The sequence below is a fragment of the Vitis riparia genome, chromosome 6, assembly GCF_004353265.1.
Source record: "Vitis riparia cultivar Riparia Gloire de Montpellier isolate 1030 chromosome 6, EGFV_Vit.rip_1.0, whole genome shotgun sequence".
NCBI classification, from domain to species: Eukaryota; Viridiplantae; Streptophyta; class Magnoliopsida; order Vitales; family Vitaceae; genus Vitis; species Vitis riparia.
The window spans coordinates 3,803,933-3,859,717 of NC_048436.1; the positions used below are offsets into that span (position 1 = coordinate 3,803,933).

At 33.0% G+C, this 55,785-nt stretch overlaps 7 protein-coding genes across 10 annotated transcripts; 4 read left to right on the plus strand and 3 right to left on the minus strand.

The window, feature by feature from the left end:
- The first annotated feature begins 7,192 nt into the window (after positions 1–7,192).
- On the plus strand, positions 7,193–15,825 carry LOC117916668 (vacuolar protein sorting-associated protein 24 homolog 1). Of its 2 annotated transcripts, XM_034832808.1 has the most exons (7): positions 7,193–7,312; positions 7,395–7,517; positions 7,829–7,905; positions 9,126–9,228; positions 13,030–13,151; positions 15,212–15,403; positions 15,481–15,825. In XM_034832808.1, the coding sequence occupies exons 2-7, from the start codon at positions 7,406–7,408 to the stop codon at positions 15,559–15,561; spliced, it is 687 nt and encodes a 228-aa protein (XP_034688699.1). In that variant the 5' UTR covers positions 7,193–7,312; positions 7,395–7,405; the 3' UTR covers positions 15,562–15,825. The 2 variants fall into 2 exon arrangements, with proteins under 2 accessions (XP_034688699.1, XP_034688698.1); XM_034832807.1 differs by having other exon boundaries at positions 7,193–7,517.
- A 2,667-nt stretch (positions 15,826–18,492) lies between these two features.
- On the plus strand, positions 18,493–21,522 carry LOC117915917 (serine carboxypeptidase-like). The gene is made up of 8 exons (XM_034831663.1): positions 18,493–19,115; positions 19,466–19,634; positions 19,856–19,975; positions 20,102–20,245; positions 20,331–20,481; positions 20,602–20,690; positions 20,794–21,052; positions 21,131–21,522. Exons 1-8 carry the CDS (start codon positions 18,793–18,795, stop codon positions 21,379–21,381), a joined length of 1,506 nt encoding a protein of 501 aa, XP_034687554.1. The 5' UTR covers positions 18,493–18,792; the 3' UTR covers positions 21,382–21,522.
- Positions 21,523–24,178: 2,656 nt separating this feature from the next.
- On the plus strand, positions 24,179–27,002 carry LOC117916850 (serine carboxypeptidase-like). The gene is made up of 8 exons (XM_034833045.1): positions 24,179–24,508; positions 24,738–24,906; positions 25,263–25,382; positions 25,519–25,662; positions 25,749–25,899; positions 26,039–26,127; positions 26,231–26,489; positions 26,568–27,002. Exons 1-8 carry the CDS (start codon positions 24,180–24,182, stop codon positions 26,810–26,812), a joined length of 1,506 nt encoding a protein of 501 aa, XP_034688936.1. The 5' UTR covers position 24,179; the 3' UTR covers positions 26,813–27,002.
- A 1,633-nt stretch (positions 27,003–28,635) lies between these two features.
- Positions 28,636–30,797, minus strand: LOC117916852. The gene is made up of 3 exons (XM_034833047.1): positions 30,518–30,797; positions 30,263–30,383; positions 28,636–29,553 (listed from the first exon to the last, which is right to left on the minus strand). Exons 1-3 carry the CDS (start codon positions 30,710–30,712, stop codon positions 29,378–29,380), a joined length of 492 nt encoding a protein of 163 aa, XP_034688938.1. The 5' UTR covers positions 30,713–30,797; the 3' UTR covers positions 28,636–29,377.
- Positions 30,798–31,228: 431 nt separating this feature from the next.
- On the minus strand, positions 31,229–33,559 carry LOC117916851 (S-adenosylmethionine synthase 1). Its single transcript, XM_034833046.1, has 2 exons — positions 33,454–33,559; positions 31,229–32,679 (listed from the first exon to the last, which is right to left on the minus strand). The coding sequence occupies exons 1-2, from the start codon at positions 33,458–33,460 to the stop codon at positions 31,502–31,504; spliced, it is 1,185 nt and encodes a 394-aa protein (XP_034688937.1). The 5' UTR covers positions 33,461–33,559; the 3' UTR covers positions 31,229–31,501.
- Positions 33,560–43,058: 9,499 nt separating this feature from the next.
- LOC117915614 (protein N-lysine methyltransferase METTL21A-like) lies at positions 43,059–50,427 on the plus strand. 3 transcript variants are annotated; one of them, XM_034831217.1, is made up of 10 exons: positions 43,059–43,163; positions 45,013–45,072; positions 46,089–46,155; positions 46,888–46,953; positions 47,872–47,965; positions 48,154–48,270; positions 48,577–48,677; positions 49,479–49,553; positions 49,642–49,710; positions 49,924–50,427. In XM_034831217.1, the coding sequence occupies exons 2-10, from the start codon at positions 45,059–45,061 to the stop codon at positions 50,239–50,241; spliced, it is 921 nt and encodes a 306-aa protein (XP_034687108.1). In that variant the 5' UTR covers positions 43,059–43,163; positions 45,013–45,058; the 3' UTR covers positions 50,242–50,427. The 3 variants fall into 3 exon arrangements, with proteins under 3 accessions (XP_034687108.1, XP_034687106.1, XP_034687107.1); XM_034831215.1 differs by having other exon boundaries at positions 43,061–43,163; positions 49,642–49,734; XM_034831216.1 differs by having other exon boundaries at positions 43,070–43,163; positions 45,010–45,072; positions 49,642–49,734.
- A 1,048-nt stretch (positions 50,428–51,475) lies between these two features.
- Positions 51,476–55,287, minus strand: LOC117916609 (alpha-L-fucosidase 1). The gene is given in 4 exon segments (XM_034832728.1): positions 51,476–52,666; positions 53,475–53,592; positions 53,595–53,710; positions 54,610–55,287. Coding segments are annotated over 4 exon segments (1,635 nt in total). The 5' UTR covers positions 55,188–55,287; the 3' UTR covers positions 51,476–51,843.
- Between the last annotated feature and the right edge of the window lie 498 nt (positions 55,288–55,785).

Sequence of the window (55,785 nt, forward strand, 5' to 3'; positions counted from 1 at the left end):
AAGACACTTATTGGTTCAATGTTTTATCAATCTCTTTGGTACATCACAAATTTCCTCATATTTTTCATACCTAAAAATCTTACATCCATCTCTTAAATATATTCAAATTTTCAAATATATATATATATATATATATTGAGTTTTGTTTTATTTGTTAGTGCATTGTTGAATACGATAATTTTCAATACACAAAACAAAGAAAAAATGAAGAAAGATTTGAAGTCCTTTTCACAATATTTTTAAAAGGCATTTTTACCCTAAAAATTATTTTTGAAAAAAAATAAAGTTTTGATGAAATGTATAAAATATTTTTAAAAATTGAAAAATCGTTGATATTACTTCTTGAAAGTAGTACATTTTATGAAAGTGTTCACTAAGGATGAGAATATATTAAGATTAGGAATAACTCGATTTGCTATTGAATTCATTTCATTTGAGAGTCTTATACATTATGAGACTGATTTGAAAATAATGCGCAACAAATGAGTGGTGTGAATTCAATAAATATAGGGGCAAAAAAAGTCTAGGAGATAATATATCCAACTTTATTTTAACTGATTGATTGTGAAAACAAGTAACTGAAGTCCCAACAATCATGGAACATAATAGTTGATCAAGAAAAAAAGCTTACATTATCAATCATCTATAAAACAATCGATAGAGTTAAAATTAGTATATCATTTTTAGGGCTTATTGTCCTTTTTTTAATGCTAGATGGAAGAATTTTTGTGTAATATGCTACTGTGGCTAATAAAATATTTTAGCGCAAAAAACTGTACCCTTTAATTTATGTCAATACCCAAATTGAATTAGGAGGAAGAAACACTCATTGGTTCAATGTTTTATCAATCTCTTTGGTACATCACAAATTTCCTCATATTTTTCATACCTAAAAATTCTTACATCCATCTATCAAATATATCCAATTCTTCAAAGACAATCTCATTTTTGAGTTTTGTTTTATTTGTTATTGCATCATTGAATACGATACTTTTCAATAAAAAAATATTTAAAGTCCTTTTGACGATATTTTTAAAAGGCACTTTTACCATAAAAATTATTTTTGAAAAAAAAATAAAGTTTTGATAAAATTTATACAATATTTTTAAAAATTAAAAAATCATGTATATTACTTCTTAAAAAAATAAGTAAGCGATGATTTGTTCTAAAAATGTTTTTAGTGAACAATATTTTTAGTTCACTAAAAACATTTTAGGAGAATTAGTGGTAAACATATTTAAACTGTGAAACCAAGGTTTGGTTAATCTTGATTTTGATGATAACAAAACAAGGTTTAGAACTAATAATTATATTTCAAGTGTGATTAGGCAAGATGATTTCCAAAGTGGCAATCACAAAGACAAATTAAGCCAAGGAGAAATCATGAAGAAGAAAACTTCCTTAAAGAGAAGTGTTTTTCAAGACCCAAGCTTCATAAGATCTTTTTGTAAGGTTGTTGGTGCACTAGGATTTTCATGCATTACATTATTTACTTATGCACCAAAATCATCCAAGAGTTATTTTGTTTTAAATATTTTAAGAATGAGATGATTTCATGTTTTCAACTAAAACCTTGTGTTAAATGTTTTTCAAACTTATTTTAAAAAGTTTTAAGTTGAAAAGGTTGGTTGTTAAGCCAAAAAACGGCTCAACCGGTTGAACCGGATGAGAAACCGATCGACCGCAAGCTCAATCGGTCGAGGTCCGGGTCGACCCCCAGCTCAACCGGTTGAGGGTGCAAAAAACTTTCTTTTTATTCCAGAACTGTTGTTCAACCGGTTAAGGTTGAACCTCAACCGGTTGAGGTCCGGTTGAGGCCCAACGGTTATGTGCATGTGGTATTTATTTATTTTTCCTGCTTTATTTGTTCATTGATCCACTTATTTATTTTCAAAAAATTGCAAGTGACTAGGGATCTTATATTATTATTATTAGTACCAGTATTATTAGTTGTTTTTTTTATTATTATTATTATTATTATTATTATTATTATCCTTATTATTATTATAATCATTATTATTTTTTTATCATTACCTTTGTTATTCTTAGTACCATTATTATTTAGTTATATTATGCTTTTACTGTGTCATTTTATTTTATTTTTTTTTATTGTATTATGTTTTTTTATTGCTTTATTTACTTTGTTTTTATTATATATATATAAAAATAAATAATAGAAAAGGAGAGTCGGTGGACTACATAAGAAGAAGAAGAAAAAATAAAGATGTTTTATGGAAAAAATTAAAAGTCAAAATTGATACTTAGGAAGCCGAAGCATGGGGATTAAAAGTTGTTATTTTTAAAACAAAGAAAGGAAGAGTAGAAAAAGGATTTCTTGGAGGGGGGGAGGGGGTGTTTCCCGAAGAGGCTGTGGGAAACTGTAAGGGAAGTCTTAAGGGTGAAGTCTGGAAAGAGAGAGGAAGGGGTTTTGAACAAAAGCATTCAGATTTAAAGAAGGAAAAAGCAGAAAAAAAAAGAAAAAAAAAAAAGAAAGAGGAGATTGGAGGATGAGAAAATAGAGAGACAAGAGTGAGAGAAAAGCAAAGAGAGACAACACAGGAATGAAGAAATGATTGACATGGGGAAGAGATTTTCTGATCTTTTTGAGTAGAAAGAGAGGTTCCGGTAAAGTGGGTTTTAAGAAGTAAAACAAGGAAGAAGCAAAACAGAGGAGGAGTAGAATAAAAGGAACACCTTGAGTGAATAAATTCTGTGGAGAAACAAGTTGTAGACGTGCTGCTCCATTTTGCCACATTGGTGTGGTTTTGATGCTTGATTTTTGGAGGAATTTCAGCCACTTTAGTGCATGTTTTCATGACTGTGTTGAGGTTAGCAAAGCTTTGATGTTATTTGTTTTTTTTTTCCTTTTTAAATCGATGAAATGGATTGAAAATATATGTCGGTTGTGAGATGATGTAATGCTTGCTTTGAATTTTACAAATCAATAGATGAATTGGAGGTAGTGTACAACCAGTTAATGGAGTTGTTAGTGCTTTGATGTTTTAGGTTTTTAAATTTTGAATAAATCAAAGGAATATAAACGTGTGGCTGCATGCATGAGTTAGTGCTTTGATGTTTTAGGTTTTTAAATTTTGAATAAATCAAAGGAATATAAATATGTGGCTGTGTGCATGAGTTAGTGCTTTGATGTTTTAGGTTTTTAAATCTTAAATAAATCAAAGGAATATGATTGTTTGGCCGTGTGCATGAGTTGTAGTGCATTGATGTTTTCTATTTTTTCTTAAATTGATAAATCAAGGAGAATACAATATATGGCCGGCCATGAGATGTTTCAAGTATGTTAGTGGTTTGTTTCATTTAATTAAAAAATCAAAGTGGAAGTGGTCGGTCATGGTGTTTTGGTTTGTATTATTTTAAATTTAAAATGAAAGAAATGAAAACTAATATCCATGTAGCTTTATAATATTCGTGAAATGTTGTTTGTTTATTTTTATTTTATTTTATTTTATTTCAATATTATTATTATTATTGTTAGTATTTTTTTTTCATTTTCATAAAATCATTTGTTGTTAATTTTTAAATATCTACGTTAGTTTATATTGCTCCTTAAATTTTTATTCTTATTTTTGATCGATTCGGGTTAATTTGCATTGTCATTAAAATTATTAGTTATTATTTTTGGTTGATCCATGTTAATTCTTTGTAGTCCTTTGGATTTTGTAGTTTTTAATTTGATGGCCTATGATAATTTGCATATACTTGGGAGTTTTTAATTGTTGATTTTAATAACTCATGTTAGTATATATTGCTTCTTGAATTTTTGGTTTGGGTTGATCCATGTTGATATATATTGCTCTTTGAATTATTAATCGATATTTCAGTTGATCCATTGTTGTTCAATAATTTTCTTTAAATCTTAAGGTTTTAGTTTTTATTTGCTTCTTATTAGTTTGGGATTTGAATATCCTTAGATATTAGTTTTTATTATTTTCCAATTATTCATTCTAATTGAACCAAAATTATTTCATGTTTCTATTATCTCTAGCATTAGTTTGGTTGTTCCTCATTAATTTAGGTTTTTAATATCCCTAGTTGTCAATTTATTTTAATGTCTCATGTTAGTATATATTCTTAATAATTTTAGGGTTAGTTTCCCTTAATTAATTTTCTTATGTTCTAATATTCCAGTTGTCGGTTTTCAATACTTCATGTGTAAATAGTATTAAAGTATATAAGGTTAAGATCAATCTATTATTATTATTATCATTATTATGTTATAAGATGTTCCATCCCAGGCCTACACTTTGCGTGACCACCATTGGCATGCGAATCCCACCGACTGTGTACTATTTTTTTTTTATTCTCGCGCGTCAAAATATAATTTTCAAAACTCCGATCTTCACGTTTCGATTTTCAAAAATAATTTTCCAAAATTCCAATTTTCCAAAAATTTCTATTTTCAAAATAATCGTCCAAATTTTCATTTTTTAAGTTTTATTTTTCGAAATTCTATTCTTGAAATCCCAAATTTCCAAATTTCCAATTTTTAAATTTAATTTTCCGAAATTTCATTTTTCAAAAATAATCCTTCCAAATTTTCAATTTTTTAATTTAATTTTTCAAAATTCCATTCTCGAAATTCCCATTTTCCAAAATTCAAAATTTATTTATTTATTCATTTTTTATTTAATTTTATTTTTAATTATTTTTTTATTTTTTTATTTTGAAATACCATTCTCAAAGAGATTTCCAAAATTTTCAAACTTATTTTATTATTATTATTATTATTATTTAAATAAAATAAAATTCCACACTTCCGAAATTTCAAATTTAATTTTCAAAATTCCTCTTTTCAAATTTTTTTTATATAAAAATGAATAAGTTTTCATAATTCCAAAATGATGGAATTTATGAGAATTAATTCATAGCAAAAATTAATTGGGCTTTGGTGGGGGCCCGACATTCATAACATTTTTTTCGAAAATAATTCAAGTAAGTTGTGCTCTCCATTTTGTTTGATTTTGATTTAGTTTTGTATGAGATTTTTTTTACACTTGTCATTGTACACTAACCTTATTTTCATGACAATGCTTTATTACCTATTACTAAGGTACACTCTCACTCTTATTTCGTTTATCATTTCGTCATCATGACTTATTTTTGAACTATGATCATTTTGGTATCCATTGATTTTCTAGTTAATTGTCATGTCTGGTTCACCTTATTTAGTAGAGACCCATTTTTTTTAGGGGCTTAGAGGGGTGCTACGGTCTTTATCGTACATTTCCAATAAGTAACTTGATCTCCGAACCAGACTTAGGTTTTTCACAGACAGCTTTTCCAAAAAAAATCAAGAGTCCATTTAGGGGTTTTATTCTTACTTGTTTTCCCCTTTAAAAATAAATAAAAGTAAGTGGCGACTCCAAGTCTTTTCTAAAAATCATATTTTTCATCCAAATAACGAAAAGTGAGTCTCACCGATAGAGTGGGAACACATCATTAAAAGTGCGGGGTCCACAGTGTGGGGTATCACTTGAGGGGTTGTTCAATAGTGGGATATCTCTTGAGAAGTGTTAAGGGTGCTTGGAGCCAAAAGTCCAAGATGGTGAATTGGAATCATAATCCAATTGTATTGTTTGAAGGCTTAGTTTGGAAGCCTTGAATTAGTGGAACCTCAAACTTGAGATTGAAGTTAGAGGAGAGTGAATGTAAGCTGGGTTGTGCCAAACCACTATAAAATCTTGTGTTTGCATTCTCTCTTCCTTACTCTTTTAATTTATATGCAATTGTCTTTATATTGCTTATTATATACTTGCATATAATTGTCTTTTACATTCATATAGTTTAAATTTGTAAGAAGAGACCATCACCCTATTCACTTCCCTTCTAGGGTGATTACCATATGTTGGATTAGCCTAATTTTTCTAACATAAACCATTGGCATGAAGGTTAATAGGATCAATAAAGTCGGTAGCTAAATCCAAAATCCAATGTGTGCTCAAACTCAAAAGAAGGATGACATGGATAGACCCGTTTCCTAAAAGGCAACAATTGGGCATTAGGTGGGAGCGAATTTGTTTGTGACCTTTTTTCCGGTCTTAACTTTGAAATACAAATATCTTAGACTAGTACTCAAATAAAAATATCACAATCACCAAGAAAATGTATTGTTGAAGACTCTTCAAGAGATGCACCTGGTCTTCCCAATTTTCCAACCCCTCAAATAGTTCTCTTCATTTTTGTCATAGAATATATTTTTTTGACCATAAAAATCAAAATAATTTTTTTTTCTAACTATTATCAAAAGCGTTGGATTAAATGTGAACCATTAGAAAATATTTGAAAATTATGATTGACTTTTAATTTTTTAAAATTTTAAAAATTTAAAATATATTTTATTTAACAATAGCAAATTAATGCTAGATAAAAATAATTGATGAAAAAAAAAGAAAATAATTAGTCCCCTTCTCCAAATAAAATGTGTTCTATTTTTTTTTTTTTTGGATTGAAATAATTATAATAAGTTAATGATACTTTTTTCAAATATTTATATCTCTTTTGTCTTTCCTAGTGTAAAATTTTATAAATAAGTTTGTAAATAAAGTTTATTTCATGTGCTAAATTTGGAACAAATTATAAATATCCTTTAGAAAATGATTTTTAAAAAGAAAATTTGGGAAAATTTGTAATAGAATAAAAATATTTTTAAAAAATATGATCAATTTTTATTTTTTCAATCTAAAAAGATTAATTAATTTTTTAAAACATAATGCCTAAAATACCCATATTTTCATATTTTTATATATTTAAGAAAATAATTGAAGTGGCTTGTGTTATCCCAATGAAAATCATACATGTACTTTTTTTTTTTTTTGAACTACAACAATCTTTAAAAACTTACTATTTTGAATATTACTATTTTTATTATACCGATTTATTACTATTTTGAATGTAAAAAATGCTAAAAATTAAGGTAATAATGTATATTAAATATTATAATTTTTTTTATAGTTTAAAATATATATTTGTTTGATTAAATGTTAATATGCCTGAATTTTTTTAGAAAAAAAATTATTTTCCGATATTTCTTGTTTGAATGAGAGGGCATTGGACCTGTTTTCCGGTGGAACTAGAAACTATTTTTTAGAATATTTTTATTTTGAAAATTATTTGTTTAAATAATTTCAAGAATTCCAGGAAGTGAAATTAAAAAAAAAAAAATGAAAAGGAAAGAAACGACTCAGATCAGACATCGGCAAGCCGATTCTACAAATGGGTAACGAAGAAGCCGCGTAACAACTGCAAGGCAGCAACCGAAAGCAAACCCAAAACAAAACCCGTAGAGACTCAGGTCAAGCTGTTTTGCCTTTCCCCATTTTTGGTTTGCAGGGAATATATAATCGGTGGTGTTGATCATCGGATCTTGAAAACAGGGGTTTTAGGAATGGAGAAAGTGATGAATATTTTGAAACCCAAACCAAACCCACAGCAACAACTCAGAGATTGGCAACGGAAACTCCGTCAAGAGTGTCGCAACATCGAACGCCAAATTCGAGGCTAGTTTTTTTACCTATTTCCTTTTTTTTTTAGTATAATTATTATTATTATTTTTTGTAGTTGGAATTTAGATTAATGTGTTTGTTTGTAATTGGAATTTAGATTAATGGGTTTGTTTGTGATTGAAATTTAGGTTGATGGGTTTGTCTGTGATAGATTAAATAGATTCGTTTGTTAGTAATTGAAATTTAGATTGATGGGTTTGTTTGTGATTGATTGTAAACAAAATTGATGGGTTTGTTTATAATTGAAATTTAGATTACCTAGTTTTTTTTTTTTTTTTTTAATGTTTAATTGTTTTTTTCCACAGATATACAGAGAGAAGAGAAAGGTGTGCAGAAAGCAATTAGGGAAGCAGCCAAGAGAAATGACATGGTGTCTGCTAAGGTATTGCAGATTTTTTATTGTGGGTCTCTGTTGATCTTTTTCTCATGTTTTCACCATAAAATACATTTTTTTATAATTTATTTCCAATGGCAACACTTTTTTTATAATTTATTTCCAATGGCAACAATGGAGAAAAAAAATTGTCACAATTTTTTTTTTTGTTGTGCTAATGTTCAACTAAATTGAGGGAGGATCATAAAATGAAGATTCTTGAATCTGGGCATCCTATGGGGTTCTTGAAGAAAAAAGAAATATAAATTGGATTAATTTGAGTTTTTTGAATTGAAAATCTTGTTTTTAGCGTGTAATTGTTATTGAAGACTTGGGTACTCTGGAATTTAAATTTAGTCCCACATCCTTTAGTGTATTAGATGCTAAAACTGCGGATTTGGACTTGGGGCTTTGGAATTGAATGCCAAGGCGCTAATCCCCTGCAACCAAATATAGCCTGATCATAGCTTCATGCACAGAATTTGTAGGTGCTTCTAATACAAGCTCTATTTACCTATATATAAAAAAAAAAAAGCTTCATGCACAGAATTTCTTAGTAACATCCACTTCTTACTTTTATAGTCTCTCAGCTTCATGAAGGTTTTCTTTTTTATCCTATCTTGAAGAACTAGTTACCTTTGAACTTTGTAGTCTCATAACTTCATGAGGGTTTTGTATTTTATCCTATTTTTAAGAACTGCTACAATGAGTTTTACTTTTGGTTTAGAAATAACATTGCTTGTATGTTAGTAAAAACATAGCTGAAGCTCTCTAATGTTGATTGGTGACACAATCCACTTTGTTATCATTTATGTTCATACTATTATACATGAGTACCTATCTTCTTATTAGTTCAATAGTTCTGTGGAACAGCCTATGCTGGAATACTTAATTATTTGCCAATTTGTTTTTTTTGGTATTCATTGTGTTGTTTCAGCAATAAGAAGAATTGCCACAAAATCACATAAGTGGTTGAAATATAGCATGGAGAAAAGGTTAACTTTTGGTGCTGTAGATGTCATAATCTAGATGTGGCTGTTTCAGTAGCCGCTGGCATTACTAATTGATCAGAAATATGGTGGAAATTTTTAGGATGTGCCCTAGTTGGTTGCCATGATGAATATTTATATCAAATCAATTCTCTTGTGGACCAGTTAGTTATAGTTTTAACTTGAAATTATCCTTTTTTCCCTTTCCCTCTTTAATTTTCTTCCTCATAAAATTTTCAGACACTTGCTATGGAAATTGTGAGATCTAGAAGAACAGTAAACCGTCTTCATGAAAACAAGGCTCAATTGAATTCTATATCAATGCACCTTGGGGAAAGTGTTGGTAAGATAACATATCTAAACATGTGTATCCTGTTGCACATGTTACTATCTAAAACTGCAACTTCCTCTAAAATACATCCCTGCAGAGCACTGCCTGTTGTGAGAAACAATGTCAAATACAACTTAAAGCTTTTTTAGCATCTTACTTTCTTTTCTCTTACTCTTTCCAAGAACCAGAGTAAAAGGTTTTATCATTACTTAAATGCAAGTTGTTTGGATAAATCTGCTACATAACCAAGAGGTTCTAGTTTTGTTTCTCTTACTGTCTTGGATACCCTCATATCTGTATTGGATACCTGCGTATTATTCATGTGCATGGTGATCTTATCTCTCAATTCAGCTTTGTATGAATTATTATCTCAGACAGTTCCTATGTTTATTGAATTCTGATTCTAGTTACATATGTTATTCCTCATATGACCTGTTGACTGATAGTGAGATAAATGATTAAGTGCTATTGGCAGTTGACTTCATGTGTGCTTGGAAGAAAATTCTGATTATGCATTTTCATTGTGGACCTTACATGGAATGTGCAGTGCTTGATGACCTGTGTTTTTAAAGGGTCACCTAGGCTATCAGCTGAGGTGAAGTAAGTTAAGCTTCACCTCACCTTGCCTTGTAGCCTTTTGAAGACCTAGGCAAGGCATCTTCAAAGAGGGAATGCCTTGACAATTGCCTTGACCAAGGCACTAAGGCAATGGGAGCAAGTGCCTTTCTTAAGAGGCTACTTCCTTTTTATTTATTTATTTATTTATTTATTGAAAAAAAAGTCTCCAATCATAATAATTTGAATTTAATGACAATTATGGTGATGATATTTAAATCTTCCTTATATTCACTCACTTGTTTTGTTTTGTTTGGAATTTAGACTATGGCTTAGGTGAACTTTTTATCTCAACTTTGATGCTTCATGTGATGTGAAATCAGATAGTTGGTTTTTTAAACAATTATTGTCATTTTTTAATTCCCCAAGACAATTTTGGGTATGAAAATTTAATAGTGTTGATTGTTGAATAATATTCCCACTATTATATGATGGTGGAAATGATATTTATATTATTTAAATATGATTGTAGGTAGATGGGAATATATGTACATCTTACTTTCTCACTTCCATCCTGCCATGACATTGTTTCTCTCCTTTTACCTATGGCACAATAGTTGCTTGTCATTTGCATTTACCCTTTGTCAACACTGATAATGATACAGGGCTAAGGCAGGGTCTTTTTCTCCTTCCATAAAGTAAGAAAGATTCTGAACAACTTACCTCCAAGAATTTTTAGAGCAAAAAAGAATAAAAGACATGCAAGAAACCATGAATGGAGCACAACACAAAATTTACATGGAAAACACTTCTAATGAAGGAAAAAAAACCATGGAGCACTATCAAAGAAGTCTACTAATCAATTTCTGAACTCTAAGCTTAAGAGAAATATAAGAAAGATAAAGCAAGTATAACTTACCTCCAAAAAGGAGAAACCATCTACTTTTTATGACTCATATAGCCTTCCAACCTCACTTGGACCTAGAAGTATTAGAAACCTTTGGAGAGCTGGAAAGAATGGATGAAAAATGACAAAACTTGCTTCAACCTTCTTCTTGACCCACCAAATCCTAGGTTAAAAGATCACTTTCTTGAATATGTGTAGAGACTCAAAGTTGTTCAAGATCTTGATCTCTCTTTGAACTCAATATATGGCTTAACTCTAACATGAGGTGCAAACCTAAACACCTGTAAGAAGTGTTGTTGAGTCTTTTTGATGAGGCTAGACCCCAACAAAGGACATGAGGTCCCAATCTTAAAATCAGGCAAAACTACATTTTTTGGATTTAACAAGAATGCATTACATTTGAGCCTCAAATCCAAGCATGGGTTGTTAATAGCTTTGAGTCATCATGTTCATGTTTCATAGCCTCAAATTTGGTGGTGGAAAACAAGTTCTAAGGAATTATGGAATCTTAGTCATGATTGAATGATTTGGATTAGTTGATTTTAAGACTTAGGCCCATTTTGCTTTTATTAAATTTATTTTCCTATCAGAAAAAAAGAAAGGAAAAAAAAGAAAAAGAAAAAGACTTGCTCTAGTACTTGAAATTTTTTTTGCCTTCTAAACAAATCTCGAAAGTTGGATTATTGAAGGGGAAAAAAAAACTGCTGACGTTATTATCATTTCTTTTCCTTTATTATTTTTAATGTCTAATGGAGGGCTTGTTAAATGTTTTCTCATTCTCACAATACCAACATGTGCCACCATGCCGCCGCTGCTGCACAGCCACTCCCCACTCCCCCCTCCCCCCAACATAACTTCAATGTTCCTCTCTTGCTGGCATCTACTGAGAAAATTTTATACTTTGGACTTGAATACATTGTTTTTACCACTTTCTTGGGCAGTGAAGAGAATCATAGTGCAGTACTTTCCACTCACCTCATTTCAACCTTTTGGCCTCAAATGGAGAAATCTTGGAATAGATTGAACCAAATAATTTGTCTTGCAATAGGGTAAAACTTTAATAAGTTTTCCTGTTTACTTGTTTCTCTTGTTTTGGAATTTTGACCTTTGGTTTAGTTTCAGGTTTTTGTTCTGTTTCATAAGAACTTTCTGCCATATCGAAAAAATTTATAAGAAATCTTATACTGCAGATTTCATTCCAACAAGAAAGTGTCAAACTTGATATAGAAACATTGATCCAAACCTTGTTCAAATTGAGTCTATTTTTATGCTTGTTGAGAGAAAGCAAAATGTTCTGTCAGCAAAATGATTTATATTAAAAGGAAGGGGCAGAAAACCATGACAACAATTCCCTTGGGAAAGAAATCAAATAAAGAAAAAAGGAGGATAAAACAACAAGAAAGAATTAAGCTCTGTACAGAAAATCCAACCCCGCCTTCAGTATCAAGTCCTGGCACATCGAAGGTAAGGATGCCCTCTAAAACAAAAAACTGCCTCTTTGTTATTGGAGTGCAAAGCCCACCTAAAGTGGATATCCATACAAGAGAAACGCCTTTAGAATCTCTCATGATACAAGCTGACAGCCAAGTTTCATAGGTATGAACTGAAGCCCACTTGATGATAGTTAGAGGAGTTCCCTTCCACATATTAACTCCTCCCCCACTCCTTCCCACCCATACTGGAAGTGGCTCAAAGGGGACACAGTCTTCAAATCCGCAAGAAGATATTTTCTATTTGCGCTAGAAGTAAAAATCTTATTGTACGAATACACCAGACTCCTAATTCATACAATAATAACTCCCCTATCATCCACATGAGGACTATCAATGTGCCTACATATACATATGCGAAATTACTTTAAACTGGGAAATTATCAAAACTAGCATAGGAATCTATTTTGACTCAAAAATCACTTTAATAATCTTGAAGAAGAAATTGGCAACTCCCAAATATAACAACATTTTCCTCTTCTGCTGTGTGTTCTACATCAGAATTGCACTGACCCTTTTAATGGAATTATAAACTGAACCTTATCAATTCATGAAACACAAGAGCCGTACCAATTGTTCATTAGATCTTCTTCTTTTCTTTTCTTCTCCTTTTTTTTTTTTAATTTTGAAAAAACAATTTTATTAACATCTAATGACAAATAAAAGGTGGATTTGACCATCTAAAGTAACTATTGGAGAATGATCTGTAATTTTCTTTATGTAGTCTATGTCCTTTATTTTCTTCCTGTAGGCAAACTCATTTTCTAGCTTGTTACTTTGAATCCTCAAGAAGGCTTCTGCTTAACTGTTTTGAATTTCTATGGATTCTTGAACTCCTCATGGTTTTGGTTGATTTTGCAGCAATTGCTCGTACGGTGGGGCATTTGTCCAAGAGTGCAGAGGTAATGAAACTTGTTAATAACCTCATGAAGGCTCCTGAAGTGGCTGTCACGATGCAAGAATTCAGCAAAGAAATGACTAAGGTATTTCCTTTTTTGGGGATGGTGTCTTGGGGTGTTGTATTGGTTGTTGTTGAAGTTTCTTTAACAGCAACAAATGAAAGAAATGACAGAAGTTTGGGGGATAGAGACGTGAAATTCTTGGGTTGGATTGCATTCTATCAAATACTAATTTCAGGCGCTATTTCCAAATTTGCTTGTTTTTAGTTATTAATTTATTGCCTCTGTTATATTTTTAAGCTTATTATAGAATGTTTTCTCTGGTCTAACGAGTTAGTCATTATAACTCATATCTATACTGGTGGCCTATCTTCCTACAGATATACACCACCAAGTTCAGATGTAAACATGCATATCTGCTCTCACAGATACATGTATACATAAATTTGTGTCCAACACATTGAAAATGTCCTTGTATTATGTTACATCCATTCATGCTTCAGTTAGTAAGTAAATAAATAAATAAAAGGTAACTGTTGTGCCTCAAGTTGTTAAAAAATTTCCCTATCTTTCATCCAAACCTTTTTATCACCATGCAAACCATTCTCCTTGTACAGTTTTCTAGAATCTGAGTTACTGTTTTCTTCTGTCTCAAAATTGAAAGAGGAAATGTATTAAAATGCCCTGGGGATTGTGATAAATTACCCAAAGAGTTCACAACCAAAAGATAGATTTCTTGTCTTTATGCAACTCACTTAGTTATGGCACAATATCTTGTTTATGACAAAGTGTTCTGCTCCTCTATACTGGTATACATGTGTTCATAGAGCATATATTTCTACCCTCTACAATATCATAATCAATGTGGTTGCAGTCATTCTATCCCCTAGCATACCACATTGCAACTTGTTTTTTCATTAAGATTACTTGCCTCTAGGCCGTCTACCACATTTTATTGGATTAAGTTTTTATAACCTGAAGCTTTTGCTTCAGAAACTCTGAGCATTGAGCTCCAAGTTCTGTATTCCCTTGCCATTGTCATGTGGGTTTGACTTGAACAACATACAAGTACGGATGGTGACCTTGTTGCCCTATCAAGAGTGTTGAGTAAATGCATTCATAGTTTTCTTAACTGTACACAGACTGTCAGAATGTGGAACATTGAAGAAAAATCTCACCAACCTATTTCCTGCAATTTGAAGTTGTACTATTCAATCAAATTCCTGTCTGACTTGTTGTCTTCCTGAAGAAACAGGTCTGAGGAAAAACTTTGGACTGTTTCGCTGGTACTACCACTAGATGCTGCAACCACTATTGAAGTCTAATGCCTCAATCCTGGAATTGAAAAACCAAGAAAAGTCTGTTTCAACTTCCTAGTCTGGCAAAAGATACATACTTGAAAACAAAGTGATTATCCTCCACCTCAAATAAAAAAGGCAAAACCCCTGGAGCTCATAACGCTGATTGCTCTAGCTGTGTATCAGTGCTTATCAAATTACCCACTTTCTCACTTCCTATGAGTACCTCCAGTAACAACTCAAAATACCAGAAACTCTATCGAACTCATTATTACACCTAAGAACACTCAACTAATAACATGCAATCCATAGGTTCAGAACCTCCAAAAATATGACTGCATTTCTATCTTTCTTATCATTTTGATGCTTTGGTGATGAGTTCATTTTTTATTGTAAGTTTATTTATCACAATGCTGCAAAATAGAACTGAATTATGTCATCTTTTGTATCATTTTGATGTTTTGGTTATGTGCCCATTTTATATCAAAAGTTTGTGCATCACCGAACTACAAAATTGGACTCAATCATGTCTTCTTTTGTTATCCCTTCTATGTTCTGTTTATGACTTCATCTTCTATCATAAGTTTGTGCATCACAATGCTACAAGTTGAAAGGTGTCATTTTGAAACCCCATAAGAAAATGGTAGGATGCATAAATATGAAATGTTGAGAGGGGGAAAAGGTAGAATCACGTTAAGATTTAGCATAAGAGAATCGTATGTAAAAGAGTCTGAATAGAAGATAGTGTGAAATATGTCATTGCTAATGCTGTTGGAACACAGATGGAGGGCCTTAGATCAAATTCTTTCTCAGAAAATAACTAAGGTTCATATTTGAGGGTTTCAGGCAGGGGTGATCGAGGAGATTGTGAATGATGCTGTTGACACAGCACTGGATTCTGAGGACATAGAAGAGGAGATTGAAGAAGAAGTTGACAAGGTCTTAACTGCAATTGCTGGTGAGACTGCTGCACAGCTGCCTGAAGCAGTCAGGAAGGAAAGGGTAAAGCAACCTGCCCAGACAGCAGAAGCTGATGATGTATGTAACAGAACTGCCCCACATTGAGATTCATTTTGGATAACTTTAAGCTCAAAATATTCATTTAATTTTTGCAGGAGGAAGCAATCGCTGAGGGTGCTGATGATGAGGAAGAACTAGAAGAAATAAGGGCCAGACTTGCCAAAGTTAGGTCCTAGTTTAATTCTGACTCTACCCCCTCCCACTTATGGGGGCTAACAAGACGAGTATGTTAACTTTCATAAAGGCCTTGTTATCGGCTTCAGATTTCAGTAGATGAAACCCACGTCACCCTGGGAGAGAGTGTTGAAGAAATGCCTGTATATTCTACCACAATCAGGTTATGAAATACACAACGCTTGCTGTTATTTATGCAGAGATTTGGATACAAAAACATCATTGCATTAATCATTAATTATCCCTGTAGTATAGATGTCTGCTAATCCTTGAAGCAGTGGAATCCTTCACAAGTTTGGTAGAATCAGCTGGCATGCATGTAATCACGTTTCAGATTATACCATGATTAAATACAGATTCAAGTCTCTTTCTAATTTAAGCTATGGGGTTCCATTGAGGTGTTCAAAGAATCCCCATGAGGTGGTGGCCTCATGAGCTGTGAGAGAGACGCAGGGGTGAATCACGGAAGATACGATAAAACCTTATTCGCTCAAATTCGCATAAATAAATTATAGGAAAGACTTTGAAAACATATTTTTTCTATTTTCTTGTTTTTGATCATTAAACGGATTTTTATTATTTTTAGGAATAAAAAATTATTTTTAAAAATAGTTACCAAAATAGGATGTTTAATTGTTTATCTCTCAACTTCCAATCATTTAATATTTTTATTTTTCATAACATGCTAACTTTTGTGGAGTTTTGGGTCAAAATGACCCATTTATTAAAAAAAATATAACATTTAACCATTTTTTGAAACTTATGTAATATACATATATTTTTTTATCATTTTAGTTAAAGCTTCAGACTTTAGTAATTGTCAATTGAGACTTTTTTTTTTTTTTTTTAACTAAAGTCGCAGTTACTAACTAAAACTTTATTTTTAAATTGAAATCGCAGTTGTCAAGTGAGATTTCATTTTTGAACTAAAATCATAATTGCCAACTGAGACTTTCGTTAATTTTTTTAAAAAATTTAAAAGTTAATTAAAAATTATTTAAACTTAAGAATCTAGTATTACTTTAAAAAACATAAATTGATAAATAAAAATATTATAAATGAATATTTTATTTATTAATAATCTTAAAATAATAAACTTATATAACATATGAATAATATATAAAATTGTATAACTTATTAATTTAAGATATTTAATTTGTTATTTTTTAAGATATTAATTTATTTGTATTATAACAAATTTATCTTTATCGAAATAATAGTATACTTTTAAGCCACGGTTGCTAACTGAGATTTCAATTATAATTTTTTTTTACTTTCAAATTTAATTAAAAACTATTAAATTATAATTTATTATTGAAATTAAAAATATATACTTTAATAATAAATTATTTATATTTAAACTATTATTTTGATAAAGATAAATTTGTCATAATACAAATAAATTAAAATCTTAAAAAAAACAAATTAAATATCTTAAATTAATTAATTATATAATTTTATATATTATTTATATGTTATATAAGTTTATTATTTTAAGATTAGTAATTTATTAATAATAAAATATTCATTTATAATATCTTCTATTTGTCAATTTATGTTTGTTGAAATAATACTAAATTCTTAAGTTTAAATATAAATAATTATTATTAAAGTATATATTTTTAATTCCAATAATAAATTATAATTTAATAGTTTTTAATTAAATTTGAAAGTAAAAAAAAATTATAATTGAAATCTCAGCTACTTAAAGGTATACTATTATTTCGATAAAGATAAATTTGTCATAATATAAATAAATTAATATATTAAAAAACAACAAATTAAATATATTAAATTAATAAATTATACAATTTATTATATTATTCATATGTTATATAAGTTTATTATTTTAAGATTATTAATTTATTAATAAATACAAAATTAATTTATAATATATTTTATTCATCAATTTATGTTTATTGAAGTAATACTAGATTCTTAAGTTTAAATATAAACAATTTATTATTTAAGTATATTTTTAAAATTTTAATTATAAATTATAATTTAATAATTTTTAATTTAAAAAAATTAACTAAAGTCTCAATTGACAACTGCGGTTTTAGTTCAAAAATAAAGTCTTAGTTCAAAAATGAAGTCTTGGTTGATAACTGCTTTAGTTAAAAAATGAAGCTTCAATTGACAATTATGGTTTCAGTTAAAAAATGAAGCATCTACCAATTAAGGTTTTAACTAAAATGGTGAAAAAAAAAATTAATGATATGGCGCACGTAGAAGAGACCAATTTGAAGATAAATTTAAAAAAAGTTGTTAGATCTTATATTTTTTTTCAAATAAATGGCCATTTTTACCCAAAACTCAGCAAACAAAAAGTACGGAACTCAACTGTCTTTCTGTAACAGAGACTGCTCCATAGTCCATAGAGCCGTTACATTTTAGCTGTTGCGCTGATGTCCTGGCACGAAGAGATCACCCTAAATCAGTTCTAACGGTTTACAGAAACAGTCACTTTTGGAGTACGGACCCACTATATATAATATCTAAGCCGTAGAAAATGAGGCAGTTGGAAGACCTTAAGCCTCTTTCAAGTGGCTAGCAAGTTGAGTAAAGTCATACGTCCTTTGTGGGGTCCCTGGGATGTTCGATTGCTTTATTGGGATCACATCACTTGCGTATACGTTTTCAGTGTACTCATGCTTTGCACGCAAGAGGCTTCTTGCAAGTTGCATCAAGGTTTGTTATGAGCTGGTGATTAGTTTGATTTTAATTTTATAAAAGGAAAAAGAAAGGATTTTGATGAAACGACAACTCTGAAGCCGTTTTGAATAACCGAATAAATCTAATATTTATTTGAAATAAAAATGGTTAGTAGAAGAATTTAAGGAAAAAGATTTTCTTTTAAAAAAAATCCATCAAGGGCATGGAAAGCATGTAAAAGATTACTATAAGATACATTGACTTCACACGTGAAAAATCATTTGAAGTTGAACGAAGTTGTACGGTCACTGTTAATTTCTTTTCCGAACCGTTGTCTATCTGATTCAATTAATAAAGACATAATTTCCTGTCATATTCCATTTGAGTTGAAGAATTTCCTTTCGATAGCAGCATCGGCCATCATGCCCTTCTTCTCAATTTCATTCGCTGGGATATAAAAGGAGAATATACCTAATTGGGGTAAAATATCTACAGACGACTGTTATCCTTTTTAAGAATTGTTTAGCTTATAAGGATCACAAACCAGACCTCCAGAATTCTCACGGCTACCCACAACAATGGCGTCAACTTTTTCTCTCCTCTTTCTCTCTCTTTGCCTTCTCCTCTCTTCACAATTCTCATCTGCAAGAGTGCAAAACTCCTATCTTCACGTGTCTCCGACTTTGAATACTCCAAAAACAGAAGCGGAGAGGCTCATAAGAAGCCTCAACTTGTCACCTAAAAAGGCAGTGAACATGGGTTTTGATCATGGAGAAGCGGCTCCCAGGATGGTTGAAAAGAGTCTCAACTTCCCTTTTCTTGAAGGGTCCTCTGGGTCTTCAGTTCAAGACCTTGGCCACCGTGCTGGCTACTTTAAGCTTGCTCATACGGTAGATGCGAGGTAAGTTGAGTGGCCTTGGTATTGTAGGCAACTTCAAATCGTGAAGTTGATTAATGAATCAACTTCTGATTCATGTTCTTTGATTAATGAATCAGTGGTATAGGTACATGAAAACAAAGTTTTATGTAGTATTAATGCGATGTTGTGATTGAATAGGCATTTGACTTGTGTGGCTAATTCTGGGTTTTTAATTTCTCTATTTGAATTTGGAAATGCTGTGTTGTATATATATATATATATATATTCCCCACTCTTGATGGATTTGTTTTGATTGAATAGTTGGGAGTGTAATGTTTCTATATATTTTAGTGTCATGAGTAGATGTTGCAGTTTCTTCTCTTGGTTTGTAGGATGTTCTACTTTTTCTTCGAATCTCGAGGAAGCAAGAAGGACCCAGTTGTGATATGGTTGACTGGAGGGCCAGGATGCAGCAGTCAACTAGCTTTGTTTTATGAAAATGGTCCCTTTCATATAACAGATAACTTGACTCTCTCCTGGAACGACTATGGTTGGGACCAGGTATTCTTGTTTTCCTCTCTAATTTCTTTTATTTTGTATAGATCCCAATACAAGTATATGAATATATATCACTCTCTTTAATATCAAATAGATGTTTCTTAACTGGAGAATCAGAGGTTATTGCATGATGAAGAGTCTCAAAAGAAAATACCAGTTTTCCATCACCCGGTATCAGTAAAATGCACTTTATTGGTAACTAATCTTCTGCTAAACAATTTCAGGCATCAAACATCCTGTTTGTGGACCAGCCTACTGGAACCGGCTTCAGTTATAGTTCTAGTGAGAGTGACATTCGTCACACTGAAGAGGGTGTTAGCAATGACCTATATGACTTTATGCAGGTTTCTCTGCTTCTGACCTAAATGGAGAATTGTTGAAACCACTTATGATTATGTTGTCATAGAATTACTGATTTTGAGAAATTTGTTTCTTGTTAGTACTTTAACATTCCCTGTTTGTTTTGTTAGGCATTTTTCAAAAAGCATCCTGAGTTCGTGCGGAATGACTTTTTCATAACTGGGGAATCGTATGCCGGGCACTACATTCCTGCGTTTGCTGCTCGGGTTCAGAAAGGAAACAAAGCAAAAGAAGGGGTCCATATAAATCTTAAGGTATATTTTGAATTCGATCCATCTCGGTTACGTTTGTTGCTTGCTCCATTTGTAACTTTGTTGTTAACTTCAAATGTCCAAACAGGGATTTGCAATTGGTAATGGTCTTACGGATCCTGCAATCCAATATAAGGCATATACTGATTATGCATTGAACATGAAGATTATTGGAAAATCTGATTATGATAGTATCAACGAGTTGATTCCAGATTGTGAAGAATCGGCGAAATCTTGTGGTAAGTACTCTAATTCCTCACTTCATCCACTTTCTTCCAGTGTCTCTGTAAAGTCAGTGAAGAAGGAAGACAATAAGAACGACAACTCTTCTACTTCTAATATTTCATGTATTATGCCAGGCCCTGCCGGTGGAGTGGCCTGCGATACTGCATACTATAGTTGTAATCAGATCTTCCAAAGCATCATCAATGTCGCTGGTAATATAAATGTAAGAGCCCACAAGAAATTCTTTCCTTGTATCAGTGAAACATGTTGAACAAACAAAAAGACATTCAATTTTGATAAGAATATGTTATGTCTGTGGCATGCAGTACTATGATATCAGAAAGCAGTGTGAGGGGTCCCTGTGCTATGACTTCTCAAACCTGGAGAATTTCATGGGCTTGCAATCTGTGAAGGAGGCTATAGGGGTAGGGGACATGGAATTTGTTTCATGTAGCTCAGAGGTATATAATGCCATGCAGAGGGACTGGATGAGGGATATGGAAGTGGGTATTCCTGCTCTCCTTGAGGATGGAATCAAGATGCTTATATATGCTGGGGAATATGATCTCATATGCAACTGGCTCGGTAAGCTTCCTTGTTTCGATTGAACGGATCTTGTTATCATGGCTAATGGGTGTGTTTAATTTCTATGTAATTATGCAGGGAATTCAAATTGGGTTCATGCAATGAAATGGTCTGGTCAGAAAGATTTTGAGGCATCTCCGACTGTTCCATATCTAGTTGATGGTAAAGAAGCGGGACAGCTAAAGTACCATGGACGTCTCGCTTTTCTCAAGGTCCACAATGCTGGTCACATGGTTCCCATGGATCAGCCCAAAGCTGCACTACAGATGCTGAAGACCTGGACACAAGGAAAACTTGCGCCAAAAATAAAAGATGAGACTACCTGGTGATGAAGAAGCTTGTCTGTGTCAACATAATCTTTCATATATTGTTTCAAAAACAGCAGTTGGGGAGGGATTAGCCATTCTTTGATCTTCACAGGGCTGTAAAGACCAGTCAATAAGATTTCGATTTTTTTCCCAAGTGGGCTATTTCTTTATGTTGATATCAAATTTCGTGCACTCTACAGGACCTCAACGCCAACACACTTGAGACCGATCAAATGAAAAAACTTACCAATTGGTTTATTGATCAAATCAACGGTCAATCGGCGAATTCATAAATACATGTATTTTATATATTATAAAAAGTATTAATATTTGCTTCTTCATATGTGGAAATGAAAATAAAATATGAAATATGAAAATGAAAATAAAATATAGAATATGGATATTAAAAGTGCAAATAAAGTAAAAAAAATATAAAATCTAAATTCTAATACTCTAAATTAAATAATAATCTCACGAAAATGGAGTTCACCTCCTGGTTGGCGGCAGCACGACGGGCCGGTGGCAGCGCGTTGGGCAGTGGGTGCTGGAGAGGGGTGGGTAGTGGGTGATGGAGAGGGGCGGCTAAGGGGTGGGGGGACCGAGGGGAATAGACTGAACCGGAACCATGACTATTCGACAATCGGTCTAGATGGTATCCATGGATTTGCCATAAGGACACTTGAAGAAAGATTGTCATAAACAAAAGAGAGAGCGAGAACGATAAAAAAAAAAAAAAGGAATAGAAAAGAAAATTGGAATGATTCAAATTTTGCTTTGATTTCTATCCAGGGCAATCCGCATGATAACACTTGTACTTTTACAAGGAGGTACACTTGTAGGAAGCACAGTATTCCCCAAAAGTACAAAACCATGACTGCAAACTACATTGGAAAGAAAATTAAGAGACTGATCAGAAAATGGTAGGGAGTAATACAAGTTGTATAAAAAAGAAATGAGGATTGTGAGGAAAAGATAGTATACCATAAGGGTATCATATTGATTTCGAGTTATGTTATTGGATGTGAAAATTATCTTTTTTTCATGGTAATTTAGATAAGGAGAAGATATATATGAATCCAACCTAAAGGTTATAAAATAACCTCTGATCATTTTATGAGAGGGGAGAATTACATACAAAATTAATTTGATAATTGTGTTTGTTTAGAAAATTGTTTGATGAAAACTTTGTTTATTTGTTCATGTCTACTGATGATTTTATTTTTTTATTTTTTATTTTTATTTATTGTGTGTAAAAAAGCACGACAATAATTGAAATGTTGAAAAATCGATTAAGAGTTGATTTGAAATGAAGGATCATGGAGAAGGAATTTTAGGGATGCAAACGTTAGGGAATATAAAAAGAGGCTTCTTGAATTGTTGTAAAAGCGTTGTCCTTCAATGCTTCATTGTAAGTTTTGAGACTTGATATATAAGCATTCATTTAACACCACATATGAAGCTTAGTGCAAAAGATATTTTATCCCTCAAACAAAAACTTGAATACAATGTATAATGTTTCATATATTAGTGTATTCGAGAAGTTTGGTATATATTATGATTTAACTTAGGATTCATATTGTGGTCGTGCATTAAGACAAGTAAATTTAGACTACGTAATTAACTTTATATAAAGATGACAACGAGACAGGGTCAAATAAAAAAATTAAAGGGACAAAGGTGGGATTTGAATTTTTCATTACCATATGCCCCACCCTATTTATTTTGTTTATTTTTTTTTTCAAATATTTGGTTTTAGAATTTTGAATTACATTGAAAATAAATATAATTTATAAATAAATAAATATTATAAATATTTATAATTTATTGTTTTGAAAATTAGATATTTTTCATCTTATGTGTTAAAAAGGAGAAATAAAAAATAAATTAAAATATTTTTTTATCAATTATATATATATATAATTGGGATGGGGCAAGACATAACAAGATAATGCAAAATAAATAAATAAATAAAATTCTTACATTCAAAGTTTTATACAACTTATGTATTTATGGTTATAGCCTTACCCATTTATTGAAGATAAACCAATAATGAGATAAATTTTCAAGGACTTGGGTGTGGAACAATTTAAATTTTTTTTAAAAAAAAAAAAACTAAATAAACATTACAAATCATAGACAATATCAAAATAATTAATTTTGAAATTGAAGAAAAACATAAATAGATTTTATTTAGGGAAAGAAATAAAATTGTAAAGAAGAATTTGAGAGAATAAGAAGAAAATCTATCAAAATCTTAGTGGGCATGTAAAAATTTCTGAAATTATTTTCAATATTAATTGAGTATACTTTCTTGTGATGAGAATTTTAAGAAAAAGATATTTAAAAAACAAAAATCTGCCAAGATATTAGGGGATATGTAAAAATTATTGAAACTATTTTCAATATTAATTAACTCCATGCAATGTATGCTATTATAAATCTATATATGCATTTATATTATAATTTAATTTCTACTCATTTTCTATTTAATTTATAATATTATAACTCCTTTTAATGAAATTATTTCCTTTTTAAATTATTAAAATGTAAATTATTTATCTAAAATACTTTAATTATATAAATTATTTTAATCTATTTTCCAATTATTCTAACTCATTAATTTGCTTTTGTATTGCATTATCAAATGTAGTGCTGTGTTTCCTTGCATAGAATCCCTTTTTTCCCAATTTCAATCTATTGAGATGTAAATATTAATTGTTGGAGTGAAGTAACGGACTGAGGGCCGTTATCTTTAAGCATAGTTTATCTTATAAATGTCACCAACTAGACCTCCAGAACCCGCACACAGACACGCAACAATGGCGTCAATTTTCTCTCTCCTCTTTCTCTTTCTTCTCCTTGTTCTCATCTCTTCACAATTCTCAGCTGCAAGAGTGGACAAGACCCATCTTCGCATGTCTTCAGCTTTGAATTCTCCAAAAATGCAAGCAGAAAGGCTCATAAGAAGCCTCAACTTGTCACCTAAAAAGGCTGTAAACCTGGATGTTAGTCATGGAGAAGCTGTGGCTCCCAGGATGATTGAAAAGGGTCTTGAGTTCCCTTTTCTTGATGGGTCTTCTGGGACTTCCATTCAGGACCTTGGGCACCATGCTGGCTACTTTAGGCTTGCTCATTCTAGAGATGCAAGGTAAGTTGTGTGGCCTTCTTCATATTCTAGGTACCTTCATATTTATATGAATCAATTTCTGATATAGTCTTTCTGCATTCTGGTGATTAATTTATTTGTTTGTAATAAATTTGAGGTCAAAACGTCATTGGTTTAATGTATTTATCAAATGTTTCAAATTTACTTTCATGAAGGGAGGGTGTTTGATTATTGAAAAAATCTCTGCATTGTTTCTTGTTCTGGACTGTAGGATGTTCTACTTTTTCTTCGAATCCCGGCTCAGCAAGAAGGACCCAGTTGTTGTGTGGTTGACCGGTGGCCCAGGATGTGGCAGTGAAGTAGCTTTATTTTATGAAAATGGTCCTTTTCATGTAAGAGATAACTTGACTCTATCATGGAACCAGTATGGTTGGGACCAGGTATTCTAGTTTCTCTTTCTGATTTCTTTTATTTAGAGTCATTTTCTTGATGATTTTTAGCCTAAAAAATATTTTTTTCCATTTAACAGTATTTTTTAGAAAGCAAATCCAGTTTTAAAAGTGTTTTTAGAAAACATTTTAAACTTAAAAAGTATTTTTTGAAAAAAAAAACAAGACATTCCGTAAAATTTACAAAACACTTTCAAAAAGTTGAAAAATTATTTGTAGTGATTCCTGAAGAAGTATTTGACAAGTGATTTTCACTAAAAATGTTTCAGACAGAAACACTGCCAAATTAGCATGATTGGCGATAATGTCATGTGAGAGTTGATACAAGTTATGTTCTCATTTTTCAGGTATCGAACATTCTGTTTGTAGACCAGCCTACGGGAACAGGCTTCAGTTATAGTTCCGATGAGGGTGACATTCGCCACAATGAAGAGGATGTTAGCAACGATCTATATGATTTTATGCAGGTCACTCTGCGTCTCCTTATCTTTCTGTGCCAAATCTGAAACATTTACTTATACCTCTTGGTGCAAACCACTCTTATCAACTGTAAAATCCTTCATGTTACTGATTCTCAGAAAGTGTAAAACCCTGTAATGTCAGGCATTTTTTGCAAAGCATCCTGAGTTCGTGAAGAATGACTTTTACATAACTGGAGAATCATACGCTGGCCACTACATTCCTGCGTTTGCTGCTCGGGTTCAGAAAGGAAACAAAGCAAAAGAAGGGGTTCATATAAACCTTAAGGTATATTTTTGAATTTGATCCATCTCGGTTACCTTGGTTGTTTGCTCCATTTGTAACTTTGTAGTCAACTTCAAATGTCCAAACAGGGATTTGCAATTGGTAATGGTCTTACTGATCCTTCAATCCAATACAAGGCATATACTGATTATGCATTGAACATGAAGATTATTGGAAAATCTGATTATGATAGTATCAACGAGTTGATTCCAGAGTGTGAAGAATCGGCAAAATCTTGTGGTAATTATACTAATTCCTCGCTTCATCTACTTTCTTCCAGTGTCTCTGTGGAAAAGGAAGACAACATAAAATCTATGTAGGAGCCATAATAATGGAAACTTTGCTCTTTCTCCTTCTAATATTTCAAGTATCATGCCAGGCCCTGACGGTGGAGACGCCTGTGAGACTGCATATACTAACTGCAATTTTATCTTCAATAGCATCCTGAATGTCGCTGGTAATATAAATGTAAGAAAGCACAGGAATTCTTTCCTTGTATCAGTGAGAGCATGTTGCAGAAACAAAAACACATTCAAATTTGACAAGAATATGTTATGTCTGTGACATGCAGTACTATGATATCAGAAAGCAATGTGAGGGGTCCCTGTGCTATGACTTCTCAAACCTGGAGAGTTTCATGGGCTTGAAATCTGTTAAGAAGGCTCTAGGAGTAGGGGACGTGGAATTTGTTTCATGTAGCACAGTGGTATATGATGCCATGCAGAGGGACTGGATGAGGGATATGGAAGTAGGTATTCCTGCTCTCCTTGAGGATGGAATCAAGATGCTTATATATGCTGGGGAATATGATCTCATATGCAACTGGCTCGGTAAGCTTCCTTGTTTCGATTGAACGGCTCTTGTTATAATGGCTAATGGGTGTGTTTAATTTCTATGTAATTATGCAGGGAATTCAAATTGGGTTCATGCCATGAAATGGTCTGGTCAGAAAGATTTTGAGGCATCTCCGACTGTTCCATATCTAGTTGATGGTGAAGAAGCGGGACAGCTAAAGAACCATGGACCTCTCGCTTTTCTCAAGGTCCACAATGCTGGTCACATGGTTCCTATGGATCAACCCAAAGCTGCACTACAGATGCTGAAGACCTGGACACAAGGAAAACTTGCGCCAATTGAAACAAAAGATGACTAGACGAGACTGTTCATTGGTGATGAGCCTCGTTTGTGTCAACATAATCTTTCATATTTGGTGTCAAAAACAGCATTCGGGCAGGGGTGCATCTATGATATGTTTGCCCCTCTTTGATTTGAAGATGGCTGTAAAAATTAGTTAATAAACTTTCCAATCTTTCCCAAATGGGCTACTTAATTCTTTACGTTGATATCAAATTTCATGCACTCTATATTTGTGGACATCCGCACCCACATTATGAGTAGTTCTCTATTCACGCAACTTCATAGGTATTCCATTGCCATATACATGCTCTGCAGTGATTATTCTGCACAACTTGGAGACTTAAGGCATGGCTCTTCCTCTCCACACATGGAGGGTCATTCCGCTTCGCTTCGCTTGTAGAGGTCACCCCTGGAGCCTACATAGACTTGATCAATGGCAGTCTCGGTATGGATGACAGTGGAGTTCAGGATAGGTCACCCTATCCAAACTTGCCCCTGCTATTTAAATTTATTTACACCCTTCTTCCAAAAATAAGTAAATAAATAACCAAAGCAAGTGGACATCATATTATTATTTTAAAAAGTTCTAGTTATATTAAAAATAGATATAATTTAAAAATAAATAAATATTATAATTTAATATAAAATCTATTGGTTTTTTTTTTTTTTTTGAGAAGTTGATATTTGTATTTTACTTGTGTTAAAATAGGTGAAAATGAAAAAAAAAATTATTCATTTATTTATTTATACAACTAGGACATGGTGAAACAAAGTAATATCCTTACTTGTCCCATGTTTTTGAAAAAAAATTAAAAAAAATCTCAAATCTAACTCGTTTATTATTATCCTAAAACCATTCTATTAGGGATGAGATGAAGTAGGTATATAAAAAAACTCACCTCATTATCAATACAAGTATCAACATTTATCCGTTACTAGTTCTGAGTATCAATGCGATTCATTTTATAAGGGGTTCATTTTCAAGTTTATATCATTTCATAGCTTATCCACTTTAGTTTTAATTAGGGAAGACAATTCGTATTGATGAATTATGTTTATATTGTGTTAAAACCTAAACATTCTACTAAATAGATCAACTCATACATAACACAAATAATGATCAAATTTAAAATATAAATTTAAATACTATCTAATTATTAAACAAATAACACGACTAACATATTTGATTCATTTAATAATTAGATTGAATTAAATCTTATATAAATTTACATGATTAATGTTTCAAACAGATATATTTACAACTTAATTGACCTATTTATTAAAAAAATAATTTAAAAATAAGTCATAATTTAAAGTTATAACTAGATTAATAAGTATAATTATTAAATGTGTCAATTCAGGTTAAATTCATATTATATAAATTGATCCAAAACCTACTTATTTATTCAACGAGTTATATGGATGGACATGAACTTTACCAAAACACGATTATACTTAACCCAAACTCTTAAAAATGCATTTACGAATTATATCAAACTTTGTCACCCTGATTTCCCAAGATTACAAGATTACAATTGATAAAAATAAAATGGGAAAGGAGAGCAAATCCTTACAAATACTAGATTGGTAAATATTTTAAGAGGAGATCTATTTTCATTATTTTTCTTCTTTAAAAGCATTATTTTCGCCTTAAACTCAGTATAACATATATGCCTCCTGCACAAAGATCTTATACCTTGGTAAATGTGAAAATTAAGATATTTTTGTTGTTTGGGTGCAGGTGAGTGCTAAGAAAATGAGTCTTTTTCCCTTAGGATGAGGTCACAATTTCCCTATAAAGAAAGGCTCAATACCCTTTCTAATGATGTAGCTTTGCACTTCTAACAAACAGTTTAGAAGCCACAACTTTACTTAAAAAAATAGAAAGCCATGTGAAAATAGTACATTTGTGTCCTAATAACACAATGGTGAAAAAGATCAAAGCTAACTAACTAACTAAATAAATAAAAAGTTGAAGCGTGCTTGAATCAAATAACTACATACAAATGTGATTGATCATGCATGCTACAAACCGGCCTTAGAGCTCTTGAGCCCATTGATAGAGGTTCCTGCTAAGCACCATCCCCTCAATCCTTGACACCTCCCTCTCTCGTGGCTCACTTCCTATCCTACTAAAAACCCTCCATCGACAATGTTGTTCATAAACATTATTCCACGTATAAATGACTAGTGATCATAATATCATCTAGCCGGAGCTTGATTGAGCTAATGCATTATATAAGCTCTTCATAATGGGAAGGAATCAACTTGAGCCACCAACAATTTGGCTAGTCAACCACTGAAAATAACCTAATCCAAAAACCAGAAAAAATCTCATTATCATTGAACCATAGGCATGAAGCATACTGGTTGGCCCTTTTTCTTTCCTCTGGCATGCTTAAGAAATTCAAGCCAAGGAGTCGAACACGGCATTCCTCTTAGAGAGCAATGTGAACCAAATACAAAAGTAGCATCTTTCTCATAGAATAATCTGAACCAGAAAAAATATGGCCATCCATAGCTTACTGGTGAAAGAGAGTACTTGGAGCTCCATAGATACATGCAAGATTGAAGAAGCCGGTTAAGCACCACCTCTTTTCACTCCATACAATTCCCTCAAAGTCTCAATTGCTGGCTGAAAACCAGAGCGCAAAGGGACAACAGATACGACTCGCAGATGCTGTGCATTACCATTCTTTGGTTTGGATAGTGTCATTCTGAACATCTCTCCTTCTAGTACTTTACCAGCAGTCACAGCTACGGAGAACATCCCAAAAAAATAAATTAATATTTCAAATTAAATAAAGAGCACTTCTAGGTATTAAAGTTGGAATGGTTTGGATGCAGACTCCATGGAAGAATGGCTTCTGATGGTTGTCTGCTTTTCCAAACAGTGGAAGAATGACTTCTGGTGGTTAACTTATACATTATCACAAATGAAGTGATGGCCAGGATTTGAATTCTTCCTCTACATTTTCTCAGCAATAAAAACAGGAAAAGGAATGGATATCCTTAATTTTCCCTGGAAAAAGAAGGGAGGAAAAAGAACAGGAACCGCCTACTTGGTAAGGAAAAATGATTCTTTGAAAGACACATTGCAGAACATAAATGTCCCAGGACTATGACCTCTAATCTACAGAACCCTTAAGTAACCAATTAAGCATCCATTAGAGATCATATTCCCTAATTGTATGCATTGAGTGGAAAGGTTTTGGAGAAAGAAACGAGATTGCTAGAAACTTGTGTAATTTGTAATGAAGAGGAACCTGGAATAATTTGAAAAGACCCGTACACCAGTTTGGATTCCGCCCAAAAGTAGTGGCAAGGACAAAAATTTCCCTAATACCAAACAATGGCAAGAAAATAAATCCAATTCCTTCGATTTTCTGTTTAGCTGATACTTCAAAATTCCAGAGTGCCCACAATCTCCAATAGAAAATTTTGCAATGGTAGAAAAGAGGGTTACCTGCAAAAGGATGAAGCTTGACAAAATCAAAAAACTCATCAGCAGAGCACCCAAACAACACCCTGGCTGCCCTATCAAAGCATATCACCACAAACACCTTTGTATCTGACGCTATAGACACCTGAAAGAAAAAAGAATTATCATATAAAATTTCATCAGCAGATACGACGCCTGAGAAGAAAATATTTCCAGAAACCATTTACAGAGAAAAAAGTCAGAAAAAAAAAAAAAGGAAACCCAGAAAGAGGGTCGCACAAGAACACGGAATAGGCGTTTAGAAGGGGGTTTGGAAGCGTTGAAATTGCAGAAATTGCAGAGAGAAGACGTGGAATTGGTGGTGGCAGTGTCAGGAAGAGTCCTCTCGCATGCAGAGCAGACCCTATAGCAAAAGTTGGTGTGGTCCATTGCCACCAAACCGCACATCAATGTCCAGGGTTTATCGTCTTCCATAGTTCCTAGGGTTTCTTTTCTTAGGGTTCTACAGGAACTCTGCTGGAAAACGAAAGACCCAAAAAAAGGCTGAATTCCATTTGGATAGAAATCAATTTAGAGTAAGAAAATAAATTTGAGAATTTATCTTTGTTGTGAATTTCTGGGATTTCATTTTGTCGATTTTATTTTATGAACCCAATTTTAAATAAAACATAATTTATAAATATCAAATATATCGATTAATTAATTATATTTTAATTTTAAATATAATTGACTATAATTTTATTCTTTTTAATTTTTAATTTTTTTTATAACTAAGAACTTCTCGTTACCAAATTCTTAGGACTCTTTATGAAGACCCAAATCTTGAGATGCTAATCTTCTTGCAATAAGAAGTAGCAATAAATTCAAAGTACCATTTAAAATTTTTAATAATACCATATGATACAATATTTGACATAAAAATGAACAAAATTATAATTATTTTGAGTTAAATGCAATAAATTTGGACAAAAGTGAATAGACAAGTAACAATACTGTCAATACCACAGCCAAGACCAATGATTAATCTCACATTCTTAAAATCCAAATCATTAATAGAGACCACTAGCTAGATGCAAAGAACAATGTGAACTCTAATGATCACATCTACCATCCCCAACTTCAACTATATGATTCCTAAATCCCTGTCTCCTCCAGAGTCAAACTCAGCGATGTTCCTATGTACTTTTCAAATAAAAAAGGGAGTCTTTAAATGAAGATGACAAATGTACTAGAAACACATCCACTGGGAAAGAGGGCAGACTTTTAGGCCTTCTCAGGCTTGAGCTGCTTGACAGTCTCCCAAGAGAAATCTGGGTCGTCACGGCCAAAATGCCCATACGCAGCAGTCTTCTGGAACCTGAAGTTGCCTCCTCTCTTCAGGTCAAGGTTGATTGAAATCATCCCTGGCCTGAAGTCGAAGTTCTTCTTGATGAGAGCCAGTATATCCTTGTCAGGGATCTTCCCTGTTTTGTAAGTGTCCACAAACACAGACAAAGGTTCTGGAACACCAATGGCATAAGAAACCTGTACAATGCAGCGGCGGGCAAGCCCTGAAGCCACCACACTCTTTGCGGCCTGCCTGACAATATATGCACCACTGCGATCCACCTTCGTGGGATCCTTGCCGGAGAATGCACCACCACCATGAGCACCCCAGCCGCCGTAAGTGTCGATGATTATCTTCCTTCCTGTAAGCCCTGCGTCCCCATGAGGCCCACCAATGACAAAACGCCCTGACGGGTTGAGGTGGAAGATGGTCTTGTCATCCAGGTACTGAGGTGGAATGACTGGCTTGATCACATGCTCCTTTAGGTCCTTGGCTATCTGCTCATTTGTAACAGTTTCATCATGTTGAGTTGAGACGAGGACAGTGTGGACTCTGATTGGGACCATGGCTCCACCCTCGTTCCGGTATTCAACAGTCACTTGGGTCTTGCCATCAGGCCTCAGCCAGGGGCATGTCCCATTCTTTCTCACTTCAGTGAGTTTGGCTCCAAGCTTGGTAGCAAGGACATGGGTGAGTGGCATCAGCTCAGGGGTTTCATCTGTGGCATATCCGAACATGTGGCCTTGGTCACCAGCTCCGATCTCCTCAGGCTTTTTGGTGAGGTGCCCATGAACACCCTGGGCAATGTCAGGGCTCTGCTGTTCAATATTGACAAGGACTTTGCAATTATCAGCATCGAGGCCCACATCAGCTGATACAAATCCAATGCCTCTGCAGGTATCACGGACAATCTTCTCGTAGTCCACTTTGGCCTTGGTGGTGATCTCACCAAAGACCATAACCATATTTGTCTTGGTACATGTCTCACAAGCGACTTTACTTTCAGGGTCTTGTTCCAGGCAAGCATCTAAGATGGCATCAGAGACTTGATCGCAGAGCTTGTCAGGGTGACCTTCATTGACAGACTCGGAGGTGAAGAGAAAAGTATCCATCACTGAACATGGCAGTGCATCCACAGAAGACAAGTGTTAGTTTTTCCGCTCATAAACAAAAGCTGAATCCCAAGAAAGACCTTATCCTAAATTTGCCATTGATATACAAATGCAGATAACTATATTTAATATCAGTTGGAATATCACAGTTTTGGTAAATAGAACACATTGCTGCTCTTAAATTGATCTAAACAAACCACCATAGCCCAAAATCAAACACCCTTTCAGTCTAACTTACATTCACACTGGGGGCAGTTTCAAATGAATTAAAAGTAAAGATGATTGTGAGTAGCTTAGGTGTAATAGATAAAACAAACCATGACCATGTTTTGGACTCAAAAAGCTAAAGAAAATGCTGAAAATAGTTTTCCCAAAGGAACCATACGGGGCAAATTCAAGCATTTCCGATTCTTTTCTTTTCCTTCCCATCATTATGAGCCAATGATTTTGACCTTCCCAACCACAAAACTACCCTGTTTGAACCCAAATCCACAGCTCAACCAAATGCAGAAGCCCGCAATAGGGCCATGGTCTAAGTCTAGGATTGGGATTCGCCCAGAACCATACACATGCATGCTATTGTGTGTTTGAATTATGGAATCAAAAACCTTTACTAGGTTCTTAGGAGTCAAAGATGAGAAGAAAACCCAATAACCGAAATAAACCGGTGGGTCCAGAAACAAACCAAAATCACTACACAAACCAACATACGGTGATCAGATACATTATTAAACACAAAAATAAGTGGAAAGAAGAAGAAGAAGAAGAGGGCGTACCTGGCATGCAACGAATAACTGATCAAAAAAGAGAGAGGAAAGAAGGGAGGGTACGGTATATATGAAGGGATCCGAAGAAGAAGGTGAGGTTGGGGTTGGTTGAAGAGAGACTCGCACTCGTCTGACTCGCTCCACGCACTTTGTGGCCGCCTTCTTCGGTGGAGCCATGGCGCTCCGCCACTTGTGCCGCCTCTTTCTATTCCTAACTGCTACTAATAAACTATAGGCTCTACGTTTCTAGAACGGTCTACGTTATCAAATATATATATATATATATATATATATTTAAAAACTTTAAATTATTAAAATTCAATAATACTATTTTTACTAATACAATATTTTATATTTCTAAACTATCGTCCGTTATTTTTTTTTCCTCCTCTCCCCCCAATCTCACATCCCAATTGCACCTTTTTTTTTTTCCAACCTCCACCCCACATTTTAGCATTCTTTTTCTTTTATTTTTATCTTCATTTTCATCTCTACCACCCAACCCCCAACCCGACATAAACTTTGTTTTTTTTTTTTCTTCTTTTCATTTATTTTATTTTTTCACACTCAATTATTTTTCATATTTTTCTTATATTTTAAAACAAAATAATTTCTTTAATAATAAATTATAAAATGTTTTTTTCACCAAAAGTATATTATGTAAAATGATTTTATTATAGTTTTAATGTGAAATTAGTAAAATTGATGAAAATTGGCAAAAACAAATCTTGTTTAAATTAATAATTTATGTGGCTACTATAATGTTTTCTTATACAAAAATTAGTAATTTAGTAAATATTATAAGCAAATAAAAGAATTAGAATTTTATAATTATTATAAGCAAAAATTTATGTCATGAAGAATTTTCTAGCTATTATAAACAAAAAGTAATTTAGTAACTATTATAAATAATAAAAAAAATCGATTTTTATAATTATTATAAGCAAAAAATTTAGTCCAACCACCGTAGCCGATGGTCGCCGACTTTTATCCCTGCTCCAAACCCTAACCGTCGCCACCTCTACCACCTCCCAGGACGCCAAAGCCCCACCCAGGTAGTCGATTTATTTATTTTTGATAAATATATATATTTTTTTATAAAAAAAAATAAAAGTTATAAATTTTACCTGAAAATTGTTATCAAATGATTGAATTTCGTCATTCATTGTATTTTGTATGTGATTCGCAACCTTAATCAACTATAATTTAAGTTCAATATGTTGAGAGGAGAATTTAAGTTCAATATGTTGAAAAGACGTTAGAGAGAATTCTTTATTAAAATGGTATATATGAAAATATATATATATAAAAAGTGTTACGTTTAGCAAAAGGGATGTTGCGAATAGCAACTCCCTTATTAAAATTATTTTTATTGGAGATATTTTTATAAGAAGAATTGGGTTATTTGTACATGGTGGTCGTATATATCAAAAGTTCATCCTGTTCGTTCTTAACTTCTCTATGTTTTATATATATGTTCTATCATAAGAAAGTTTTTTCTTATCGCCATGTTATTAGTATTTTTTTATATTATCATATTAAGTTACTTTTTTAATAATAAACTTAATTTTCTAACAAAATTCTTCAAACAAGTATGGGAGTCGTTATTCAACTTTAAAAAAAACTTTTAACTTTTTTAAAATTGATTTAAGTTAAAACTATTTTGGAAAATAATTTTTGTTCTTTGCAATAAAAATAATTTTCTAATTTAGAGAATACATTTAAAAACTTTTGAAACATAATTTTAAGAATTTGTTTCGAAAACATGTTATTTTTTAAAACAAAGTTTAGATATTTTAGTTATTTTTTATAGAATGTTGTGAGGAAGAATTAAAAATATGGAAAATACTAGGCTTAACTCAACACTACTTTAAAACAAGTCAAAAAGAAAACTATAAATAAAATTTTATTTTTAAAATAATTGAGAATGGTCTTTTAAAAAGAATAAGAGAATTATTCTTAAAAACTATTTTTTAAGAACTTAACCATACTTATTTAAATTATGGTGTTAAAAAGAAAATTTCTTCATCATCAACCCCTTAAAAATTAGTCATTGATGGAATGATTTTTTTTTTTTTTTTTTACACAAATAATCAGTTATATATTATTGCATGAGTGTTTTTATGTGCTGACAATTTTGAGTCAAAATTCTCATTGTGTTTTCATAACATAATTGCTTCAAATCTTCTCTTGGATTCTTATTGTTTTTATCTCAATTAAGTTTTAAACTTTTATTCTTTTAGCTTTTGTGTTTTAAATTGATTGACTCAATTTAGGATCAATCACATTAAAGGACAACAATATATTGATTATCAAATTTTTTTAGTTACATCTAATTGATCATAATTCCGCTATGGTTAGATAAAGATTAAAAATCCACTATTTAAGTCCTATTTCAATATTAAGGTTTTAAGGCTATCATGGCGAGGCTACCTCTATGAGCTTTAATTTCGTTAGGGTTGTTTGGTTTGAGAGGAATTTTTGTAGGTATTAAATTGAAAATTCTCTTTTATGTGAACTAATTTCACTTAAAATGTTTGGTTCAATATAAATTCCATACCTACTATCATATTTGTCATATTTGGGGTAAAACTAAATTTGTTCTTTCTTACATGGATTCAAGAAGAGGTCATATTGAATTTGTCATAGACTCTTAAGTATGCTCTAAAAGAAGAAGATAAGTAGTTAAAGTTGCAAGGTCTTAGTAAGAATCGGTGAATTTGACCTTGATAAATCTTATACACAATTGATTTCTTTATAATAAATGTTCTCGATCGCTTATATGCCTATAATTTTCATCTTTTCGAAGATTTTTCATATTAAATCTTACTATTATTGTCTTTCTCTTTCTTCCATCTCATTTGTTCATTTCCATTTGTTAATCTTAGTTTATGAAAGTGTTATGGTTTCTTATGTGTTGGATGGTTGAAAAACGAGTTGAAATTTGTTCATGTATACCTAGGAAATTATAAGTATAATTTCTAAATTTGTTATAATGTTTAAAGGTATTAAAAAAAATTATGTTTTAAGTGGTTGAAATATCTTGTAAATCTTGTTTGGAGGGTGTTAACTCATTTGCATGTAAATTGCATTTACTATTTTGTAAAAAGGATATTGGTGCATCCCTCTGATACAATCACAAGGAGCTCACAAAAAAGTCAAATAAACTAAAGAAAAGAAAAGAAAGTTGCTAACACTTTGAGGGGTTAGATTTTCCCACATAACTCTCAAGTTGATAATATTTTAATTAGTTGTTTATTCCATTGAAATAGATGCTTAAATAGAGGTATCTCTAATGTAAAGTTCCTCCACAAAAGTAGGAACAAACTAGTAAGGAGATAGAGTCCTTATTGGTTTCTTCTTTATTAACATAACTATGTAGAAACAAACTAGTAAGGGGATAGAGTTCTTATTGGTCTCTTCCTTATTAACTTAACAACTTGAAAGAAATCCTTATCAACCTAAACTAGTTTAGGAAAAAAGGAAATTGACTGAATGTGTACCAGAAACAACCTTTTCCCCCTTAAGCAGCCACCTCATCCCTAAGATGAAATTTTGAAAACCTTTCTTTAAAAATATCTAGTGCTTCCCATGTCGCTTATGCTAGAAATAACCCTTGCCAATGAACCAAAACTTCTTACTTTCCCTTATGATGACGTTGAGCTAAAACAACTTGAGGGACAGGTGCTAAAAAATCATCTAAGTTGATCTTTGGAAATTTTGGCAACATTGAGCAATATTCTCCAATTCTATTTTTTTTTTCTAATTGTAAGACATGCAAAACAAAATGGAGCCTTGAAGTAGTATATAGTTTTAAATGGTAAACGAACTTACTAATCCTTTCATTTACCTCAAAAGGCCCATAATAACAAGTTGAGAATTTAAAATTTTTTCTTAAGGCAATGAATGTTTGATGATATGGTTGCAACTTAAGATACACATAATCCCCAAATTGAAACTCTCTTTTAGCGTGATTAGAATCATACAACCTTTTTATTGGAGCTTGAGCTCGGACAATACATTCTTGGACTTCTTTGAAAACTCAATCCCAGGAAATTAGTTCATGTTCAATAGCTTCCAATTTTGTAGTTCTTGGATATAATCAATTAGTTGTGAAAGGTTTTTTCCATAGACAACTTCAAAAGGGGTCTTTCGTACTGTAAATTGCCAACTAGTATTATAGCAATATTCAACCTAATACAAACACTTAAACCATTCTTTTGGTTGGGAACTTGTAAAACATAAAATGTACATCCCCAAAGTTTTATTAACAACCTTACTTTGTCCATCCGTTTAAGGATGATAATTGGAACTAAAATTGAAAAATGTTCCATTCAAACGAAACAACTCTTTCCAAAAGGCACATATAAAAGTAAGGTCACGATAATATACAATTGACTTAGGCTGCCCATGCAACTTGAAAATATTATCAAAAAATAATCTAGCAACTCTTATTGTTGTGTAAGGGTGAGAGGAAGAAAATGAGCTTATTTTGATAGTCTATCAACAACTACCAAGATTGTTGTCTTACAATTAGAAAGTGGTAGCCCTTCAATGAAGTCCATTGAAATATCTTCCCAAATTTGAGAAAGAATGAGAAGGGGCTGCAATAACCCAACAAAAGCTAAATTTTCATGTTTATGTCATTGACATGTATTACACCCATGAATAAACTACTTGATTTGCTTTGATGCATTGGAAAGTTTTTACCAACACTTCATGAGTACTACCATGAAATTCATTGATAATGGTTGGTGCAAGTTTGGATTTAGTTGTAAGATAAATATGATCTTGGAATAAAATAACCCCATCAGCCACGTGCCAAGGTCCGATCGCCTTTCCTTATTGAATTCTAGAGTATAATTCTTGAAGGGTCAATGGTGTTGTCATTTCATATTTGATGACTTCAAGCCAATGTGGTAACAACTATGTCAAAGCAAGCAATGATCATTCAGTTGGTTTGGTCTCATAATGACAAGAAAGAGCATCAACAACTATATTCCCACCATCTTTCTTGTATTTAACATGGAAATCATAACCCATTAACTTGCATAGCCACATTTGCTGAGTCATAATGGTGATTTTTTAAGTCCACAAGTGCCTTAAAATTTGATGGTCAGTTCTTACTATAAACTGTCTCCCTAACAAGTATGGCCTCCATTTTTAATAACAAGAACCAAACCTAAGATTTCCTTCTCATATGTTGAGAAGAGAAGATTCTTCCCATATAGAGCTTGATTAAAAAATGTTATAGGTCTCTCCTGAAGTAAGACAATACCTTACACCCACTCCTAAAGCATCACATTCAATAGTAAAAGTTATAGAAAAAAATCAGGTAATGATAATATTGGTGCATGAGTCATTGCTAACTTCAACTTTTGAAAGGCCTCATTTGACACTAAACTTCATTTAAACAATTTTTTTTTTTGTTTTGTTTAACATTTGAATGAGAGGAGTTGTTATCTTACCATAATTCTAAATGAACTTTTACTAGTAACTTGTAAGTCTTAAAAACCCACACAAAGCCATGACACTCTTCAATTTAGGCCATGACACCATAGCCTTCACATTGGATAGATCTATGGCAACATCTTGATTCGAAATCAAGTGCCTCAAATAATGTACTTGTTGTCTTCCAAACTTACACTTTTCACCCTTCATCTTTCACTTATGAGCTTACAATATATCAAAGAGTATTCTTAAGTTCTTTAAGTTGGCATCTCAACTTCTACTATATATAAGTGTATCATAAAAAAAGACTAATACAATTTTTTTTAGATAATTTTGGAATACCTCATTTATAAGGACTTGAAAAGTTGAAGGAGCATTAGTAAACCCAAATGACATGATCAAGAACTTGTAATGGCCTTGATAAGTCGTGAAAGTTGTCTTTTCAATATCACCAAAATATATACACACTTGATGGTGGCTTAATTGTAAATCAAATTTAATAAAAAATTGAGTACCCACTAACTCTTCCAAAAGCTCATTTATTACACATCCTTCAAGATGATTTTGTTTTAAGGCCTTATAATCAATACACATTCTCCGCATACCATCATATTTTTTAACCAAGAATACCGAAGAAGAGTAAGGGTTAGTACTTGGTTGAATAGTTCCTATTATTAAGCATTTCTTTAACCAATGCCTCAAACTCATTTTTTTGACAATGAGGGTAGCACTATGGTTGCACTGCAATTAGCCCATAGCTTGGAAAAAGTGGAATGTGATGGTCATGACTTCTTTGATGGGGGAACTTTGTAGGTTCAATTAAAACTTATTAATAGTCTTACAAAAATTACTTAATTTCAATTTGAATGGAGCCATCGTTGCTCATAACCTCATTACCACCTGTGAGTTGCACTATGACTCCCTTTTAAGATGCTAAAAGTTTAGTTTATGCCGTGCCGATAATCCTCTTATCCCTTGAATTAGTGATACCTTTTAAAATTACTTTCTTGTTGCTTATAGAAAACTTCATTAACAACTTTTCAAAATCATGTTATATTGGCCCTAATGTCCTCGACCACTATGTACCTAATACAATATCATAGCCTTCAAATGGTAAAATAAAGAAATCAACCTCAAATAGTACCTCTTGAAGCTTGATAGGTACTTGTAGGCTACAAATTGGACTCATTAGCTTCTTTCCCGAAGTCATTAGGACCTCTAACTTGCTGTTGGAATTTGATTGTAAATTCACATATTGAGTTGCTCACAAACTAATAAATTATGAGTGTTGCCCAAGTCTATAAGAACCCTCACTAAATGCCTTTTCAACTCACCCAAAGTTGCATGGTTTATGGTGCATGCATTCCTATCATAACATGCAAGGAAATTTTTGGTGCTAATTCCTCTTCGCTATTTTCTATTTCCATTTTCACATCATCTTTGTCCTCTTCTCAACAAGTTTTTATCTTGAAAGTCTTAGATAATTGCGTCCAAGGTTTTATTTGTCATTACAATGAAACCAAAAGCTCTTCTTCCTATTTTTTGTTAATTCCTCTAGTGTCATCTTCTTAATGGTGTTTGACAATGAATTATGGGTTGAAAAATTAGTAGCAGTGTAAAGAGGGTCTTCTGGTCTTGCAACTTGGGTAGCAAGGTGTCTTTGAGCTTGATCGTGACCTTCAAACAATTTCATTAACCCAATTTCCTTTGTCAATGGGGTAGGTCGATTTACTTGTACATCAATGCGTATGCTATCCTTCAAACCAACTATGAAGGAATTGATATTATTATCATATGGAAGATGTGTAACTTCGGCAAGCAGTTTTTCAAATTGACATTGATATTCCATGATCAAAGATGTTTTCCACAACTATTAATTCACCAAAATGATGCCCAAATTGATTGGGTTTGAATATAGAGATCATCCCTAAAGTTTTCCCATGTCACATAGATAAGCTATTGCTTTATCATTTGAAACCAAAGTTGTGCTTCTGCTTCTAGATAGAAGAAGCTGGAGTCACTCTATACAATTTTACAATTTTATAAAGCCTAAAAGACTTGTCAACCTTACATAACCACAATATAGGATCATCTTTTTCCTCATACTCAAGAAAATCAAGCTTTATCGTCTATGGAATGAAGTTGTTCAAGGAATGAGTTCCATGAAAAGAAGATTATGGTCCTACCTTTGATCTAGGTATGTTTGTTGAATTTTCACTCAAGACTAGAGCTATTCCTTTACCACTAATATGTTGTTGCAATTTCTTAAAACTTTCTGTTACATGATGCAAAAGGTCTTTATAGACATTAGCAATCAATGCCATATCCTCTTCAATTCTTTTCACATAATCTAGAAGCTCCATACTTAGCTCTGATACCAAAGATGATGCAATCACAAGGAGCTCACAAAAAAAGATAAATAAATTAAAGAAAATAAAGGAAAGTTGCTTACACTTTGAGGGGTTAACTTGTCCTACACAACTTTGTTGATAGTATTTTAATTGGTTACTTATTCCATTGAAATAGAGACTTAAATATAGGTATCTTCAATGCAAACCTCCTCCAAAAAAAATAGAAACAAACTAGTGAGGAGATGAGAATCGTTATTGCTCTCTTCCTTATTAACCTAACAACTTGGAGAACAAACTAGCAATGAGATAAAGTCCTTATTGGTCTCTTCCTTATTAACCTATCAACTTGAAAGAAATCCTTATCAACCTAAACTAGTGTAAGAAAAAAGAATATTGAAATAAAGCAAATTAAAAGATTACATGTGTGCTAGTAACACCATCCTTGCATGTGTATTTGTTTGCTTGTTAAAATAAATAAATAAATAATAAAAGACTTAGGGGTGTGATTAGCATCCTAAGAAATAATACCATATTAATTTAAAAGCATCTACTCAACCCCTCCATCCTCTCTCTTGGTGTTATCTAAAGTTTGAGATTTACGTACATATTGTTTTTCAAGATTACTTTCGTGGTGCTAGTTTCAACTCTTAAGTTCTAGTTCGCAACATTTTCAAAATGAATTATTTAAGTTCAATCAATGTTTGAAACAAAATGAAGTTATAATACCACTTAAACTATGCTTATCAACTCCATGGAAGAAAGAAATTTAATTTCAAAAATTTGTTCCCTCTCCTTATTCAATTTATATGCAAGAAAGTGGTAAAAAAGCAAATTGAAGTTAGATATGTAACTTCACTTAAAGAAGATGCTCATGTTTTACAAAGCCAATCTAAGTTTAGGATTTTGTTCCTTAAAAGACCAAACTCATAATTGTTAATGGCTTCACTTTCGAGTGAGAAAGAGTTATTAAGGACAAGTTGTATCTACAACAAAATTAATTTATTAAAGATTTGATAAATTAGTTGTAAGCATTAACTTATATTATAAGAGACTTATTTGAGATTCGTTACATAGTTTTTTGCAAGCTAAACACAATATTTAAATTATTTCATCATTTATAATAAATATCCTCAAATTTTCTAATATCGTTCAACCCAACTTTGGATTGAGGTCAAACATGGGCTAAAATTATAGTCTAAATATTTATATATTTATCCCTTTTCATTAAAACACAAAATTTACTTTAATTTTGGCATCAATTTGTTGTGGACACTCGAAAAGAAGTGCAACGCTTTTGGAAATTTTTAAAAATGAAATTTTGTTTTATAATTCTTATTTATCGAGAGAAAATATAGGGATGATAATGAGACAGATTTTTTTGGGTCCCACTCCTTGCCTAATGGGACATGTTTGAATTTTAATTAAACGAGTGTGAATTTTTTTTAAAACTCGTGACGGGTTCAGGTATTGCCTTGTCCTGCCCCACCCAATTATATATAAAATTAATTTTTTAAATTAAATTAAATTAATTTTTATTTTATTATATTTAATTTATAGATAATAATAAAATATTTTTTATAATATAAGTTAAAAAATATATAATTATTTAATTATTTATAAATATATTTATTTTAATGTAATTAAAAAATTTTAAAATATTTTTAAAAAATAATTCAAAAAAGTCAAATTTGGGAAAGTAAAAAGTAAGATAGGATGAGAATTATTTTGAATAAGCTAAATGGGTTGGGATGGGGTGACCCAACCCATTGCCATCCATAAGAAAATGTGATATAATTTCATAATTTAGAGACAGCTTAGCACCCAATAAAAACGGCTTTGGCAAAAACTGGTCTGCCCTCTATTCATAATTTCATAGAAACCCCATCTAGCGACACCCACACTGAAGCAGGAGTTCAGGTCTCCTCATCTGCTTCTATTAGATTATTATCTCTATTCTTTTCATGTTCATGTTTATTTTTTGCCTTATATTCATGTGGGTTGTTTTGATTCCTATGCTTTCTGCTCTGATTTTTTCTCACAAGTTCGTAATTTGTGATCTGGGTTCTGTTTGTTTGTTTGTTTTTTTGTTTTTTTTTTTAATGTTATTCGTTGTTGATTTCTTTCTGATTCTGTTATGTTTCGCGGGTTGATTAGAGTCCTCCTGGAATGTGTATGTACCCTCCAATTTTCTGTTTTGGGTTATTGGTGTGAAAAGTTGGAGAATCATTATAATGTTTGCACCACATTTGTGTAAGAAAAAAAACAAAGAAAACCTTTCTTTGTGTGGGTTTGCAGTATATTCTGTGATTCTATACTGAACTTGTATGCAATGTGCATGTTTCTGCTAGATGAATGCAACTTGCTTTATTGAATTTCTTAAATGTGTTTTTTTTTTCTCCTTCCACTGTAGTTGTTATGGATATAGGATGCTGTTAAGCTCGCTGGAAAATCTGAAACGAGATCGGAGAATAATAGAGGATTATTTCTGGATTAATTGTTAAATTTCTGCGTTTGAGCCTTTTTTTTTCTTTTTTTTTTTGAGCAATTAGGGGGGGGGGGGGGGGAGGAAATGTTTTAGTTTTAAATATTCCTCTCCTCCATAATGAGAACTAGAACAATTACTAATTAAATTAGACTGGGATAATCATGAAATGTCCAGGCCACTTTAGAAGAGGCTGGACCCCAGTTCTGGAAACAACCCCCAAGCTCAACAAAAAGGTGTATCTTGTGATGTTCTTGGGGACTCCTTTAATGATATAATTCTTGACAGTTGAGATATAGCACTGGTTTGGGCTTCAATAGACAATCTATATTTCCATTGCTGGTGAGGTATTGATAGGGAAGGGAGCAAACTTGGGGCAGAGTAGATAGTAAGTTATGGCCAGGCAGTCAGATATAAACTTTATTGTTAAAGGGTGCATACCTGTTAGTTAAGGGGAATGGAACTCATAATTTCTTTTTATTACATAGAATAGATCATAAAAATGAAGAAAAGTGTTACCTGTGCATTAGGAAGAGTTCTCTAGGTCGATTCATGTTTCCGGTTTATTAAGGGAAAGAATATGTTCAGTCTACTAATGGAAAGAATAAAAGAGGACACATAATGAAAATAGTAAAGGAGATGTCCAAAATTATAAAGGAGGATAAAGAATGGAAATAATAAAGGAGAAATCATAAAGGAGGTTCACAGAGTTAAGTGCATAATGATAAAAAATTCGCTTCAATCAATGTTTTTATAAATCAAGAGCAATAAAAAACTAATAGTATTTTATTCTCTTAATTTAAGAAATAATATTTGTTTTCTTTAATTTAAAATATTTATTATTCTGTTCTTTTTATAATCCACAATACATTTATACAATGTATAAATTTATGAAAAGAAAGAATAAAACTCACCACTTCCACTGTCAAATTATCACTCTTCAATGTCAGTAGGCAAACTAGAGTGGTGAAGCTGTCTCCTTTTAGTATGAATTGGATTTCAATTTTAATCCATCTAAATTTATAATTTAGGTATACCATTGCTCATTACTTGATTTTATCACTATTGTTTTACAGAAAAAACTGTTTGTATTCTTGATGTCAATTTCATAGTTTTATAGTCAAACATTGAGGTTGTTAAGATTATTGAGGCTTTGTCACTTACAATAAGAAGAAATGAAAAAGATGAAGGGTATTTGGTAGCTTAACCTTTGTTATTCCCCCCTCCTATGCAATTAACATGTGTTTTTTTATGTTTTAAAACACTCTATCCTTTATTTAGCAGAACGAGTTCAGATCAAGAAATTACTTATCTTCACTGTGATGCTCAAATGGAGCCTGACAGGTACTTTACTGCTTGAGTTTGTGTTTATGCGTATGTACTTTTAAAGAACTTGTGTTTATATCCTTGCATGGTTAGACTTAAAATCCACTTCTCTATTTTTCTTGCTTATAGTGATATGTTACTTTGCTAGACCTTGTCTCCTTAAGTCCAAGTGTTTTCTGCTTTATCCCTTTGGTAGTTTGGGTTGAAATCACCCGACTCTTCATTCTTCACCAATTTGATGAATAAGGTTTTAGTTGAACATTGCCTAATTTCCTAAATATTTTTCCTAAAGAGACATACTCGTTCAAAGTTTTAGGCATGTGAAATTTTGTTGCTTTTGGTACTAAGATGCAGGATATTTGATAATTTCTTTCTCATGGAAACCTGAAAGAGGTTACTGTTCAGTTCTAGACCACTTGTTTCAACACCATGTTTGGAATCAATTGATATTACTCAGCAATGAATTCATAATTATGGGTGTTTGCATATCCTTGAATCATGTCTAAAATAGTGACTACTAACTGCAATCAGCTAGTTTTCTTAATGGATGTGAAATACCACTTAATTTTTCAGAAAATGAACTGTCTAGTAGACTAGTTGAGATTCAAAAATTTCAGTGGACACTTGCTTTCTTGCAGTTGCAATGACTTATTCATCTCCTAACTTTCTCTACTTCTGACTTTTCATGCATATTTCATGAGTTTGCTTGGTGCTTTTTCATGGCCCCATGGGTTATAAATTACATACCATTTTTAGTATATCATATCAAGGATTGGTTAATTATAGGTTTAGTTCTCTAATAAAATGAAGCAGTCTGTCTTACTTAAATTCCACTTGTGATGATGGTTATATTGTTTATTTGAACTGTACCATCTTTATAATCGTGACTCATGAACTCACACAGCTTCACATGGTTAGTATTGCACTATTTTATTTTATATTATCTATCATCTCAAGCTGCTTGTAGTTCTAAGGAACTAATTTTAGTATTCAACAAGAAATGTTCTTTACAATGTGTAAATTTGGCATGCCAGGCTAAACTCTCCAAACACATCAGCAATTATGTTTGAAGTTCTGGGTCATCAATTGCAGTTTTCTCAGGTTTGTTACATTTCTTTTGAAATGGACCAGTCAAATATGGTGCAGCAATATTAAGTCCATATAAGTTTGAATTTCATTTTTTTTTTTCATAAAGTGGACCAATTCACCGATGAAGGGATCATCTAGCAAGGAGGCTCTGGCTTATGCTGATTTCACTTTATACAATTGGATGCTCATTTGTCTCGTTAAGAAAGAATCTGACAGTTTGAATGTAGGCTAAAACATTTCTTGTATACTTTCTTCCTCAGGAGGTTATGATTTTAATATCCACAACATAAGGAGGATAATTAGTTAAGAAGTTTTAGTTATATATGAATCTTAAATTGTTATTGAACTGGAGAAAAGATATCATTTTTGCTTAGGAGTGGCCAGAAGCTAAGAACTCCTTGGAGATGTTAATGATACTGGTTGTATAGCCCACCTGGCCAATACAATGGTGGTTGAGACCCAGAATTGGTGGATTGGGTTCTTGTGTTGCTTGACAAAAGAAAAAAAAAAGCTTTATTTTTTATTTTTATTTTTTTAAGAAAAGGGAATTCTTTATGAAGGCATGTTTGCCAATTTAGCCCCTAGGTGTTCTGATTTACGTTACAAGTTCTATTATTTTTATCATCAGTTAGCTTGTATAAAGTTCATAGCAGAGAATTTTAAGTGTTATGTTGGTTATATTAATTCTCTAGCACATCTCTTTATAACTTCCCTGATGCTGCCAATTTTTTCTTCTTGTGGTAGGATCCCAATTCGAAGCATTTAGGAACTACGGTTTGGGATGCATCAATGGTATTTGTGAAATTTCTGGTAATGTCTATTATTCATTTGAGAATTTTAGCATTATTTTCATCCATGGGTTACCAATTCAAAATTGTTGATCTGTTGAGTTGTGTTCAATTTCTATGCAATCTGGGTCTTGAGGGTGAGGGCAGGGTTTCCACCTCTTGCTTTTGTAGGGGGCTCAGCCTTTTAAGTCCTGTTTTAAGTGCCTTTAAGCCATTAATCAGGATTTAGTTGTTTATTCCCAGTGTGGGGAAGAACTAGAGTCTTAAGAGAAAGTTGCTAAAATCAACTGTTACCTTTCCTGAGGGAAAGAGTTGCTTAAAGCTGTTTTCTTGAGTTGAGAGTTGCCCAAAGTAGTGCCCTTCCTCTCCTGTGCATGAGAGAATCATAGCGATAAGAGAAATTCCTGGTGTTCTTGCTGATTTGCTTATCATAATAGCAGTTTTTGGATGCAGTCCCCTTCCTTTTGATCTCTTTTCTCTGATTTTATCTTAGTTTGAGATCTCAGTTTGAGTGTTAGCAAGGAGCCGTACCCTACAGCTCCCAAGTCTTAGTAATTGGGATAAGGCCTTGTTAAGGTGTATTCAATAATGGAACATTGCAAGAATGAAATTGCATAGATGGATTCAGGCCTCATTTTGCACAATTTGTATTCTTTTTTGCATCAAAGCACTTTAAACCAGAAGAATTTTGGGGCATAAAATAGCCACACCATGAAGGTGCAGAGGTGGGGCTGAGGTTGGATATTTTTCAATGTGGAGACCATATTTTCTGTTTTAGCTGGAATATATCTGTTGCACCTTTACCCTCTGGAATGGAAGATGGCCTTTAATGATATTATTAGGAATTAAATTTGGGTCATGAGTTGTGGACCTACATTGCTTTCTGTGTGATACTGTATTCTTCTAAATCTGCAAAGTTGCACTTGTTTGAATCACTCAGGAGAGGAATTGCAGAAAGGGAAGGTTTAGCCCATCTAAATTGAAAGGAAAACGTGTTATTGAACTTGGAGCAGGTTGTGGAGTAGCTGGATTTGGTGAGTTGCCTCTACTTTTGTTTAATTTTCCATGAGTGTCATTTAGATGATGGCCAGTGGTATGCATTTTATTTTGCATGTGTGTATGTGTGTGTTTTTCCTCCCCTTTTGGGGCATGAACTGGCTCTAATATACTGGAATTTATCAGGTAAGGCACTACTTAATATGACATTGGCTGTTTTTTTCAGGCATGGCATTGCTAGGATGTGATGTAGTTTCAACAGATCAAACTGAAGTCTTGCCATTACTAATGAGAAATGTTGAACGTAATACTTCAAGGATCATGCAGATGAATCCTGGTTCAGGTTCAATTCTAACCGTCACCAATCCCTTCAAGTCCATGAATGATTTATTTTTAATTCCTTTTTATAGGTTATTTTTCTTTTTCTCTTTCTTTTCTCCTGTACCCTGTGAAAAGTCTAAATTGTTCACTAGTGTTTGTAAATGTGTCTGAGCTGAACATTATAAAAAATGAAGTTAGATAAACCATTTTTCAGTACTTTTAGCTATGAGATAGAAGGTTTTACTTGGAGTTGCAATTAATGTCATCAGTGAATTTGGTTCTTATGGTAGTTACTGCTCTCTTACATGGTACTTTCCATTCCTTGTAGATTCATTTGGTTCTGTTGAGGTAGCAGAGCTGGACTGGGGAAATGAAGATCATATAAAGGCAGTTAATCCACCATTTGATTTCATTATTGGCACTGATGTTGTAAGTTTACTGGATGAGATTCTTTTTTTGCCAAAAAAAAAAAGAAGGTTACCATGACTTACTTTCAGTCTCATTTTCTGAAAAGAGTGAATAAATAATTTTATTGCTTCAAAAATTTTCTCCATGCTGGTAGAATACTCAAATGGATCTATAAAATCCAACAATTCTGATGACCAAACATGTCATTGCAATTAGGAAATTATATGGTACTGAACCATGCCTTTTTGGTACCATTCATCTGGACTCTGAAATGCAACCATGAGGTAAACTTCCTATTGTAAAGCTCCCAAATATAAAGAAAGTGACCAATCTTAACTCCAAATCTACTGGTTATATTTAATATATGTATGACACCAAAATGGGTACCAGAGATTGACCCTTGCAAGTGTTGTTGGGTACTTCTGTGCTTATGCTTTAAACCCCATTTGTTCTTGGAATGGGAATTTATCATACGCTTATCTTTTTACTAGAAAGAGTGTTCGTAGTTATCATAATGGTTCTTTGCATTATGTTATGCCATTGCAGATAGACCATGATTCACTCATCTAAATAATATTGCTCATTAGTTGACAATGGAAAAACTGATCAATTTTGATAACTAAGGAGTCATTCTATCCTTAAATTGTATCACTTGTTTGTTGTTTGAATTCTAGTTAATTTGCCATTATCATTACATATATCACTTTGCAGTCATTCTGATGCTCTCTTTGTTATCTGTTATATTGAGATAACTAAAGCATAGTAATCCATTCTATATTTAATATCATTCAACCAAGCAAATTCAAACATTTTGGATTTAAGGTTTATGCAGAGCATCTCTTGGACCCACTATTGAGGACAATATTTGCTTTATCGGGACCAAAAACCACAATTTTGGTAAATCATCTTCTGATTGTTTTCATTTTTAATATTTTGTCTTTAAAACCAAAGACATTCCCTCATTTATTATTGATTTTTCATGTAGCTGGGATATGAGATCCGTTCAACTAATGTCCATGAACAAATGCTTGACATGTGGAAGCAAAATTTTGAGGTGAAAATTATTCCTAAAGCAAAGGTATATGTTTAACTTGAGGAAGTTTTTTATTCTGAAGTATTGTGAGCTCCAAATTTGCCTAATGTTTGGCAATGGTGTTCATGAATTTATGCTTCAGATTTGAGTGTTCCACCTCGAATGATACCAAGGCTTTGTGTTGATGAAAACAAATCTCTTTGGAACTGAACTAGACAATGTCATTCCTTGCAGATGGACAGGAAGTACCAACATCCGAGCATCCAGCTTTTCATTATGGGATTAAAACCCTCAGCAGAGACTCCAGAGACTTCATCCCCCCCAATCAATTGGGAAACAAATGAGATTGGAACAAGAGAAACTGAAAATAGTCAGGATAAGAATGGTGATAGTAGCAATGAAACCATTGAATCAGTTGATTTTGTCAGTGACAAGGTGAAGGAAGATGGCATACTGCTGAGAGGACTTCAGAATGGGAAGCTAAATGAGTGGGAAGCAAGGAGATATGGCTCTATGGCTGCTCGTCTTCTTCGAGATGTCAAGATAACTTAAATCATTCAGTTTTAGCATCTGTAATTTAGGTTCCTATCATGGTTGTATTCATTCTTTGGTGCTAAATTCACTTGCCAATGTGCAGAAGCTACTACTTTTTCTTTCTTAGGTGTCAAGATGCAGAAGCACCTAAACCTAAAGATCAAACATGATTTACAATACAAAATCAGAAACCATTGTCAGTAAGCTGCATAGTATACCCTTAAGCTTCTTCTACTGGGTTGGCTAATAGTATGCTTTGTATGGTGATATAAAATGAAGGTTGGTTGGGTAGCTTTCAAGGATAGAACAAGTTTTAAGGTGGGTTTAGGGAACAAGGTGAAGTTCTGGGGGCACAAGTGGTTTGAGGACACCTTTTGAGGGAGTCTTTCCCAAAACTCTATTTTATATAGCCTCTTAAAAAAATGCTTGGGTGGTTGACGATTGGGATGATTGTAGTTGGAGCCCTAGGTTTATAAACTGGTTGCATAACAGGGAATTGGAGGTAGAAGTCCTTTTTGGAAGGTTGTATGTACATTCCTTTAGTATGGGTATTGAAGATAGCATAGTATGCTCGGTTACAAAGAATGGTAGTTTCTTATACAAGTCCATCAATTCTTGTCAAATAGGAGGATAGAGTTGTTTCCTTATAACAGTATGGAATTTTTGGGTGTGATCAAGAGTTTGCTTCTTTGCATGGTAAGCAACTTGGGGTGGGATTTTAATTCTAAATCAACTCGAAAAGAACTAGAAAGATTCGTAAGTGATGCTACATGTTTAAAGTAGAAGAAGAAATGGTTAACCATATTCTCTTTCATTGTTTGAAAGTGGGCATTTTGTGACAATTGATTTATGTTCTTTTTGGTGTACAATAGGAGATGTGCTCTTCTTTTAGGGGTGTTCTTTTGAACTAACATAGATCTTTTGTAAGAAAAAGAGAAAATAAGGTTTAGAAGGTTACTTTTTGTAGGAAAAATAGAAAAAAGACTTGGAAGACTACTCCCTTACGCTTGTTTTAGAGGGAGAGAATGATAGGGCTTTTGATAATTGTAAAACCTTAAACCAATCTATTAAAAATTCCTTCTTATATCCTTTTTTGGATTGGGTTAGAGAGGATTGTCCCTTTTCATTGATGGACTCTATGGATTGCTTAAGCTCTATGCAGAGCACAATTGCTAGTTTTTATGTCTTTGAGCTGTTTTTTAGCCTTTTGGCTACTTTGTAAACATCTTGTTTTTCTGTTTAATACAATCTTAAAAAAATAAAAGGTTGGTAATAATTGCACAAACACAAACGCCTTCACAATCTACTTTTATATGATCTTGGGAATTGCAGATAATAACAATTGGAACATTGAATAAGCATACAAGAATTCCTTCCCAATGGACTTTTATGTGATCCTACTTGTCAACTGGAATTATGGCCACAGGGAGAGGTCACAGGTTTGAGCGGCTGAACCCTTTCAGTTTTGGGGTGTGTGGGAGCCGTGGAAGAACCCCCCACAGGAAAGTGCGCAAACTTCTTTACAGTAAAAAGACCAAACCAAAACATACTAGGCACAAGTTACTGAAAATGGAAGCCCGGGGATCCTGTTCTTGCATGGGAAATTCTATCCAGAAAAAGCTAAATTGTGGAAACCTGAGAATGGTTGGGTGAAATTTGCCGAAGAAATTGGCTCCCATTGAGGTGTGCGTGACTTGCATTGAAGTGAGCCTGACTGCCATTGGGGTAGGGTTGACTGCCATTGACGTATGGTTGAGAGCTAAAGCTTGTGTCAGATATGTTGCTCAAAATGGAAAAAGGATCCATATGAATACCCAAATAAGAAATCAATGGGTCTGCTCGAGACCTGTCAACAACAAACCTCAACCCCTGGGTTTCGACCTTGGGAAATCTTAGGAGCCTTTTATACCCCACTGTTGTGCCACTAATCAATCTTTTCCATTCCCTACTCTCATCAAGGATATCGAGATGGAACTCACTAACCCGCTGCCCCATGTGAATTGGCTCTTGAACTTGCAGAACATTGAAAGATACAAATTCTTCAAAGTCAAAATATAAAACCCAATCGGATTGATCCTCCTCAGGAGCCCAATAGGAGTATATTCCTTCTTCCAGGACATTGTGGCAGCTGAACTGAGGTCCTCTTGTACTGCTGGCACTTGGAATACCATTCTCTGCCAGGTTGTTGGAAAATATGGCATTTCGTAGTTCATTAAATTCTTGGAGCACTTGTATATCTTCATCTGCTATGAGACCAGAAGTGTTTGGGGGCACATTCAGTAACAAGAGACAGTTTCTTCCAACTGAACTGTAGTATATGTCAAGAAGGGTCCTTGCAGACTTCGGAGATTCTGATGCGTGCCAAAACCAGCCGGGTCTGATGGAGACATCACACTCTGCAGGTACCCAGTCATGCCCACATGGATCCCCTCTTCGTAAATATCTGTCAATCGTATCAGAAGTAGTAAAATGAGAATTAGCAATTCATTTTCATCCCCCTCATTTTTTCAGATGCAAATGGACTGAGCTTCTGGAAAGGCTCATGGAGAATAAATGCCTCAATGAAGCTTCTAAATGATTTGAGATATCATCATGGATTAATGAATATAACAAACAAACAAACAAACAAATATAGTTTGCCTATATGATTGAGACAGCGAGATGAAATTCCAAACTGCAATACTTGGAAAACTCCCAATGGAATAAGGACAAATGAAATGATCTTAATTGCACACTACCTTTAGATCAATTGACATGTTTCTTAATGGTAATAATTTGAGTCCATTAGTTGACGTGGTGAATTCTAATTAGAATCTAGACTAAGGAAAGCAAGAGGCTTGTCGAAGAAGTCATGCAAGTTTAATAAGGCTATACCCCAATTACAATGCAAATGTCAATCACTGATCCTATGTGAAATGGTACAAATCTATATATATATATCACTAAAAGCAGGATTATTCATACAAATGCAGGCATTGGAATGTGCCTTCTTTTACCTGGCGATAAACAGGGGGCCAAAAAAAGAAACTACACAAAGGATGTATTCCCAAAAACTGAAATAAATTTCTATGTATCAAATCATACCGAACCACACAAAGAAAATGTAGATGTCTCTTTTACAACATGAATAGTAAATGAGTTAGGATATCTACATGTAGCTATCTTTTTAAAATGCTGGAAAATCCTATTATTTTGGTTTCAAGAAAATAAAAATCATTAATAGAAGTGAAGATTGGAAAAAAAGAACTCACGGGGTATCAGTGCCTGGTATCTTTACAGCACTACGGTTTAAAAGTGACCAGCAAGTAGACCCAGCAACACCAGCCTCATCTCCTATCCATCTTGTGTCAGGACCAGCATCGGAAAAATGACAGCCTCCGGCTGGAGCTGATGAATGAGACTAAACCAACAATCAAAGAAATACTCCATGTCCTTCTCCCCCGCTCCTTTTGCACCGTCTAAAAACACATGCTTGATCACTCCATATCTGCTCCAATTTCAAAAAACACTCATCTCAATTCTCAGAAATACAGTGGTCCTGTTTGTTTGAATAAAAATCAAATAAACAGAAGAAAAAAAATGTGTGAAATGTGCTGGTGCTAATAGATGAGTCAGCTTATCATTGGGAGCATAAGATTACTATACTCGATCAATTTAGGACATCTGCAGAACTTAGTATAAAAAAATTACCTAGACTGTCAGTTATGGTTTGGAGCATGATCTGCAAGATTTATTTTTTCCAAATTCCAAAAGGAGTCTAATTTGAAGTCAAACCCCAATTTGGAAATTTTCCAATGGCAGTCACCAAGATATTGAAAAATCACTCAGTTAACTCTCGGAACACAGAACAAAACCAAATACCTGAATTCCCAAAACGGCCCCAAAAAAAAAAAAAAAAAAAGAAAGAAAGAAAAGAAAGGAAAAGGAAAACAGAATCAATCAGACTTAATTAACACAGATAAATTGATACTGAAAACTTGAGTGATAATGAAAAAGCAAAAGAAAAAAAACTTCCTTATCTGCTCAAAATCCAAACAGCCCATTTAAGATTTGCAGATGATTCAATTGCACCAAAAATGCAAATAACACAAAACTGTCCGCTCAATAACAGCTCAGAATTCTCCTGATGAAAAACAGTGATCATGTAGAAGTAAGAAGCTCAGGACATGTAAGCAAAACAATGCCACAATAACAGCTCAAAAATCAAACAACCCAATCAACAAGGGTTCCAGGAAGTTAAAAAAACCCCAATCCAAAATGCAAATTCTCAGGGAAAAACAATCCATCAGGTGGAACTTCAGAACTTGATAAAACCAATAATTGCTAAAATATCAGACGGCCCAGATGCCAAATATCACAGAAAACCGAAAAGTCAACCAAATTTACCTTGTCAGCAACTCGGTCATCTGCCCCATATAGTACTCATTGTACTCCAGAGTCTTCCCATAGCACTCCTCATGCCGATCCCACGGAGAAAGATAGAGCCCCAACCCGATTCCCGCTTCTCTAGCAGCCTCAGCCAATTCAGCAACAACATCACCAGTCCCGCCCCTCCATGGACTCGATCGCACCGAATAATCAGTGTAATTGGACGGCCAGAGACAGAATCCATCGTGGTGTTTAGCGGTCAAGATCACCCGTGAAAATCCCGAGTCCTTGGCGACCTGGATCCACTGAGAGGCGTTGAAGCGAGTGGGGAAGAAGACGGAAGGGTGGGCGTGGCCGGAACCCCATTCGGAGTCGGTGAAGGTGTTGGGTCCGAAGTGGAGGAACATGGCCATGTTACCTAGCTGCCATGAGAGCTGCCGTGAAGTAGGGAGGGGCAAAATGGGAAGAGGAGGTGGTTTCCGGTGTGAAGAAGAAGATAAAGGTGTCGAGGATAACAGTGAGAGGAGGATGAGAATGAAGGTGGGTGTGGCGAATTTGGGGTTTTGGGTTTTGGGATTGTGAGAATTTTTCATCATCTTCCTCTCTGCGTTGAGGCAGAACGGTTTCTACGTCGAGTTTCAGAAGAGACTTTGGGTTGGAGTCTTTCATTGACCAACGAAGATGCACGAAGGAGGTTGCCATGTCATCATCCCTTCCATTACGGTTTTCTTAAACAAATTTACAGGTTTTTGAAAATAAATAATAAATAATAAATAATAAATAAATAAATAAAGGTACTCGAATTTTTTTTGGCCCCCCTCATAATCAAATCCACTGCGAGCCAAAAGATGCTATCTCCTATATACTTAGATCTCATTATTTATTATTAAGTTTCATCTTATTATTTATTATTAATTTCATCTTATTATTTTATATTTATTTTATTTTATTACTTAAATTTTAATTTTACTATGCAATTTCAATTATTTAAATTACACATTTGATAGGTGCTAAGATATTGATCCGTACCCTAACATTTTTCAATATAATTATATTTTTTTATCAAAAATTTTACCAATTTTTTATGATGAGTAATGATTCAAAGGAAACTAAAAAAAAGTTACATTCTCTCTCTTCCCAGTTTTTATGGATATATGATAACTCAAGTTTAAAAATATAAAAGAAAATATTTAT

Coding starts and splice junctions, on each gene's coding strand:
- LOC117916850 (XM_034833045.1), top strand. CDS start 24,180: ATGGCGTCAATTTTCTCTCTCCTCTTTCTCTTTCTTCTCCTTGTTCTC. Junction 25,663..25,748: donor GGGTTCATATAAACCTTAAG/GTATATTTTTGA, acceptor ATGTCCAAACAG/GGATTTGCAATTGGTAATGG. Junction 26,490..26,567: donor TCTCATATGCAACTGGCTCG/GTAAGCTTCCTT, acceptor GTAATTATGCAG/GGAATTCAAATTGGGTTCAT.
- LOC117916668 (XM_034832807.1), top strand. CDS start 7,406: ATGGAGAAAGTGATGAATATTTTGAAACCCAAACCAAACCCACAGCAA. Junction 7,906..9,125: donor ATGACATGGTGTCTGCTAAG/GTATTGCAGATT, acceptor TAAAATTTTCAG/ACACTTGCTATGGAAATTGT. Junction 15,404..15,480: donor AGACAGCAGAAGCTGATGAT/GTATGTAACAGA, acceptor TAATTTTTGCAG/GAGGAAGCAATCGCTGAGGG.
- LOC117916852 (XM_034833047.1), bottom strand. CDS start 30,712: ATGGAAGACGATAAACCCTGGACATTGATGTGCGGTTTGGTGGCAATG. Junction 30,384..30,517: donor AACGCCTATTCCGTGTTCTT/GTGCGACCCTCT, acceptor TTTTTCTTTCAG/GTGTCTATAGCGTCAGATAC. Junction 29,554..30,262: donor CAAGCTTCATCCTTTTGCAG/GTAACCCTCTTT, acceptor TGTTCTCCGTAG/CTGTGACTGCTGGTAAAGTA.
- LOC117915614 (XM_034831215.1), top strand. Junction 48,678..49,478: donor TCATTATTGGCACTGATGTT/GTAAGTTTACTG, acceptor TTTGGATTTAAG/GTTTATGCAGAGCATCTCTT. Junction 49,735..49,923: donor AAATTATTCCTAAAGCAAAG/GTATATGTTTAA, acceptor CATTCCTTGCAG/ATGGACAGGAAGTACCAACA.
- LOC117915917 (XM_034831663.1), top strand. CDS start 18,793: ATGGCGTCAACTTTTTCTCTCCTCTTTCTCTCTCTTTGCCTTCTCCTC. Junction 19,635..19,855: donor ACGACTATGGTTGGGACCAG/GTATTCTTGTTT, acceptor AAACAATTTCAG/GCATCAAACATCCTGTTTGT. Junction 20,246..20,330: donor GGGTCCATATAAATCTTAAG/GTATATTTTGAA, acceptor ATGTCCAAACAG/GGATTTGCAATTGGTAATGG.